This window comes from Durio zibethinus, chromosome 19 (genome assembly GCF_047325235.1).
Source record: "Durio zibethinus cultivar Kanyao isolate XHJ-2024 chromosome 19, ASM4732523v1, whole genome shotgun sequence".
Classification (NCBI taxonomy): Eukaryota; Viridiplantae; Streptophyta; class Magnoliopsida; order Malvales; family Malvaceae; genus Durio; species Durio zibethinus.
In genome coordinates, this window is record NC_143180.1 from 24,460,184 (window position 1) to 24,525,576 (window position 65,393).

The 65,393-nt window shown below is 33.0% G+C and overlaps 5 protein-coding genes and 2 pseudogenes across 8 annotated transcripts; 4 read left to right on the forward strand and 3 right to left on the reverse strand.

The window, feature by feature from the left end:
- Positions 1-3,467: 3,467 nt before the first annotated feature.
- On the reverse strand, positions 3,468-4,737 carry LOC111309677 (two-component response regulator ARR17-like). 2 transcript variants are annotated; one of them, XM_022908677.2, is made up of 5 exons: positions 4,402-4,737; positions 4,230-4,309; positions 4,050-4,127; positions 3,875-3,942; positions 3,468-3,747 (listed from the first exon to the last, which is right to left on the reverse strand). In XM_022908677.2, exons 1-5 carry the CDS (start codon positions 4,532-4,534, stop codon positions 3,651-3,653), a joined length of 456 nt encoding a protein of 151 aa, XP_022764412.1. In that variant the 5' UTR covers positions 4,535-4,737; the 3' UTR covers positions 3,468-3,650. The 2 variants fall into 2 exon arrangements, with proteins under 2 accessions (XP_022764412.1, XP_089604341.1); XM_089748215.1 differs by having other exon boundaries at positions 3,500-3,747; positions 4,050-4,309; positions 4,402-4,680.
- A 1,901-nt stretch (positions 4,738-6,638) lies between these two features.
- On the reverse strand, positions 6,639-18,864 carry LOC111310026 (uncharacterized; annotated as a pseudogene). Its single transcript, XR_016330442.1, has 17 exons — positions 18,354-18,864; positions 17,793-17,893; positions 17,149-17,317; positions 16,927-16,992; positions 16,583-16,656; positions 16,327-16,392; positions 16,121-16,237; positions 15,855-15,976; positions 15,721-15,771; positions 15,603-15,661; positions 15,171-15,276; positions 14,580-14,742; positions 14,359-14,449; positions 14,158-14,226; positions 13,044-13,135; positions 7,301-7,361; positions 6,639-7,050 (listed from the first exon to the last, which is right to left on the reverse strand). The product of XR_016330442.1 is annotated as an uncharacterized LOC111310026 (transcript).
- A 6,942-nt stretch (positions 18,865-25,806) lies between these two features.
- LOC111310027 (putative LRR receptor-like serine/threonine-protein kinase IRK) lies at positions 25,807-30,182 on the forward strand. Its single transcript, XM_022909113.2, has 2 exons — positions 25,807-27,734; positions 28,445-30,182. The coding sequence occupies exons 1-2, from the start codon at positions 26,239-26,241 to the stop codon at positions 29,892-29,894; spliced, it is 2,946 nt and encodes a 981-aa protein (XP_022764848.2). The 5' UTR covers positions 25,807-26,238; the 3' UTR covers positions 29,895-30,182.
- A 2,654-nt stretch (positions 30,183-32,836) lies between these two features.
- EMB2217 (Pentatricopeptide repeat (PPR) superfamily protein) lies at positions 32,837-35,719 on the forward strand. Its single transcript, XM_022909114.2, has one exon. The coding sequence runs from the start codon at positions 33,020-33,022 to the stop codon at positions 35,492-35,494; it is 2,475 nt and encodes an 824-aa protein (XP_022764849.1). The 5' UTR covers positions 32,837-33,019; the 3' UTR covers positions 35,495-35,719.
- Positions 35,720-35,844: 125 nt separating this feature from the next.
- On the reverse strand, positions 35,845-37,664 carry LOC111310029 (uncharacterized). The gene is made up of 4 exons (XM_022909115.2): positions 37,418-37,664; positions 37,233-37,344; positions 36,511-36,626; positions 35,845-36,387 (listed from the first exon to the last, which is right to left on the reverse strand). Exons 1-4 carry the CDS (start codon positions 37,517-37,519, stop codon positions 35,968-35,970), a joined length of 750 nt encoding a protein of 249 aa, XP_022764850.1. The 5' UTR covers positions 37,520-37,664; the 3' UTR covers positions 35,845-35,967.
- Positions 37,665-38,890: 1,226 nt separating this feature from the next.
- Positions 38,891-44,194, forward strand: LOC111310030 (U-box domain-containing protein 62-like; annotated as a pseudogene). Its single transcript, XR_016330489.1, has 8 exons — positions 38,891-39,527; positions 39,593-39,934; positions 40,405-40,482; positions 42,158-42,215; positions 42,707-42,795; positions 43,000-43,095; positions 43,185-43,255; positions 43,758-44,194. The product of XR_016330489.1 is annotated as a U-box domain-containing protein 62-like (transcript).
- A 7,498-nt stretch (positions 44,195-51,692) lies between these two features.
- CYP79A2 (phenylalanine N-monooxygenase-like protein) lies at positions 51,693-53,883 on the forward strand. The gene is made up of 2 exons (XM_022908679.2): positions 51,693-52,724; positions 53,149-53,883. The coding sequence occupies exons 1-2, from the start codon at positions 51,693-51,695 to the stop codon at positions 53,779-53,781; spliced, it is 1,665 nt and encodes a 554-aa protein (XP_022764414.2). The 3' UTR covers positions 53,782-53,883.
- The last annotated feature ends 11,510 nt before the right edge of the window (positions 53,884-65,393 follow it).

Sequence of the window (65,393 nt, forward strand, 5' to 3'; positions counted from 1 at the left end):
CGAGACTTTTATTGCAGTTGGAGCCAAGCATATCTAGTATGAAGATAGATGATTGATGAAATTTGAGTCAAGGTGAAGATTGTTAAGAATATTGACTCAAATCCAATAAGAGATTTGTTTGGGATTTGTTTGAGATTTATTAGATATTGCTTGATGGAAAAGAAGACTTGCAAAAGAAGAATTCTAAAAGAAAAAAAATTCTTAATAGACAAGTTTGACTTACTAAGAGAAGAATTCTACGAGGAGAGGGATTTTTAATGGGCAAGTTTGTATGATTATAAATAGGTAAAGTCTCTATAGGGTTAGGTATGAGAAAAAGATGTAAAAGAGTTGTAAGATTTTGTGAGATAAACACCCCATAGGAGTATTGGGGCTATACGTCTTATGGGTGTGTATGTTTGTTTGTGAGTGGACTAGAGGAGACTGAGAGGGTCCACATAGGTATGATGTATGGAAGCATATTGGTTTGTGTTTGTTTGAGTTAAGAATACTCCATAGGACTAGAGGAGATTGAGAGTGTCTTATGAGTATTGATTGTTGAGTAAAATCGATGATTTGATGTAAGTTTGTAATTCTCTACAACTAGTGGATTTTGTTTCTCATCTGTGGATGTAGGTCAGTTGGATCGAACCACGTTAAATTGTTGTCTCTTGTGTGTTTAATTTATTGTTTGATTTTGCTTCCGCTGGTGTGACTGAATTGGAGACTTTTAACCCAACAGTAATAACCCTTTCTTTACATCTTTTTCTGCAGATTCTTGTGCTTGGTCTAATGGCGTTTTAGAGGCAATCAAGGCAGATAGACATGTGCAGCAATGATCATGGCGATGGTGGTCGGATTCAAGGAAGAAAGAGCAGAAAAAATGGTTCATTCAAAGCTTATTGTTATTGCCCTTGTGTTAGGGTAACAGCTTCAGCATTCAGAGGACCAGGGAGACGCTTGTTTGTTAGTTGTTATCCTGTCATGCAATGTTTTGGCTTGGATGATTGTAGGCATCAACACCATCACCACAGGCATTTCCATTTATCACAATTCCCACCTTTGATTTTATCTCTCTTTTGAATTGAATGAAAGGAAATATATATGGTTTTTAAAGTATTTTTTTTCTAGTCTTTCATAGAATCAGGATTGTGCTTTGTCCCCCTGACTCAGCTGAAGAAACTAACTTTGTACAATGTTTTAGAGTATCAAAAAAAAAAACCTAGTTAATTTTGTCAGGATGAATACAATATTTTTGGGTTTTTTTCTCCTTTTCTTAAGGGAGAAAATGAAGGAAAAGAACAAAAAATCCAATCACTTGGGTCTGAATGAATCCAAATTTGGAGATTTCTTCAATGCTTAATTTATTTATTTTTTAATTCTTAAAACCATTAAAAATTGAATTCTGATCAATAGAGCTAAGAAGTATGTTCATTTGGTTGATGTGAAGGGTTATTATATGACTTTTATGTTATCAATTTATATCATTGTCTGCTACTTTTCCCTTGATGATTAAATTAAAAGCTGTCTATTTACTTTTAAAATTGAATTTATACTGTCTTTGACAAGATGACATGAATTTTGAGTAAGACAACATTAGGCAAACAATGCATATGATCTGTAATCATGATTCCAGTTTTAGCAAGTTGTATAATTTTTTTTTTTTTTTTGTGGTCCTGCCTACATTAAGGATAACAAAAAATGACTACTTGGATTATGACAAGAAAATCCACTTCCTCAGTGAGTTCAAATTTGAAATTGTTTCATAAAAAATATGAATTGTTTCGTAATAAACAATATGAATTACTTCAAATTAAAGCTTATACTAATTAAAATGTAATTTTTTAAAAAATGATGTCATAAGTTGTAGAAAAGAAAACAGGACGTAGATATTAATATTTGAATTTCATGCTTATTGAATGTGATTTTTTAAGAATAATTATGTAAATCAATCGATCAAATTCTACGTCTAATACCGTTAAAAACTTGTGTATTCCAAATTTGACTAAAATTTATACTTATTCTTGGCTAATTCAAGCATGCACCAAGTAAAAAGAAACAAAGAAATTTTGGAAATACCTTCAAATAGCTAGAAAATACTACAGAATGGAAAGCATAATTGGAGGAGGGAATTGCTCCACTAATTAGGAGTTTTCCCCAATAATGGCAACAGGGGAAACCAGCTGGGAAGATATTATTAATAGTACAAATCAATTTTCAGATTACGTGTATTATCAAAATCATTCTGATTGATACCTTCATGTGCAATGTTTTGGAACATGTGACATAACTGGAGTTATAAAAAAAAATCATATGGGATATTTATAAAAAAAAAAAAAAAATTATTTTATGTGACTATAATTTTTAGTTATAAAGGTGAACATCAAAATTAATTAATAAATAAACCAAAGATGATCCAAATCCATTAATTTGTTTGTTTCCCAAAGCTCCTATCTCGTTATACATTGGCTTTTTCTATTAATGATACTTGCATTTAAGAACAAAGTGAAAACTGGAAAGGAATCCAATGATTCTTCCTATTTTGATTAAAAGGTGAAATTAATATTGATTAAATTTGTTCTTCTCATTTAGCCATTGTTCCAAATTCATTAATTTGCTCTTTATCCAATTTTTTTATTTGAAACTTATTATTGGAATAAGAGATTATGCAATTGCTCTTTGAATAAAAAAATTCATGCACCGATTAAAGAGTTGTTAAATTTCATGATCTGACTTGCTTATGGTTAATGATACTTGCATTCAATAACAAGCTGAAATGGAATTCAATAGTTCTTTTTATTTCATTTAAAGCACCATTATTTATAAAAATTAGACAAAATAAAAAAATAAAGAGATTAAAAAAAAATTAAAAATAATCCAAATCAAAAAAAAAATGAGAGAGTTATTTATAATGGTTTATACATGTTAAACATAAATTTAATAGTGTACCTATTAAGAGAATTTAGTTTCTAAATTTATAAGAAATTAAAACATCTAAAAATAAATCACGAAACATATGAAAATACATAATAAAAAATAATACAATATTTAAAAATTTACATGAAAAATAATTATTGATAGTCGCAAAAAGATTCAAACTACAATTTAATCTGATTTTTTTTATTTGATTTTTCGTACAATCAACTTAGAATATGAGATATACGACTTAAGTGGATCGTATGCATAAAAATTAGATATTAATTAAAACTGTTAATTCTCATACAAGATGTGGAGATGGAGCATAATAGGACTAATTTGCTTTTGGAAGGTTGAAATCTAAAATTCATAAATTTAAATGATGTTTGCATTATAAAATAAAGCTAGATGGAATCCAATTTTTTTCACAAAAAAAAAAAAAAAAAACACAATTGAAACTGTTCTTCTCATACAAATGTGGAGAAAGGGAGAAATACAGAACTAATTTACATGTGAAAGACTGAATTTTTTTATAAAGAATAACGCAACATGAAAATAAAAAGGAAAATTATGTAAATATTGAAATTCAAATTTCATAACTATGAATGTCATCATTTAAAATAATTACAAGAATCAACTAAGTGAAACTTTTGGTTTGAAAGATTGAAAATGATGTGTGTACAGTAATTATCATTACAAATCTTTCCCATACACTAATCTTGGTCATGGCCAATTTTGTCCTAAGAAAATATATTTCAGCTGCTGCATTTCATCAAATGGCGTTTCAATTGCTTAACATCTGACTGTTTCAGGGGCTTCAGCATGAACATCTGAGCACCTTCCTTTAAGCACCTGTTCACATATATACATAAAATCATCTTTAACATTACATGGTTAACAGAGAAAATATTTTTTTTATTAGGAGAAGACATTGAACTCATCATTTGGGCCAACTCCAAATGCATTTTCAAGAACTTACTGGCTAATCCGAGTAGGGCTATATTCAGATGACATGATCACAACAGGAACCTCCTTCAGAACTGATTCCTGTTTTTCAAAACATAAACACAATTGCAATGGTTAAAATTAATCCTGAAAAAGGGTACTTAAAAAATGTTACCAACTCTTCAGTCTTCACTCTAAATTTTCAATACCTTGATTTTCTTAAGCAGCTCAAATCCTGTCATTCCAGGCATGCAATAATCTGTTATTATAAGATTTACTTTTGAAACCTGCAGATAACAAACAAAATAAAAAAATATTAGGAATATAAGAATGTGATGATTTTTTTTCAGTTTGAAGAGTTTTTGCAAATGGAATGTCATGTTACTTACGGTACCATCCATGGCATTCCTCTGATCATTTGCCAATCCTAAGTATTCCAATGCCCTCAGCCCATTCTCTGCTGTAGTTACTGCAAAAAGAGACAGGAAAATGCTTTAAAGTACTCCAAATGAAATGCTTTGAAAAAATAGGTCCAAATATGAAGGATTAGAGAAAATGTACCTCTGCAGGAGGAGCTTTTGAGTAACTTCTCCACTAGTTTTCTATCAGTGAGATTATCATCCACAGCTAAAACATGGGGTTCATCTCCAAACTCCACCGTCATGTCCTTGGAACAGCCACCGCCACCATCCATACTTTGATATATCTTCTTGCTAAGCACTAGTTTGATAATAAATAAGACAGTAGTAGTACCCCAGACTAGTCACAAAAATCAACATTAATGCACAAAATAAGCAGACAGGTGCCCTGCATGCATTATATAATGTAACAGAAAAAAAATTGATGACACTAAAAATTGGACAATAATTAATACAAGAGACCAATAAACAAGCTCACAAGAGCTGTATGAATGTAATGAGAGATTGTATTTATAGAGAAAACAACATGGAGGTTGGTGGGGCTGTTTGGAGGGACAGAAAATGGAGCTTTTGAAGGGTAGAAAAATAAAATTCAAGTAAAAATCATAAAAATTAAAGTATATCATAGTATATATCACAGATATTTCGTGATCCTTTTTGGGGTTCTCTTTGATTTGATTCAGTCCCCCACATTTGTTATTTATATTTCTCTCTCTTTCTCTCTTTTCTAAAAATAACAGTGTTAATGTGCCATTTTTTTTCTATATCAATTACACTACAGAATCATAATCAGTATCTTCAATCCTTTTCTGCAGGATCCTTTCCTAGGCTGAAAATGCCAATACCCATCTTATGATTTGGACCACATAACATCTATGAACCAACTCTAATGCATTTACACTTTTTTTTAAATTGTTTTAACATTTTCTATTGGTCCTCAAATGATTTCCCAAACAGTTTTTTTTTTTTTTTAAATTACAATATATAGTTCTAATTTGAATTTTTCTTGTTTTTTTAATACTTAATAATTTATATATTTCTATCATATAAAATGTTAAAATTTTATATATTTAATCATATTTTATATAAAAATTATATTATAAATATTTTTTAATTATGTTAAATTTATTTATAATTTTTATTAAAATTTTAAAATTTTTTTAGCACTAATGGTTAAAAAAAAAAAAAAGCAGTTTGGGGGTGAAAACAAAAGCCCACTGTACATATTTAGAATCTGAAAAATGAGATATGATCGATGTTATGTTGATTTTATTAGGATATTTAGAGGTTTTGGTTTGGATTGGTTTAGCAGATCGAAGCATAGGCAAGATCCAATCCGACAATAGAATCTGACTCTGCCTCAAAAGACAGATATGCAGAATAATAGTATATTTTTTAATTTCTTCACGTAAAAGATTTGTGTTCATGGCAAAGGATTTGGGAACGTGTTTTTTTGAAAACAGAATCATTGTAACTTGTAAGGGTAGTTGTACGGATCGGTTGTAAAATATTCAGAGATTTTTTCAGCTTTCTACAATATTCTCTTTTCTCCCCAAAAACAAATTTTGAAAACGCTCTTGCTTATTATATGGTAGAATATTTGATGTGCTAGACTATATGATAAAAGGGATATCACAATCATATTTGATTCTGTTTCAAATAAAAATAATGCTTAAGCTCTCAAGGGCATTTTCAAGTTTCAAAAAATTTTATAAAGAAATTGAGATCAAACATTTTTTTTAATGCTTGAACTTACCAGAAATCGAACTAAAAATTCAACATTTTACCATCAATTAAGCAATTTTACCATGTTGACATAACCCAATTTATGGTGTCCTACTAATGCCTATCCTACTCATCCCCATCTAAAAATCAGGCAGCATCTTCACATGAAAGTCTCTGATAAAATCCCTGGGAAGACTCTTTCTCTGTTGCACTGGCCGGTGGGCCATGGAAATCAGTTGAATTCTATAAGCAAAATCCAATTCAAATTCAATAGATCCTTGAATAGCCCCTTAGGCTACCTCATAGGGCTAGGGTAAAACTTCACTTTTTTTTCATGCATTTATGTTTATATAAATCCTTTTGCTGACTTTACCCCGGCAGAAATGCAATGTCTGTTGTCATAAATACGATAACAGCAATGCCTCATGACATTAATGTAATACATATGCAATGTCTAGCCAGAAAAAGTAGGCCATGGAAAATAATTGATATGAAATCCCAACAGGTATTCCTAACCCTGGAACCATCAATCATCCAATGATCAAAACTTCAAATAAATCTTACAAGTGAACCCTGCATAATGGATGGTGAGTGAGAGGTAAGTGCTTACCAGGAGTAAGTTCGGAGACTATGCATTGCAGCTACCGATGAGTCGGATACCGAAGAATTAGATGTACATTATAATGCATTCACAATCAAGTTTAACAATCAGGATTGAAACTAGTTTAGACCGCTCTTTTTTGCTTAACTTTGCATTACCAGATTCAAATTAAATGTGGCAGCAACAAAATCCTCTTATATAGATTGTGAGTAACAGACACTGATTTAGACCATTCAAAAGACTAAAAAAACAACCTCATCTTGTTCCAACAGCAAGAAGTAATGACTGCTGAGAGCTGCAATTAGAACCTCCGAACAGTAACCTATATTGTTTTGTAGGTGTCCAGTTATCTTTATTGTCTTCATTTGATGCTTGCTTTAGGAATCCGAGATGTGCATGGACCAGCTGAGGTCATAGATGGAATACCCTTAATGTGGCCACACCTTTCTCATCAGTGAAAAGATGCTGCAGCACAGAGAAATCCCTGGTCATACGTGCAAAATCCAAAGCAACATATTCCAGGCTGGACAAAAACCATAAAGAAGATGACAGAAACCAGATTCATAGGATCCAACCCCCAAAATTCAGAAAGTGCAATAATGAAGAGCATGGAATAGACATAAGAAAAGTTAGAATCACCACAATCCATGAAAAAGCATCACCAAGAATCCAAACGAGGAAAAAGCATCCACAAACCAGAACATGAAAAACATACCGGTGTTATTTTCTCCAACTGCTTCTTTGGATTTAGTACATCTCCTGGCTTTCCATCAATCCTAAATGAAAGAATAACAATTTTCTGAGAAACTTCATCTCAAACAACAAAACATATCTCAAAACCAAAATATGTGTAAAAGGGAAATGGGGAAGATGCGCGACACAAGCGGTTATAATGGGAACAGAGCAATCTGCAGGTCTCATTGTAGAAATTCTTAGTTCATTTTTATAGATGAATGCTCTTCATTTCATTGAAAACAAAAGGCATATTAGTGCTTCATTTAACTCTCAAGCTAAGCTGTTGGTGTGGCTCTTATTACCGGACTAATCATGCTGCAATTTTGGATTTGATCAACTTGATGAGGGGGAGGCTAGGAATTATTCCATCAAAAGCATCTAATAGCTTCACTAATAGCCATGGAAAAGGGAAATAATCTACCAGCTTCTTTCTTTTCAAATAAAAAGGTAACTGATTGCCAGCGAAATTTCTTCTCATTGACCATTTGCTACCAACTTACTAGTCAATTTTTATAGCAACTTGCAAGTATATTTTTAGACTTACTGTACTACATAATTTTTTTTTAAAGGTAGGCCCCCTAAATTTTTATCTTATCTAAACTTTGACAAACATGTTTGTTCTTCCATATGAGGAAGGACAGAGCAAAGAGAGAGGAAGAAAACAAAGCAGAGAAGAGAAGGTAGACAAAGAGCACAGAGTTTCTGATCCTAACTTCTAATAATTGTCTAAATCTGAAAATCACCATGATAAGTATTCACAGCCTTAGTGCCACACAAATATGTAAACCCCTATATAAACCCTAATTATTTTATCTATGCCTACAATAAGTGCTCCTAAAATCCCTTGAGGATAATACTCCATCAATATTCTTGATATTTGTAGTGACCATTTTCTCCTTGAGCACAATAAACATAACTAGTGCCCCTCAGTGTGTTAGATCAAGAGTTAAGTGCTTACTTCGACAAGTCACTAAGATCATTGCCTAACATAACAGTTTTTTTTTTTTTTTCACATTTATTCTAGGCCTAGATTTACTATAGGGTTTAATTTACAAGTAGGGTATCCATTTTATGCACTTTTATTTTAAGCATAGAAATACAATAGGGTTTGTGGGAAAATACTTATTTACAGCTGGTTGTAATCTTGTAATCTGTATATTTATATTTGTATCTCTAGAATTAAGTATTTGTATCCCTAGAATTAAGGAAGATTTAGTTTCCTAGTTTAACCCCTAGTTAGTTATATATAAACCTAAGATTCTTGTATAATTCTAAAAAAACAGTTTTTCCATATACATTCAGTTTCCACATGGTATCAGAGCTTTAGGCTCTTCTTGGGAAGCAAAATGTTCAGCCTTCATTGCTGACTTTTTTAGGCTTTCATTGCCAAATCTTGTTTAGGCCTTCATTGCTGAACCCTTTCAAAAAAAGATATCACTATCACCCAATTTGAGGAAATGTTAACTGGAAAAATCACTGGAGTACTACAGATGTCTCAGAAACAAGGAGAGTTCAACAGGGAAGAGATTGAAAAGCTGAGAAATTTATTGAAAATCCTTGAAAAGCCTACTATGGTATGTTCTTTGGGTAAAGTTTCTAGTTCAGGTAAAGCTTCCGGTTCTCATGGATTAAATGTCTCGGCTAAGCCTATTACGAGTTATTGGGTCATTGACTTAGGAGCCACAGACCACATGACACATTCTCCACAAAAGTTTAGTACATATAACCTGTGTCCTAGTAATAAGAAAATTGTTGTTGCTGATGGTTCACTTACCACTGTAGCAGGATTAGGAGATGTTCAAGTTAATCCCTCGTTTGTTCTAAAAAATATTCTTCATGTTCCTGGATTGTCTACTAATCTGATATCTATACAAAAACTTACCAGAGATATGAATTGTAAAGTAACTTTTTATCCCTCTTATTGTGAATTTCAGGACCAAAGTTCGGGAAAGATGATTGGACTTGCTAAGGAGAAGGATGGACTATACTATCTTGAGAGATCAAATAACACAAGTAGTATAAAAAATAGTTTACCTTTGTCATTTCTTTTTGAAAAATCTTCCAATAAAGACAAAATATGGCTTTATCATTTTCATCTTGGACATCCTTCTTTTGGAACCTTGAGAAAAATGTTTCCTTCTTTGTTCAAAGAATTAAATGTTGAGGATTTTCATTGTGATATTTGCGAATTTGCAAAACATAGACGTGTGTCTTTTCCAATCAGTAACAAAAAAAGTTCTACTCCCTTTTACTTGATTCATAGTGACATTTAAAGTCCCTCTACAATTCCTAATATTTCTGGTGCGAGATGATTTGTTTCATTCATAGATGATTGTACTATGGTTTCTTGGGTTTTTTTTACTTAAATCCAAATCAGATGTGAATAGTGTGTTTTTAAGCTTCCAAAACATGATCCAAAATCAATTTGGAGTAAGAATCAAGAGATTTAAGTCTGATAATGCAAGAGACTACTTCAACCAGAGTCTATCCACCTATTTCCAAAAATAGGAGATTATCCATGAGTCATCTTGTGTTAATACTCCACAGCAAAATGGAGTGACAGAGAAGAAAAATAGCCATTTACTAGCCACAACCCGAGCCTTTCTTTTTCAAGCAAATGTACCTAAATCTTATTGGGGGGAAGCTGTTCTCACTGCCACACATATTATAAATAGGTTACCTTCAAGAGTTTTGGGATTTAAAACTCCTATGGAACTACTCTCACAATTTTATCCCAACCTCAATACCACAAACAATCTCACACCTAGGATATTTGATTGTACATCATTTGTTCATGTTCACAGTCATAACAGGGGAAAGTTGGATCCAAGAGCGATTAAGTGTATTTTTGTGGGATATTCAACTCAAAAAAGATATAAGTGTTATCATCCTCCTACCAAAACATTTTATGTGTCTGCAGATGTCACTTTTGAAGAAAATAAATCATTTTTTACTCAACCTTATCTTCAGGGGGAGACTTCATTCATGGAAGATAAGGATAAAGACTTATTTTTGCTTGATTTGCCCCCTTCTTCAACATTTACACCCATTAATTCTTCTGAGTCGAAACCTGTTTCTGCTGAGCCCAAGTCAAACACTGAATTTGAGTCTGAACCCATTCCAAATACGGAAGATGTGACAAAAGATAATATTGTTCTTGATTCTATGAAAGAATTACAGGTGTACTCAAGAAGTAAAGTTTCAGATCCTGAACCAGTGCCAGTCCAAGAACCTGATCCTAACTCTGAAAATGAGGTAACTACAGTTTTTGACTCTGTTTCTCAAAATGAGCATGAATCTCCTAAAACTATAACTAGTGATTATGATTTGCCTATTGCCATTAGGAAAGGAACCAGAGAATGTACCAAGCATCCACTATACCCAATATCTAATTTTGTGTCATTTGAAAAATTCTCACCATCCCACAAAAATTTTCTTGTGAGCCTAAACACTATTTCTGTTCCAACTATATTATCAGAGGCATTATCCAATGAGAAATGGAGGCAAGCCATGGAAATAGAAATGGAGGCCTTAGATAAAAATCAGACATGGGAACTGGTAGAGTTGCCTAAAGGAAAAAATTCAGTGGGGTGTAAATGGGTTTTCACTGTAAAATACAAGGCAGATGGTACTGTTGAAAGGTATAAAGCCAGGTTAGTGGCTAAGGGCTACACTCAAACCTATGGAGTGGATTACCAGAAAACTTTTGCTCCAGTTGCCAAGATGAATACAGTTAGGATTTTGTTATCATTGGCTACAAATTACAATTGGCAGCTTCAACAATTTGATGTAAATAATGCTTTTTTACATGGTGATTTGGAAGAAGAAATATATATGAAGGTACCGGGATTTAGAGGTCATCTAGCAGCAAACAAAGTATGCAGGCTAAAAAAGGCTTTATATGGCCTTAAACAGTCTCCTAGAGCTTGGTTCGGGAGATTTGCCAAAGTGATGCTAGCAATAAGATATAAACAAAGTCAAGGAGATCACACATTGTTTATCAAGCACTCTGATTCAGGGAGAGTCACAATTCTATTAGTGTATGTTGATGATATAATTGTAACTGGAGATGATGAAAAAGAGAGAATCTCTAAAACAGTGTTTGGCTAGAGAATTTGAGATAAAAGAGCTAGGGAGATTGAAGTACTTCCTAGGAATTAAAGTAGCTCACTCACGGCATGGTATTTTTATCTCACAACAGAAATATGTGATGGATCTTCTGAAGGAAATTGGGAAGCTTGCATGTAAACCTGCAAATACCCCTATAGATCCTAATCATAAAATTGGAGAAGCTAATGAAAATGCTGTTGTAAATAGAGAGATGTACCAAAAATTAGTTGGAAGACTCATTTATCTCTCACATACTAGACATGATATAGCATATGCTGTGAGTGTGGTAAGTCAATTTATGCATAGTCCTAAAGAAGTGCACCTACAGGCTGTCTACCGTATATTGCACTATTTGAAGGCCAATCCTGGGAGAGGTATCTTATTCAAAAGAAATTCGAGGTTAGTTCTAGAAGCATATACAGATGCTGATTATGCAAGTTCAATAACTAATAGAAGATCCACCTCAGGCTACTGCACTTTCTTAGGGGGTAATCTTGTGACTTGGAGGAGTAAAAAACAGAATGTGGTGGCAAGATCAAGTACTGAAGCAGAGTTCAGAGCAATGGCTCAAGGAATTTGTGAACTACTATGGTTAAAGATTATCCTAGAAGACTTGAAGATCAAGTGGGATGGACCAATGAGACTCTACTGTGATAACAAGTCTGCAATAAGCATTGCACACAATCCTGTGCAACATGACAGAACAAAACACATTGAAGTAGACCGGCATTTCATAAAGGAGAAACTAGACAGTGGGTTGATTTGTACACCTTATGTATCAACCAAGGGTTAACTTGCAGATGTGTTGACTAAAGGTCTCAGCAGTGCAACATTTCAAAAAATTATTTTCAAGCTGGGAATGGAAAACACCTATTCACCAGCTTGAGGGGGGGTGTGGGAAAACACTTATTTACAGCTGGTTGTAATCTTGTAATCTGTATATTTATATTTGTATCTCTAGAATTAAGTATTTGTATCCCTAGAATTAAGGAAGATTTACTTTCCTAGTTTAACCCCTAGTTAGTTGTATATAAACCTAAGATTCTTGTATAATTCTGAAAAAGCAGTTTTTCAATATACATTCAGTTTCCACAGGGTTTAATCTAAGAGTAGAGGCGATCAATGCGTTTTCCTTACAGCTAGACTAAGTTTACAATGGATTTAATTATCCCTACCTTTTTTCCTCTGTTTCCCTTTCTTTCTCTAATCTGTTACCCCTCGTGCAGTTGCAACAAATTCACAGATGCTAGCACTCAGCTTGCACCAGATTTTCTCCAAATTTCTCTGATTTCTTCTTTCATTAGAACACCCTCACCGAGTAAACAATTTTAGCTACTTCAACTATTAGCCTGCCAACTCCTTCAGGGGATATGGCAACCATTTGCTCTTTATGTCATAGTGGGTGCATGAGATGTTGATTCAGTGCCCCTCAACTAAGCCTCAAAGAGACCTTATGGCCTGACCAATAGCAGAACAAGGACTGACAAAAAACTAAGCAAGCTCAAATAGAATGGTCTATTAATTGCAATCAATAACTTTCATGCTCTCTCGGATAATCTCACATAAAAGCAAGGCTGTGGGTTGCACTCCTACAAAACTCACAACATTCCTACCCCAAAAATGAAACGCGCTCGCCAGTTTTAGCCCCTTCTGGGGGCATTAAAAGCTCTACAATGGTGTGATCTTCATTAGAAGCACAAGGCACCTGAAAAGGGGGAGATTACAAAAATGAAATAAAATCAACATCATGGCAATACATAAAAACACAACCTAGCTCTAGTTTCAGAAATTGCAAACTGCCAATTTTTCTGCTGAAAGAAAAATATAAATATCATCCACAAATGAATGTCTATTTGGTTTATCTTGGGACAAATTTGAGCTCACTTAAGAATTTATTGGAATGACTTTAAGGAAATTGTTACAGAGAAAAGCAAACAGAAATCAGGGAATCGCATCAAGTTTTATACTCTAGTTAGGCTTTGCTACCAAGTAGAATATATGTTAAAGGTATAAAGAATTAAGCAAGTAGGCAGAATAAATATTCACAGAGAAATACAATTCCTACAGCTAACAAACAAAAGTTGTGGATTTTTTTCAGTGTCTCAGACATAGGCACAATCAAAGGAGATATTGTTCTGTGACTGCAAATAAGCACATGCACATGTTCTTTCTTTCGCTTTCGCTTTCTTTTTCCCTTCTTGCTTTTGTCTTTAGCAATAGGGGAGGCCCAAGGGCCTCAATTGTTTTTTAAGAGATATTTCTTATCCCAGGAATTGACACTCAGATTCCAGCACAGCATTAGAATACATGTGCCTGTATCCAATGGACAGCAAATTTATAATTCAAGGAGACCAGAAAAAGGCAAAACGACTGCCAAGTTTTTTATACATAAACAAGAAGAGCATTAAATATTTGACCATTAGCTGCATTTTGTAAATTGCCATAAGCATCCAATTGTGACTGCAGAAGAAATCAAACAGATGGCAAGAACCGTGATGCATTTACTGAAAGCATCATAATTACTTTAGCAAGGCACCTCCTCACTCAATTTCTTCTCACATTATATTACCCCACGCCAGGAAAACATATTTAAAAGAGTAAATGTTAAACTCATTGACCCAATTACTGCATTAAAGCTTCACAAAAGGTAAGGAAGATTGATATTTCACAAATAAAGAATGTTTAATAAACAAAGATAACATGTCGATTAAATGCCAAATAATTTACCAGTCCCCCTGACATCACATCTCGTAGCTTTCCAGGTTTTACATTTGTAATCAGCACAACACGACGATTCTTCATGGCACAAGCAAATACCATGGACAATATCAAAATGTAAGCTTCAGAATTTAATAAACCAAAAAATATGAAGACAAAAGCTAAAAATCAAATCAACTAAAATCTGTTAACAGCTAACTCAAAAAATACCGTTAACTCTTCTGGACTGCAATACTTGGCCAATCCACTAACCACCTGTCGCAATTTAGCCTCTCCAACATCTATCTCCTCAACCAGTAAACTGCATTTTTAATAACCAAAACATCATTCGACCAATTTTGCCTTAGACAGCCATACAGAAAATTAGATAACTCAAACATAAAGATACTAAGGCCCTTGAATGTAAAGAACTAGACAAGTTGTCAACATACCCATCAGCAGACGGATGTTTCCACGCTTTGCGAATTAGACCAACCTGTATATTCAGTAAACTGACACTGAGTTCTTTGTCTTTGTCGGTTGCTTCTGCTTCAGGTGCTTTCTTCTTCTCTTTAACAGCTTCCTTATCTCCCTTAGACTTTATCTTGAAATCCCAAATAGCAAAGATGGTTGTTAAAGAATTTTACCAGCATGAGAATCTAGAAGAAGTCTTGGCACTGATAATAATTAGAGTGTATAGAAATGAAACCCACCACAAAAAAAAAAAAAAAAAAAGCACCATTCATCTATTATATGCAACTTTCCCACATCTAAATGTCTTAAGAAACTAGCCCTTCCTCCTTCTATTTCTATAGGATATTAGGTAATCAATTAATCACAAAAAGGCTGCAAAAAAATTCTCTTCCAATTATTTTATTGCACAAATACTTAAAATTAAAAATAACCACCTGGCAGTATGAGTGTTATTTAAACAAGAAATGAATCAAATAAGTTCTCGCAAACACTGAGCTTTAAAGCAATTACTCAGTGGACAACATCAGGAATGCATACTAGAATAGAGAAGAAGAGGGGAAATGGTATCCCGGAATCACTTTTCTTTTCATTTAGTTCTGCTTAGGCAGTTTTTGTGTCTTGAACAGTCGTTTTGGCATTTGAATCTACTTCTGGCTTGCCTGCAGCTTTGGCTCTCTGCAACCACTAGAAAGAACATCAAGTATTCATATGCTATCCTGATTTTACACATAACTAACAACCTTTGGTACCAAAAAAAGGAAAAAAAAAAAGAAGAAGAAGAAGAAAGGTGGGGTTGAGGGGTTGGGGGGACTAGAGAAGGGTTAGGGAGGTCAAGAGGTCAAGACTCAAGAACCCTCTCTATTCAACAAAGAAAACATTAAGTTTCAATCAAAGTGAACATTTTTATTCTCATTCACTTCAAAATCATCTATGGTGCTCCATCATAAAAATAGAATCTAGAAGAACAGCGGCACAAATGAAACAATTTAAAGATAACTTACCTGAGGCTCAAAATCAGGCTTCTCCAGCAATATTTATTCAAAAAGTGCACCATGATCCTCTCTGTCCGGCAAGAATGATTTTAAAAGGTTTGAAAGCAAGGGTAACAAAGGAATTCACTGGCATCACAATGTCTAAAGGGACCCCAAATTAGGACGCCCTTCTCAGGCCCTAAATATCATATTAGAAACCTTGATATGTGTTTTGATAGTTTTTTTTAAAAGGTAAAAAAATAATAATTGATAACTTTTAACCAAGAGCATCGAAAAAGTCGTTCATTGACCAGGCAATAGCCAAATGATAGACACACCCTAACTCCAAAAAGGAAATATCAAGTTTCAATCCACACTCCCCAACATGATTATCAAATAGGCCGCTAAACGTCAGGGTATAAATGGAAGATAGGAATTCAAGATAAAAACAGGGCTCAGAGTGGAGTGTCAACATGGCATCTAGATCATATCACTGAGTGGCTAGGCAAAATGCTGTTGATGAAATGTTAAAACCTAAGCTAAACTACAAGATAGATGAAACCTCAAGAACAAAAGTAGCAGAGGTTGTCCCATGTGATACCAAGCTGTTTTCAATGGATAAATCCAGATTCCAGATTCCTGACTTAAGCTGCAAATAGCTTTTTCTATTTTTCTCAACAAAAAAAAAATGTCCTACTTAACAAAAGCTATCAAACGCGGGAAAACACAATGATATCAAGAACAAAGTTGTGACAAGAATTCATTAGGTAGCCCAACATTCACTGTTTTCTCCAATTTTCTTGCATATGACTGACATATCCTGACAACAGGGGACTTAGGTCTCAAGTTACAAGTCATGCAGGACCATAAGTTTGACATCTGATAACTTGGAATGCATTATGAGAATTTTATCTAGTCTCTTTATGTACACAGCAAGCATGTAGGTTGTTTTGTTCTTCAATCTTCTGAATTATGAGATACAAGGCATGCAAGTAGATAACTCTTCTTACACTATGTGTTGGCAGCAGTTGGGTAGAAGCCAAAGGAGAATCATTACAGTGTAAAGGATACAGCGTATTCCCACCTGCAGAAAATGCACCTCCTAATGGATCTATTCATCCATGTTATATACAAAATATTTTGGTTAATCTAATCTGCTGCATGTTGCAGCCAGAACATAAACAGCAGATCCACACATGTTCAAAAAAGCCATACTCTTAACATCATTATGTGAAAAGATTCATTCTTTTTGCATCTATACAAAGCTATAGTAACTATAAATAATTTGCTTTCTCAAAAGCCATTGAAAAAACCCAACAAAATATAAATTCAAAACAGCAGAAAATTTCTCTACCTGGATATAATCCATCCATTGCATCACATTGGGCAATTTCTCCTTCTCTGAATTTGAAAGGCCAATCTGACAACAACAAAGTATACCAAGCAATTAGGCTTTCAATATTTGACTAAGGAATTGCAGCAAATTTTCTTCATCAACTATCATAGCAATTTGGCATCAAGATCCCCTCTCTTTGAAACACACTAAAAGTATGAAACATTTATAACAAATGCATACCACTGAACTATATATTGCTGAAAAAACAATAACATCAGCTTCTGATGGTGTAAATCCATTGCTCAAAATTACAGACTTTGAAGCCAAGTCAGCATTTAATTCATTCAAACCACCATAGCATGCCTTGGAATCTTTGGGAAAGCTCTCAGCAAAAGCTATCCACTTCATCACATTCAATAAAAATTTTACTTTTCTTATTAAGGATCAAAAGTGAACCTATTTAGGAAGAGAAAAGCATAGCAGAGAAAAATGCAAGACATAAAAATTCCATTTCATGTAAGTCAGCTTAATTTTATCAATTTGCTTGTATAACTAGTGGGGCGAATCATTTCAAAAGTGATTTATACCAGTACTTACTGCTTAATGACCTCAGCTTCTATTTCTGTAACACGAATGTAGGTGCTACGTTGCATAAAGATGGGTGCTTTCATGCAAAAGTTTAATTACACATTACTTCATCACTCCAATTTAAGCATGTCAACTTAATTTTATCGATATGCTTTTATAGCAAGTGGGTGGCGCAAACCATTTCAAAGTGAAGGTACTTACTTCTCAATGACCTCAGTTTTTACTTCAGTAACACTAATCCAAGTGCTACATTATGTAAAGATGAATTCTTTCATGCAAAATGCTAATTAAGCATTACCTCATCATTGTTTTTCAGTGATTCCTTTCCTGATGACTTCAAAATGTTTGAGTACAGGGTCTTAATATCATTTCCAGGAACCTTACTTGAAAAAGCCTCCTGCAACATTAAACAGGAAATTATATAGCCTGTAAAATTGCCACATAATTAGTAGAACCAGATAGATAAAATAGAGCTCAAAGTATTGCAAATGCAAGCAAAATTTTGCAAAATGGTATGGTTATTTACAAATTCAAATACATAAACCACTTTTCTTTCTTCTACACATAATAGAAGCTCATGGAATGAGAATGGAAGAAAAAGCTAGGTGGCATACAAAGCCCATTAATAAACTGCCCAAGCAGCACTCAAAATCCAAAAGCTAACGCAAGGGAAAAAATAACTGAATTGAAGTAAAACCCATTACATAAAAGCAAGCGAATCACAAGAAAAACAATTTCTTTAAATAAAAATGAAAGAGATTTTCCTAAAACCACATAGTTATACAGATTAAAAAAAATGGCATGCAAACAGGATATTGGAAGAAAATAAAAAAATGGGTGGAGTTTATTTTACTCACAGGATCCAAGGAGAAGTGCTTGCAAAGAGATGAAGCTATTGTTTCCTTCCTTTTGAGATTACTGTTTTCATCGGTTGCCATTACTGATCTTTTTTTTTTTTTCTCCTTTATTTCAGAATTTAAGATCCTCAGACCAACAAAAAGACAGGTTTTTAACAGGGTTTTTGTGTTTTGATGAGCTTCAGGAATCCCAGCTCATTAAAGCTTGACAAAATAATTGGGCTCAGCCTGCTTCTTTGATAAACTAGTTCTGACTATGTGTTTCTCCTTCAATCCCAAACGCACATTCCAAACTTAGCCTTGCACGTTACAGCTAAATTTTGTGAAGATGTTTGTCTGCTGAAAATATGAGCCCACTTTAAGCCTTGGTTAATGGACTTTGGTTGAAATCCTTTACTCTTGCAAAATCCTCTTAAAATAAGATTCAAATTTAGGTATTTTCAAAATTTTATCTCCATAACAATATAATTAGCCCTAAGTCGGGAAATTTTTTTTTTTGTTTCTTTAACATCACTGAAATTAATTTTTATTTTTTTTTCTTATCAAAATAACATTGTGAACTTGTTGAAATTAATTAAAATACTATTAATAGATAACCGGCTCAAGTGATAAAGAAAATATAAATTTATTTGGACTTATTCAAAGAGAGTGTATGTTGGGTAAAATTAAAGAACCCCAACATGATTTTTTTTTTTTTTTTCAATTAGATAAATTTTATAATAAAATATATTAATAAATAAAAATAATAAAATAATTTATATTCAATGAGTTTTAATTCGATGTGATTTGATAACAAAATTATTTTTTTAATCAAAATTGAAATTGATCAAATTAGATTTTTTAAAGAGAAACAAAGTAAGGTTAGTTAGTGGTATTCTATCCCAAACCACGTAGAGGTATATATAAAAATTTTATATTTTAATATTCAAAATATAAATTTTGTACTTTTATGCCCTCACTTTTCCCTCTTTTAACTCTTTTTTTTTTCTTCTTTCCATAGTTACTAAATAAATTTTTTAGATCTATGGTAGGATCATTTGATATTATTTATTAAAAATATTTTTTTTATCTTTTTTTATTTTTTAGATTAGATAATTTTGTAAGAAAAATGTCGAATGAGGTATCCATATGATATCTAGATTTGATTTTTTTGCCTTTTCTTTTTTTAAAAAAAATTAAAAAAAAATAACAAATAGGATCAATGTAAGTGTCTATATTAGATTCTATTTGTTTTTCTTTTTTTTTTCCTCTTAGATATTTTTTAAGTTTTTTAATATAAATCTTGTCTATCCATCCATACACTAAATCCATCTACCTATCCATCCTTATATTAAAGGTTGCTAGATTTTAAGAGCAAAAGAATGTCCATGTAGCACCTCAATTAGCATTTTTTTATTTTTTATTTTTTTTAATTAGATAAATTTTATAAAAAAAATGATATCAATTAAGATATCCACATAACACCCTCATATGTTTTTCTCTTTCGTATTTTCTTTGTTTTTATTTTTTGTGAATTTTATTTACAACAAAATAAATCAATTAATATGGATGACAAAACAATCAATATCTGATAAATTTTAATTCGTCTCGATTCAATATGAGTATTTTTTTTTTTAAACAAATCAATCTCGAGTCCAATTAGGTTGATTTTTTAAAAAAAATCAGAGGTGAGTTTGGAGTAGATGTAAGGTGTTTTGCTTTAGTCATCCCATGGTATATATATGTATTATGTTAATAAATGTATTATTTGTTTTATAAATATAATACATATTTGATGCTTTAATATATGTATTATATTAATAAAATTATATATGTACCATGGCATATAAAAAATTATATATTTTATTATATATTTAGTTTTATATTTAAATATATGTATTATATTAATAAAATTATTATTTGATATCGTAATATAAAATATTAACATTTTAAGCTAAATTTAAATATTCGTATGGCATCCCAATTTTTTTGTTTATTTTTTATTTTTGATTTTTATTGTTCTTCCTTTTTATAATTTTATATTAATAAAGTTATTATTTGAAATATTAATTTAAGAGATTAATATGTTAACCTCAATTAAGATGTTTCAGTAGTAATACAATGAGCTCCATTTTTTCTTTTTTCTTTTTTTTGTTTTTATGCCTTTTTAATTAAATTAATTTGTTTAAAAAAAAAGATGCCAATGGAGCGGTATTCTCGTTTGATTTTTTTGTATTTTTTTAATAAAAAAATTTTGTAATACATATATCAATAGATAAAGATATCAAAACAAATTGTTTTTTATAGGTTTCTATCTAACTCAATCCGACATGAAAATTTTTTTATATTTATATTATATGAATTTTTTTTTTGTAAGAAAAATTTGAAGTAAATAGGTTGTTCAGTTTCTCAAGTCATGACAAGATATGTCATACCTATTAGGAAAATAAGGTCAAGTCATGACAAGATATGTCATAGCTTTAGTTTTAGCTAGAGAAGAACTTTGTATAACTATTATTTGATAGTGAAGATTTTTCTGGTGGCCCGTAATTTTTTTCCTCTACACTGAAGGATTTTTCACGTAAATCTTGATGTGCTTTATTTTTTCTGTATATTTGATTATTGATTGTTGTCTATTACTTCTGTATTGTTGTGATTATTGCTTCAGGCGTAACAATACCTGACAACTTAAGACAAGTGATTACAGATCATACATTTAAAATTATCTCAATAAATGATCACTGGTAGAATTCGAACCCAAGATCTTTTCATCAAGAAAAATGACTTTAGTTGATTGAATTAACTACTTATTGGTTAAATTTATAATTAAACATTAAAAGCATTACTATATGCAATTATTTTTATTTAACTTTTATATTTTTTCTATTCCAATAATCAGTATTTCTATTAAAAAATATACTTAATATCTCATTTATCAAATTTATAATAAAAATTATTATGTACAAAGAGCCAAAGAAATAGAACCTGTGACAAAGCACGGGCCAATTTGTAGTGACAATAACAACCGAAGAAAAACAATTATATGGCTCCAAATATGTGTAATGTTGAAGTAGAAGGGCAGCTTCCTTCCGCTTTGCATAAATTCCAAACCTCGTCAGCCACATTTTTGGAAGTTTATAGTTAAATTTATGCTTTAAGGCAAACTAAGGGTAGAGAAAATGGACAAAACCATATTTATCTAGATATGATAATTTATGTATTTATATTGTATAAAATTAAAATTCATATATTTATATTATATTTTATATGAAATTATATATCATAATTCATATTTACATGAAAATATTAAATATATATTTTTTATTTTGTTAAACTTATATATAATTATTATTAAAATTTTAAATCGTATTATTTTTATATTTTTTTATATTATATTCATATTGTATTTTATGTTGTTAGATTTCTTTTTATCCCCTCTCTTCCTCAACGCCAATGCTACTCAAATTTATTTAAATAGATGGTGAAATTGATTCAAATGAGATTAAAAATAGTAATCAAAGTTACTGTAATTATGATTGAAAAATAAAATAATTATTGTAATTAAAATTAAAAAATATTCATAAAAAATTTATATTAAATAAATTTTACTAAAATTAATATTTAAATTTAATTAATAATAAGATAAATTTAATTGCATTACACTAAAAATTTCATAGAATCCAAACCCAAACTCACTTGCTAGCTCATGGTCTAAGTTTTCTCTAATGGCTTTGAAGCCTTTTTATAAATTTATTGTTTTCTATTATCTTCTTGTACCGGCTTCATAAATTTACTATCTTCTTCTTTTAGTCATCTCATTATGATTTGTTGGATGCTTCTACTTCCTATAAATTTGTGTACTTAAATTAAATAATATTTACTTTAGGTTTAGTTAATTGTTTTGCTCTTTGCTTTTATAAAGATAATTTTATATTAAATTAATAAATGATGGTTTCTCTTTGGACAAATACTTCTAAATTTAGTGCTTCCAAAACTACCAAGACAACAAATTTTATAAAGATGCATGGGCTCTCTTTGACATATGGGTGCCAATTTACTTTAACCACACAAAACAGAAGAAGTTTCCTAATCAATTAAGTATCAAAGAAATAACATATATATATATAGGTTAAAAAATGAGCAAATATTTATAAAATTAAAAAAATTTAAAGATTCGTGTATTTATATAATATAAAATATTAAAATTTATATATTTATATTATATTTTACACGAAAATTATATCTCATAATTTATTTAAATATAAAAATGTAAAATGTATTTTTTTATTTTATTAAATTTATATATAATTATTATTAAAATTTTAAATTATATTATTTTTATATTTTTTATTTATATTATAATTATATTATATTATATTATTATGTCATATTTTTTATTATAAGCTCTAGAATTGAGGGAGAGGGATAGGGACCCTTATTTCTCTTTTCAGTTTAATGGAATTTAAGGAAAGGCTTAAAAGCAAAAGTTGAGTACCCCTCAAGTCCTCTACCAGCACTGCTTCTGCAGTCTGCAGTCTGCTTCCCTCTCCAGCAGCTGCTCACACCTTACCCTTTAATTTCACGCCACCTACTTGCTTTTATTGCTTTTCGCTTTTCTGTTTCTCTTTTTCCCACCATCCCTTTCATTTTTGTTTTTCCATATCCACCATTGATGTCCTTTTGTTTTCTTTCAATTCTCCTATGTCATATTTTCTGGACTCATTTCATTTAACAGAAACAGATTATAAAAAATCAAAATTTTCATTAATTTGGATTGGATTGGATGTGATAATCATAACGGTGACTATAGTTATAAAGAGTCATTTTATTTAGTTTGAAAAAATCTATAACACACTTTTTTTCATTTTTTGTCAGTGATTAAAGAAGTTTTCACGAATCCCATCATCCCCCTTTCTCTTATAAGGGTTTTGCCTAAAGATGATAATAGGTTGGATAAGTGTAGGTTTTTGCTCGTCATGAATTCGATTTGATTTTATACACATAATACCTTAATTTGAATTGATGATTTTTTTATACTTAAACTCGATTTTAATTAGATATTGAATAAAATTATATCTGATTTGATTTAATTTAAAATTAATAAAATATTATTTTTTAAAATATAAAATATTATTTTTAATATAAATATAAAATTAAATATATATAAATATAAAATTAAATAAATAATTAAAATATATATATTATGACAGATTTATCTAAAACTTGATTCTGATTTTATTTTATTATTATCAGATCTAATCCAAAATTTGATTTTCAAAAAAAAAAAAAATTAAGTCTAAAAGGTTGAGTTGGATTGAAATATGTCATCCCTAATTTTGACTATCCTATAACCAAAAATGAAAAATCTCATAGCACACCCACAAAGATCAGATCAAATGATAAAGAAATTAGTTATCTTTCTTATTAATCAAATTATTAATTCAAGAATTTTCCCTCTTAACCTAGTGGTTAAGAGGTCAGTTGAAAATCATGTAAGGCGTGAGTTCTACCTCGTCATCCCCCTTCTCCCATTATAAGGGCAACAAAAAAAAAATTTATTAATTCAAGGTTCAATCTTTGTGAAGAAGACTGTAAAATAAAATTCTGAATGTATGATTGTAATAACGAACAAAGGTCAATTATTGTCTTAACTTCTTAATTGAATTAACATGTTAATACATTATTTTCAATTTTTGTTGTGATAAATGCAAATAAATTTTAATTGAGGGATAGTTAATGCATGTTGGGGACCTCTTATGAAATTAAATCTTTTTCCTTGTTTAGAGAATGAGAAATGATTGTATAATCACTTATTTTGGAAAGTATAGGTTTTTCATTTAAATCATGTTATCTAATTAGATTTTTAAAAAAATAATGTCACATAGTTAGATTTAAAAAAAATAAATTATTTATTATCAAAATCATTAATGAGTGTGTTAAAATAAATATCTATCATTTAATTATCACGTATAATTTTAATAATAAATAATAATATTTTTCATAAATATGATTATGTAATATAATTTAAATGAAAATAACATATATGAATGTAAAGTAATTATTTAATACAATATTTTTCATTTATTATTACAATTTAGAAATATGGACTATTTAGTGCAATTTATTACATTCTTAGGAGAAAATTTTGAAGATATTTTTGGACTAAAATTAGAAGTTCTATTTGTTTTTTTTTTTTTTTTTTTCATAAAGTGGCATATGGACCTAGCTATTCCCATAATTATTACTAGCACAACATTTGTTGCTTGCATGAAATTAGAATAATGCTTGCACCATGATGTTTTTATTCTATTTCATGCAACAAATGTGCCCGAAAAAGGTATCGGATTTTATGCACAAAGACTAATATTTTGGAAAAACATAAATACAAATATATATAGAAGGAAAGAGATTAATTTACATCGGTGTAAAATTAAAAATTTTTATATTTTATTTAATCATTAATTTCAATAAATCTAATGAATGAGAGATTAAAGTATCAAATAAATTAGTTTAAACATGACAAAATGATCTATTTAAGTAATCAATTGATTTTTAATTAATTTTAAATCAAACTAAAAAAGTCATTTATAACTTAAAATGTTTATTTAAAAAGTACCAACTTAACGTTCAAAAATACAATTATATAATTATTTAATTTGAAAATAAAAAATAAAAAATATTTTTTAGCTGATGATATACATACATTAATTATTGGATTAATTCCGCATTACATTAATCTATAAGTTACCAAAAAATTAATAAAATATTAATTTTATAATATAAAATTATTTAATATTATTTTTAAATATAATATAAAATTAAATAAATAATAAAAAATAATATATATCAAATTGAATCGAGATGAATCCGTATAAAACTCAATCTCAATTGATTTTTTTAGAAAGTATCCAAATTTTTTTTAAAATAAAAATTATCAATCCTATAAAATTAGAATGGACAAAACTTGATGGATACAAATCGGACTGCTACCCCTAATAAAGACAATGCGTGTTGGATAGATGAGTGCCTTGCAATTGTGGTATTTATTATTACCGATGAAAGTAATTGATTTATTTTGAATGAAATATTGAGTTTATTTTAAAAAAAATATTGGTACTTTCCCTCTAAAAATTCTTTCAATTAAGGCTTAGGGCAACTTTGTTTTGGTCGGTTGGAAATGGCAAATCCGTAATTACTCGTGAAATGTTGGGTCCATTCCAGAACTACATTTCCTCGTTACAAAACCAATCTCCCAACATGTTCCGCCTCAAAAGCATAACTGACAACGACTACTGTCTGCCACGTAGGATTCCATCGACCTCTTCAAATTCTCCACGTGTTCTCATCTCGCTACATTAAATTGCCCCCACCAACCGCGGGCCCCACCACCCCCACTTTCCCGTTATTTAATTAAAAAAACTAAAAAGAAAAAACTTTCTTTTTTATTAATTACAACCAAAGCCATTCCACTTCTGTTCTTCACTACTTTCTCTCCCTTACAGAAAAACTGAACAAAGCGAAAACCTTTCTCACTCTTTCTTTCTTTCTCTCTATCCTCGGGTTTTCCGGCGACAATCACCGAAATCCTCCGGCGGTGGACCTCTCTTAGCAATGGGTTTTGCTTCAAATTTTGAAAATTGAAAGAGACCAAAATTTCTCTCTACTTTTCACTTAATAGTTCTCAGACTTACCCTTCAAAAACTTCATTCTCTTGTTTTTTAGCTTCAAAATTCTTAGCTTCTTGAAGTGTATCTCTGAGTCCTCTTTTTTTTTTTTTTTTTCCCACTATTTTACTTTTCCTAAAGAATCTCTTTGGTTTAAGCCGCATTTTTGGCTTCTCAAGTTTCCTTCTTTGCGACTGTCAAGCTTTTGTTCTGTGAAGGTAAGTAAAAATGGAGTTTTTGAAATGCTGAAGAGGAGGAAGATGAAGATGAAAAGTCTGTTAACTTTACTTTTATTTTGGCTGGTTCTTTTAGTTGTTGCTTCTTTTCCGGTGAGATCTTTAAGCCCATCTTTAAACGATGATGTTTTGGGGCTAATAGTTTTCAAAGCAGACATTCAAGATCCAAGCCAAAAGCTTTCGTCTTGGAATGAAGATGATGAAACTCCTTGTAACTGGATTGGTGTCAAATGTAACCCAAGGTTGAACCGGGTTACTGAGCTCAACCTTGATGGGTTCTCTCTTTCGGGTCGGATCGGCCGTGGCCTTTTGCAGCTGGAGTTCTTAAGGAAGCTTTCTTTGGCGAAGAACAATCTCAGTGGCAGTATAAGCCCCAACTTGGCAAAGCTCGAAACTCTGAGAATCATTGACTTGAGTGAGAATTCTCTTTCAGGTTTTATTCCTGATGATTTTTTTAAACAATGTGGCTCTTTGAGGTCCATTTCTTTAGCTAATAACCTGTTTTCGGGTAAGATTCCTGGGAGTTTAGGCTCTTGTGCGACTCTTGCTGATATTAACTTGTCCTGGAATCAATTTTCAGGGTCATTGCCTGGTGGGATTTGGGGTTTGAGTGGTTTAAGGTCATTGGATTTGTCTGGTAACTTCTTGGAAGGAGAGATTCCAAGAGGGGTTGAGGCTTTGAATAATTTAAGATCCATTAATTTGAGTAAGAATAAGTTCTCTGGGCAAGTTCCTGATGGGATTGGGAGTTGTTTGCTGTTGAGATTGATTGATCTTAGCTTGAATTCACTTTCTGGGTCAGTTCCGCAGACAATGCAGAAGCTTAGCTTGTGTAGTTATCTGAACTTGAGTATGAATTCATTTGCTGGTGAGGTTCCTGAATGGATAGGAGAAATGAAAAGTCTTGAGACTTTGGATTTCTCTGTGAATAAATTTTCTGGTCAGGTTCCTGATTCTTTAGGAAACCTTAAGTTCTTGAAGGTGCTAAATTTCTCTGCTAATGGTTTAACTGGAAGCTTGCCAGCATCTATGGAAAACAATGTGAATCTTTTGGCGTTGAATTTTAGCCAGAATTCGATGACTGGTGATCTTCCTGGATGGATTTTCACATCGGGTTTAAATCTAGTGTCTCTTTCAGAGACTCAGCTTGGTGCAAATGTGAATAATCCCATTTCAACTTCAGCAGGAACCATCCTTCAAAAAATTCAAGTCTTGGATTTATCTCACAATTCGTTTTCTGGGGCAATAACATATGATATTGGAGTTTTAAGCAGCTTGCAGTTCTTGAATCTGTCAAGGAACTCTCTCATTGGGCCTGTTCCAGGGACTCTTGGAGAATTAAAGGCTTTGAATGTTCTTGATTTAAGTCAAAACCATCTTAATGGAAGCATTCCTGTGGAAGTTGGAGGAGCTTACTCCTTAAAGGATCTGAGGCTCAATGCAAATTTCCTAGAGGGAAAAATTCCCATGTCAATTGAGAACTGCACTTTGCTAACAACTCTGTAAGTTTCTCCTTCCCTTGAGTATGATTTGTGCTTTTTAACTTCTCTTTTAGTTTTAGGTGGGCTGCCTTCTTTTATCTACATTTAGTTAGCTTAATTTGTGGTTTATCTAATGCTTGGAGCATGTTATTATAGTCAAATAGTTCCTTGATATCTTGATATATAATCATCAAATTTACCTGCAAGGCTAAGATAAGCTTTTGGTGGTTGAAATTTGATGTATTTGCTCAAAGGTTGTATGAGTTCCGGAATATGTTTCATTAACATAATTACTTTAAAATTGAAACCTCCATTGTTCTCTGGATTTCTGTTGCATTGGTATTATGTTGATGTTTGATTTGGAAAACATGTTGAAAGCTTTTGCTGAGATGATAATGTGCAGATACATTTTCTAAATGACACATCCATACAAAAATTTTGTTGCTGGATGTTATCTGCAGGCTCTTTTTTCCTTTTGGAGTGTTCATATTTGTGATTGCAGAGTTTGACTCTACTTAAGAACCAGATAAGTTTGAATTCCTTGAGATCAGGGCTTCAGAAACATATTTACCTCAAAATCTAGAAACAAGAAAATTTCTAAGTTTCTTGTCATGATGCTTCATTATTCAATATTCAGGCGTCAATTTTACTTACAAACTTTATGCTGCTGAAAGCAGGTAGTACATCAACTAACTGTCTTTTTTGTTTTCTTTTGTTGTTGAATTGTGTAGGATCATATCTCAAAACAACCTGAGTGGCCCAATACCTACTGAAATTGGAAAACTGACCAACCTACAAAATGTGGACTTGTCTTTTAACAATCTTGGAGGAACCCTACCCAAGCAGTTGGCCAATCTTCCCCACCTCTTATCCTTCAACATTTCCCACAACAATTTACAAGGAGAACTGCCGGCTGGTGGATTCTTTAACACCATATCACCTACGGCTGTCTCTGGAAACCCCTCACTTTGTGGCTCTGCAGTTAACAGATCTTGCCCTGAAGTTCTTCCTAAACCCATTGTCCTAAACCCTAACTCATCTTCTGATTCCATTTCTGGTGAATTACCTACAAATGTTGTTCATAAAAGGATAATTCTCAGTATCTCTGCCCTCATTGCTATTGGTGCAGCTGCTGTCATTGTTGTTGGAGTCATTGCCATCACTGTCCTTAATCTCCGTGTCAGGTCATCAACCTCCCGGCCTGCAGCAGCCATCACTTTATCTGCTGGGGATGACTTTAGCCATTCCCCTACTACAGATGCCAATTCCGGCAAACTTGTCATGTTTTCTGGTGAGCCGGACTTTAGCACAGGAGCACATGCTCTGCTCAACAAGGACTGTGAGCTTGGGCGTGGTGGGTTTGGAGCAGTGTACCGAACAGTTCTGCAAGATGGGCGCTCAGTGGCAATCAAGAAGCTCACTGTCTCAAGTCTTGTCAAGTCACAAGAAGAATTTGAAAGGGAAGTTAAGAAACTAGGGAAAATAAGGCATCCTAATCTTGTTGCACTTGAGGGCTATTACTGGACTCCATCACTGCAACTTCTCATTTCTGAATTTGTGTCTGGTGGAAGTCTGTACAAACATCTCCATGAAAGATCTGGTGGAAATTATCTTTCTTGGAGTGACAGGTTCAGTATCATTCTAGGGACAGCAAAAAGCTTGGCTCACTTGCACCAATCAAACATTATTCACTACAATATAAAGTCAAGCAATGTCCTCATTGATGGCTCAGGCGAACCTAAAGTGGGAGATTTTGGCCTAGCAAGGTTGTTGCCTATGCTAGACCGCTATGTTTTAAGCAGCAAAATTCAGAGTGCACTTGGCTACATGGCACCTGAGTTTGCCTGCCGAACAGTGAAAATAACTGAGAAATGTGATGTGTATGGATTTGGCGTTTTGGTTTTGGAAGTGGTTACAGGGAAGAGGCCTGTTGAGTACATGGAAGATGATGTGGTGGTGCTATGTGACATGGTCCGAGGAGCTTTGGAAGAAGGCAGGGTGGAAGAATGTGTCGATGGTAGGCTGCAAGGAAAATTCCCGGCTGAGGAGGCAATTCCAGTGATGAAACTAGGCTTAATCTGCACGTCACAAGTACCATCAAATCGGCCAGATATGGGAGAGGTAGTTAATATATTGGAATTGATCAGATGCCCCTCAGAAGGCCAAGAGGATTTGGGATGAGTTTAACTAATACTTTTAAGAAATTAAAAGATTTATAAGGGGTTGTCCGGCGAAGAAGAATCCGGTATGTTCATTTAATCAACGAGAAGAAATATTTGTTTGTTGGAATCTTTTATTCCCTTCTGTTGTATTGTTTCTTCACTTTATGACTTTCCAGTTTACCTCTGTGATTTCTTCAGTATGTTATAGTTAAGTTACCGGATTCCTTTTCACCGGGTTCCATTATGGAACCCCTTTGGATATTGTTTCCCAGTTACTAATCTGCAGTCTTTTGCAATTTTTTGTTCATTGGCATTGTTTCCTTTCTTATAATCATCTATAATAGCAGCATTAGGTTCTCTGATATAATGTGTTATGTCCAATTATTTTGAGACAGGTGTGACAAATGTGTTTGAAAACCATGTAGCCGAAATTTCATCCTATATTCACCGGAACATGGTCAAGGGCAAATCTGGGTTTTCATGACTGGATAAAAAATGGTTGTTCCACAAACCAAAGTCATGTGGTTTCAATGATAGCAAAGGTGAAAGTCATTAAAATACAAAATTTTACAAGTCAAAAGTGTCTTAAGAGATTTAAGACTATCAAAGATTCTTAGCACCCACTCTGAGGCCAATTTGTCTATAGTGCTGAACAGAATAATGAAGAACAGATAGCAAACACTGGAAAAAGTGAAAAGTAGCATTAAAGAAGTAAAAGAGTTAGTGATGCCTTTATTAAAGCATTTTTGTAGTTTACCATCACACATGGTTTCTTGTTATGAGAAACAAGATCATAGTACTTTGGGGCAGAGAAACTAGTCGCTTCTTCTAGGAGTTGGAGGGGTGGGGAGTAAAAGAATATAAATGTCCATAACCATGTGCTTAGTTACAAAGCAATGAGTTGTGTCCCTAGGTGCCTAGGGCAGTCAGCCAAAAGTTCAATACTTGAAAAATGTTGTTGGGCCCAAGAGAGCCTAACTGATTGGAATTGTCAAAATCAACTGAGCACATGGGGCTCTCATATCTTAATATAATCTCAAATTTCAGTTAAAGATAGTGGAATATGTTTTTTTTTTTTAATTTAAAATAGATAAATTTTTTTAATTTTTTAAATCAAAATAAAATATATTAAAATAGTTGACTACAAATCATATATTTAAAATAATTTCAATAAATGATAATTAACAATATTCAAATCTAAAATAATTTTAATAAATGATAATTGATAGAATTTGAATTCAAAATTTTTTTATAAAAATAAAATGAATTTTAATCAATTAAATTAATTAATTATTTTTTAATTATTTGAAAGCTCTCAATCGTAGTATTTGTTACCCATGTCTTTACAATATTAATAATCTTCATTTCTTCACCCACCATGTTATCATTGATTGATCAAACTTTGTTTGCTTTCCAAATTGAATCAAATTTTTTTTTTTTCCTTTTGAAAACTCATGAAGACATCATCAGTGGGGGGTTTGTTTATTAGGAAATGAATATCCATCCTTACTTCTTTGCTTTATTAAGGGGCAAAATGATAGCAGACTCAACTTTTTCCAAGCACATAGCAGTGGAAGTTTTTGAGTTAATGATGTTGGGTTGGTGTGTGGAGGGACAGTGCATATTATTAATGCTATGTTCAATTCAGCCTTGCCCTTGCATTTCCTTTCTTTTTAGTCTCCAGGATGAAATATTGAAGTTTGGGCAAAGTTGGAACAAAGGCCTAAAGTAAATCGATCAATTTGAAATGTGATATAATAATATCATATGAAAATAATATGATTCATAATTTTAAAAAAATTATAAATAATTTTAATAAAATTAAAATTTTATATTTTATATTTTTATATTAATATAAATTATAATATATAATTTTTATATAAAATATTATATAAATATAATATTTTACACGATACGACGACACTAATTATTACTCGACCGAACTAACCTAAAGCATTAGACTGAGTTTTAAAGACCAAATTTGGTAGACCTTGAAGCTGGTTCAATTGGGTGACTTGCCTCATGCCTTCTTCTAAATTTTCTGTTCTTTCACAGTATTTCAAGATGGCATAAATACTAAAATGGATCACGTGTTATATATATATATATATATATATTGTCAAATTGATAATTAAAGAAATAAAATTTTTATTTTAATATTAAAATTTTTATTTTGTCAAGAACTTAGATAATCTATTTTAATATAATAGTGTTAAAAAAGAGAAAAGTAAGTGAATAAAAAACTCCTTTCCTTGATTTTTTTTAGATTTTAAAAAAAGTTTACCTTCAATTATATTTTTAGATTATATAGACAAAGTTATTTACATTGAAAACGTAATAATTTTATATACTGCTTTTATTTAATTTTAAAAATTTATTAAAGACAACTTTTTAAGACAAAAATATAATTTTGATTGAAAATATGAAAAAAATTTATTTTTTAAAATTTAATAAAAAACAATGTTTTTAAGATAAAAATATCATTTTTGGTTGAAAATATGAAAAAAATTATTTTTTAGAAATTTTTAATTTAAAAAAAGATGATGCTTGTAAATTTAAAAATATAATCTTTGCTAAAAATATGAAAAAAGTTTATATTATGATAATATTTTATTATTACATATAAAATTTATTATTACATATATTATTTGTCCAATAAAATTTAAAATAATTTTACTTAAATAATTTAATAAAAATATTAAATAAACAATTTATATTTAAATAAATAAATTTTTATATAAATTATTTATTTATTCACAGGTTATTCATATATTACATATTATAAATATCATATATTTTTCACGTATCATTAAATAAAATATATTAAAAAAATTTATTAAATAATTTTATATTTCTATAATCAAATATAAAAATATTATGTTTATTAAAATTAATAAAATTTAAAAATCACACATTTTTTTTTAAATATTACTTTCTCTCTTGAAATTTAAAAGTCAACGAAACGCTCCTGATCAATTTTAAAATTTAAAAGAAATCTCTTCTGCATTTCCAATTTAGTAGGGTTTAGGTCTTGAAAGGGTTTTGACCTCGAGGAGATTAACAAAGCACAATACTTCAAGACAAAACTATCTGGTAAGCATTTCTACATCAACTAAATCCTAATATTTTCCCCTAATAATTGCAATGCTTCATCGTTTAAATCGTAAATTTTGCCCTAGAAATCTCTACTTCACTCTCAAACTAAACCCTAACTCTAGCACTAGCTCTTCGAGAAACCGGAATTCTAGCCGGAGTGCACTCAATAAGTGCTCCGATAGCTTTAGTTTCTTCTACTCATCAATGGGTATCAATCAAATTTCCCCCTTTTCTTCTGTTTCTAAAACCCCCAATTTTGTTAGAAACCCTAGTTTTATCAGAACTTACTGTTCTGGTGAGTGGACTGAGGATATAGAGTACTTAGATGAATCGGGGAGTGTTGTATACTCTGGTAAAGGTGTTCGGTCTGTTGAGCCGGGGGTTGATGATCATGTTATGGTGGGTGGGTTAAAGAAGCCATTTTTGAATGCCTCAGCAGTTGCTAAGATTGTTGAGGTTGTTAAGAGGTGGAAATGGGGACCAGAATTAGAGACCCAATTGGATAAACTACAGTTTATGCCTAATATGACTCATGTGACTCAAGCCATGAAAGTTGTCAAAGATAGTGATGAATCATTGAGTTTGTTTAGATGGGCTAAGAGACGATCTTGGTATGTTCCGAGTGATGAGTGTTATGGCATATTGTTTGATGGATTAAATCAAAGGAGAGATTTTGATGCGATTCAGTCATTGTTTGAGGAGATGGTTCAAGAGTCTAGTGATAAGGGGGTTTCTTTGTTTAATGCACATAATTGGGTGATTCAGTATTTGGCTAAAGCTGAGAAATTGGAGGTGTCATTTTGTTGTTTCAAGAAGGCTCAGGATTATGGTTGTGTAATAGATACACAAACATACAATGCTCTTATGATGTTATTTTTGAATAAAAGTTTGCCTTACAAGGCATTTGAGATATACGAGAGCATGCAAGCGGCAGGATGTTTCTTGGACGGATCCACCTATGAGTTGATGATACCTAGCTTGGCGAAATCAGGCCGTCTTGATGCAGCATTTAAGCTCTTTCAAGAGATGAAAGAAAGGAAGTTTCAACCAAGCTTTAATATCTTTGCATCACTTGTTGATTCAATGGGGAAAGCTGGAAGACTGGACACATCAATGAAAGTCTACATGGAAATGCAGGGCTCTGGGCTTCGGCCATCTGCTACTATGTTTGTTTCTTTGATTGAGTCATATACAAAGGCTGGGAAGCTAGATACTGCTCTTAAGCTTTGGGATGAAATGAAGAAGGCTGGTTTTAGACCAAATTTTGGTTTATATACAATGATCATTGAGTCTCATGCGAAATCAGGAAAGCTTGATCATGCAACAGCCCTTTTTAAAGACATGGAGAAAACTGGATTTCTACCAACACCATCCACCTACTCATGTCTCTTGGAAATGCATGCAGCCTCTGGACAGGTAGATTCTGCAATGAAGCTTTATAACTCAATGATTAATGCAGGTTTGAGGCCTGGATTGAGCACGTATACTGCTCTTTTAACACTCTTGGCTAATAAGAAACTCGTGGATGTTGCAGCAAAGATATTACTTGAAATGAAGTCAATGGGATATTCTGTTGATGTGAGTGCTAGTGATCTTCTAATGGTTTATGTTAAAGATGGTTCCATTGAGCTTGCCTTGAGGTGGTTAAGGTTCATGGGGTCATCAGGGATTAGAACAAATAATTTCATAGTTAGGCAGTTGTTTGAATCATGCATGAAGAGTGGTTTATACGAGTCAGCAAAGCCTCTCCTTGAAACCTATGTGAATTCTGCTGCAAAGGTGGATCTAGTTCTTTACACATCAATTCTTGCCTACCTGGTTCGATGCCACGAAGAGCTCAATGAAAGACTTTTGATGGCGATCCTTGGTGCTACAAAACACAAAGCTCATGCTTTTATGTGTGGACTCTTTACTGGCCCAGAACAGAGAAAACAACCAGTCTTATCATTTGTCAGGGAATTTTTTCAAGGTATTGATTATGAGTTGGAAGAGGGGGCTGCAAGGTACTTTGTCAATGTTCTCCTCAATTACCTTGTTCTCATGGGGCAGATAAACAGGGCTCGCTGTGTTTGGAAAGTTGCTTATGAGAATAAGCTTTTCCCAAAGGCAATCGTTTTTGATCAAAATGTTGCTTGGTCTCTTGATGTTAGAAACTTGTCAGTGGGAGCAGCTCTTATAGCTGTGGTGCACACTCTCCACAGATTTAGGAAGCGAATGTTGTATTATGGAGTTATTCCTAGGCGCATCAAATTGGTTACAGGACCTACTTTGAAGATTGTGGTTGCACAGATGCTGAGCTCTGTAGAATCCCCATTTGAAGTTAGTAAGGTCGTTTTAAGGGCCCCTGGCGACACTGTGATGGCGTGGTTCAAAAAGCCAATTGTTCAACAGTTCCTCTTGAATGAGATTCCATCAAGAGCTGACATCCTCATGCACAAGCTGAATATACTTTTTCCCAGTTCTGCACCTGAAATTAGATCATTGTCCCCACCTAAACCACTCATTGCAGGGAAGGCAATCTAGCCAGCCATGTATGGTATTTCGTTGGCACTGCCTGGACACTACTTAACTGTGAAATGCAATTGCAACCTAGTTTATAAATTAAGTTTGACATGTTGTGTAAAGAGGATTAAGATTAAGATGTTTATGGTCTGTGGTTTTCACTTGATATCCTCATTAATACATGAGGTTTTCTTTTATTTTCTTTTATTTTCCTACTTTTTTTTTATAGACCCCAATTCTTGTTCATGAACTTTCCATCAAAAGCTGCATCCTCTAATGTGATAAGAGTGTGAAACTTGTTGACAACAGACATCTTGAAGTTTGCATCTTTGGGCTATGGGAGCTCGTTTGCTGTTGAACAACAGAACAAGTAAAACAAATCTGCCTGACGGTAACCATCATTGGCGTTACTTTATATATAATTTTCGTTCTACAACACTTACTTTTTTAATTTGCGAGGCAATGGAAGAAACTATTATCTCATAACTCTCATCCTAGTCATCCCAAGTATTTTCCCGATCATCTCTCTTGGGAGGCCTGGAAGTAAGGCCCTTAGCTGTCTTTGACTTTATCTCATCCCAGTTGCCATCCCAATCTTGTTCCCAACCTTCAGCTGTTTCCACATTGTGAGGTGAAGGTGAATCAGGTTGCCCCATTTCCAGCTCCTGATATGGGATTCCATCACCCTGCCGTCCTCTTTTACCATGCTTGTAGCACGCCCAAGTACTCCAGACGATCAGACCTGTTAGAAACAGTAGGTAGGCTCCATTGATGGGGGTTATTTGTGTGGCAAAAGGGAAATAATTGAAGATGCTGCCACCTAATGCTGGTGATCCTATGCGAATTACACACTCCAAATTTCCAGCATCTAATTGTATGACTGAATTTCCACCAAGATTTGCTGAGATATTAACCTGAAACAAACAACCAGCACTATGACTGACTGAAACAAAGGTTCAAACCAAAAGCCAATGACACAATGGTTATGTTTTAAACTTGCTTTTGCATCTAAATCATTCATTCCATTAAAATCAAACCTCTTTAATTTGGTGTCCTGGTATTGGAATCTTCTGGATGATATGCTTAGCATATGAGATAGTCACATTTAGGAGTCTCTCACCATCATTCTTGACAAATAATAATTCCTTTGAAGCTACACAAAAATAGAAAAATTGCTTTAGCATTTCCACAATGAAACTTAAATATACTGAAAACTGATTCTTCAAAAATTTCCCATCACATCATTAAATTGAAGAAAATATTCTCACTAAGCAATCCATTGCCAAATTAAAGAGTGATGATTTCTATATGTCATTGCTAGGGCTGACAAGTTCAAGAGTTGGTGCCAACTTTTGTAAAATTCATTATTGTTTTTCAGTTGTTAGCATTGGTGGAGCTAAAGATTGAACCTGATTTTTTTTTTATATAAAGTAGATTGTAATTTGAGAATAAAAAAATCATAAAAATAAAAATAAAAATATTAAATTTGCTGATTTTTTTAAGTGAACTAACTGAATTAAATAAAAAATTTTATATATTACTAATAAATCACATGAGTTATAGCTAAAAATTCATTATTTCCATTTAATTGTTTCCAATCCCCAATACCCAATTTTGAAAATAACAAAATTTTTCTAAGAAAGCATAGCAATCCTCGAGAAAATCAAAGCTTCCAACTTTTTGGAGAACAATAGTTATGGTTTTACCTTAAATATAGAACTGTTATGTTAAAAATTGATATTATTGCATTATAGCGTACCAATTGACGAAGGATCAATGCATGCCATTAAGCTTTCGTTACGGCAACTCGCTGACTGAAACCAACATCCCTCTTCACCAGGCCCAGGCGCCGGTGACGGTGACGGAGAAGACTAAAAGCCGCAAAAAAATTAATTATTTTCGAAATAATAAAAATAAAATAAAGCAAACATAATTACAAAATACCATGGGAGGTCCACCATCCACAGTTCGAGCGACAGATTCATGGAAGAGTAAAAGAAAAGAAAAGAAGAAAAAAGAGATCGAAACAAATTTTTTTGAATCCATTTTTTTTCTTCGATCTTTTGTAAGCCCTAAACCTCTCGCCTTTGATATTAATAACAATAATTATAATAATATTAAGTCTCCAATTACAAGAATTTCCATTTTGTTCCTTTTTTCTTAGTCAAGCCAAAGCTCTGACTTCGTCTTCTTCGTCCATGTTTCTTTGAAATCTCCATCGGCTTTTCCGTTGACTTTTGTCTTTTGCAGATTCATTTCTTTTCCGACGTGGCAGAACCTTAGAAATGTTTTTACTAAATTCCTTCTTCCACCCCTGAATTGAGGTTCTGGATATTTATACGACATCGTTTCATAGGAATCAAAAATATATTTAAAATCATAATATTTAATTTGATTCGATTTAATTTTTTTATTTAATCAAATTTAAATATTAAATATATATATTAAGTTTGGATGAGACTTTAAATTAAAATATAAAAAAATAAAAAAAATAAAAAAATTAAATTATATATTTTTATTAATTTAAATATATTTTAAATTTTTATAAAATAAAAATAATTACTATATATAAATTTATTTAAATATATTAAAATTTTTATTAAAATAATATATAAAAAATAAAAAAATTTTAAAATTAATAAATCGAATCGAATTAAAATTTTAAATTTTTTTTAAAAAATTAATTTAAATTTAAATTTAAATCAAAATTTAAAAATTTAAAATACTAAATATTATTTAAAAATTTTGAATTAAATCCGATTTATGAGCCTTCGTCACCCTTGAAAGAGACATAATCAGACCAAGCCAATGAATTTCAAAATGACACCGTTTTAAATTGAAAAGATTTAGAAAATGTTAAGAGGTTTGTAATTGATTATCAATTTTAATTTTTCATGAATTTGATATTGGTTTTGAGATAAGGCACAAAATTACCATGGTAGTTATGCTAGTGATTCAAATTTACATTAATTATTAAATTTTTGTAATTTTATTCATTATATTTATAATTTTAAAATAAAATTTTCATTATATTTTAATTTTTAAAATATATTTAATAAATTTTTTTTTGTTTTTAGTTAAAAAATAATTTAAAACTATGCCACAAAACAATCATTAAGTTAAAATCTTTCTTTTTATCATAATAATTTTAATTTAAAAATAATGTGAAATGTCGAGTTAGTTTTTTAGATTTTTTTAATTATAAACAGTTGCTAATGAAATTTTCTGTGTATTTCTCAATGGTTACTTTTTAATTAAATTTGTTTTAAAACTAAAAATAAAAGTGATAAATTTGATCTAAAATTAAAATTATAATTGATAAAATCATAATAATTGAAAGATTAGGGATAAATTTCAAATGATAAATTTATATTATATCTTTTTTGTTTATTAAAATGTATGATGAAGTGACGTCGTTTTGTTCTGATTGGATTCTGCTCTCCCTTCTCCTTCCCCCAAAATGTGAAATGTGAAGAAACATCTAAAACCCTGCTGCTCCGCTCTTTGGGAAGTCCCTTAATTCGATTCTTCAAATTACCTATTTTATCCCTAAAAAGATGCGAAATTTCCCTTAATTACCATGTCCTCCGAGGAAATCACCCTGCACAACGGGCTCAACGTCTTCCAAGACGACCCAATACGGGCCTTTAATTGTGGACCCGCCGCTACGGCCCGACCCGGACAAAAAACCCGAGAAACGGGGTTCATTGACGAAAAGATGTTCTCCTTCCCTCCCTCGCAACCCCCCGAATTTCGCTCCTCCAATATCTACTCCGTCGCCACCTCCACAGACCGCCGAGACCGGTCCAATCATAACCATCGGAATTGGGGGAGCAGCGCCTGAGCTGGCTCCACCAACAGTGGCGACGATGAATCTGACGTAGACGATGTGGACGACGAGGAAGACGAGGACGATGATGACGACGACGGAGGAGATGGTGACGAAAATAACAATAACCACAATAATGATATAAATATAAATAACCACAATAATAAAAATAATAGTGGAAATGAGAATGTAAATAATGCAGCAAGTGGAAATTCTGTTATTTCTGTTATTCTGTTATTTTTAATTTGTTTCTGTCTTTTAGAAAGTTTCTTCATTTGTATATAAAAAAGGGAAATTTTTGTTTATTTATTTATTTTTACAATTATTGTTGGAAAGTGGGAGGGAGCTGCAGAGAATTGGTGGTGAAGGAAGGAGGGAGTGGTGTAGGGCAAGGGGTGAGCGAGAGGAATAGTTGTCAGAACGCGGTGACGATTGCGGATCCAGATGGGGATATTTATTACACACAGTATTTGCAAGGCGGAGGAGGGTCTGGTGGTAATGGGCAGAAGGATATCGTGGTGGAGAATGGTGGTGGTGGTGGTGAATGTGGGTTTAGTGGGAGGGAAGATGTTTCGTTTTTGAGTGAGTCCGGTGAGTCCTTGCGTGCCATTTTATCCGACCCTGTCAAGTAAGTAATTTTAATTTTGACGGAATAATCAGTGCTTCTGTTTGATTTCTATTATCTGATGTTGAATTTGATGATATTTTCAGTAGGGTAGTGATATTCTATTTGGTTAATGATGATTTGGTTTTATGTATTCATTTGTAATGTTAACTGCTAGTTCATATAGATGTGTATTTTACGAGTTCCTGGATAGTGAGCTTTAGCTGAGATTATGAGGTGCTGGAAAGTTTATATTAGCAGTATAAGTTACTGCAGCAAGTTATGTCTGCTATGCTGCAAGGCTAGGAAGCAAGTATGACTGTGGAGGAACGTGCTTTCTTTTATCTGAGATCATTTGGATATATTTTTAACTGGTCCATTGATGTTTAGTCACTACTTATCAAGGAATTGTTCTACTTATAGAAAGAAAGAAAAAAGGAAAGTTGGAGTGATGTTTCTACCATTTGTTTGCTTTACTTTTTTAAAAATTCAGGGGAGCATCTTATTGATGATGCGATGATATTACCTTGTGGACATTCCTTTGGTGCTGCTGGAATACAGCATGTTCTTAGAATGGTGAGTCCTTGATGCAACCTATTTCTCATTTTCCGTCATTAGTATGATGCTTAGTTCTCGATGAAATTTGTGCTATGCTTTCAAAAATGATGTTTGATTACCTAAGGGATGGTTTGAACCACAAATGATGGGCTTAACTCTAACATAGGCACTTTATTACTGATATGAATGCCCATTGTGCCCCATTTCCGAGTGATTAAGCACTCACGATTGTTAGAGTACCAATTTTATTGCCATGATTTCTTTTACATATCAGATGAGGACGTAAACTTTTTATCTTTCTCTTGAATCAACATTAATGCAACAAAGAATATCACGAGAGAAAAACAGAAGGAAACTAAAGTAGTGAAGAAAGAGAAAAAAAGTTAGAGACGGCAATCTACAATACATCTGTAACCAATGTGAAAAAATAGTGAAAGAGATGCAAATTTCCCTTTACTTGAATAAAAAGGCATATGAACATATAAGTTATGTATATAAGCACAATAGTTCAATAGGAGCTAGAGCTGTGTTAATGTATGCTCAATTCCAGTTCTATTCAATTATCAGATAAGCTAATTAATTGACATATTTAACAACAAACAAAGAAGCACCGTAATTTGTAAGTAGCCAGAGCCATACTATGCTCAAACAATTACATTTGATTATCAGATTTAATTAACATAAACAAGTTTTTGACACCTAAAATGTTTGTCCTCTTCTCTTCTTTCAGAAACATTAATTTTAATTTTGGAAAAGATACAAAAATTCGTTCTAATTGTGAGGCCATGGAACCAACCATTAGGCCTTGGTATCAAGCACCTAACTTTCTCATCATTTTCAGGGCAATGCCTTTCCCTGAGAGAATTTTAGAACACTGAACCTTCTTTCTCTATATGGGTCATGGCAGGGTAAGTAGGCGAAAGTAGCATGGCAAAAGCTTAAGTTTTTTGTGGGTTCTTGAGGGAGAGGGAGTTTGTGGAGTGGTTCAAAGTTAGTAAGAGGTGAAAAGTGGTTGTGGGTAGTGAAATTTAGTTGTGAACAGTGAGGTAAGTTATAGTCTTGCTGCTGAGGGAGGGTGACATTGGAATGGTTGCTGTAAGAGCCAAGTAGGTAACAAAGTGAGCAGAAGATGGTTATTAGGAGCCTCAGTAATGGTCTTTTGAAAGGATTTGTAGATGGAGCAAGTGGTTGTTGCTGCTGCTTCTGTGGCCCCTCTTATGTGGACTCTCCATAATGATTGTATTCCAGAGAAATTTTTGTTGGAAGTTAGGAATGATGGTAATTAACTGCTTAAAAGTTGCTTAATTTATTGATTGGCAAATATTGCAAATATGGGTTGTGGCATGTGGCATTAGAAGAATTAGTTAGGCTTAAGGATTTTGGCTACAAGCCATCTAGATCGACTTGTTGTGCATTGATTCATGTGTTTTTGCTATAGCGACTTCTTGTGCATTGATTCAAGTGTTTTTGCCAGCTGATAGATTAGACATGATTTATAAGGTGCCTTTGCATATAATTTTCATTGAATCACTGTTGAATGAGATTTTTTTTTTTTTATTGTTAGCATTTATCTTGTTTTTCTGGATCATATGATTAGCTCTTGGGTTGAAACTGCTTGGTCAGTCTACTCCAGCCATTTGTTAACAATGGTTATAACAATATATTAATTGTGATATTATGAATGCATTATCAGAAAATTTGCTACACTTGTTCACAGTCAGTTTTAGAGGAGTCGATGGCTCCAAATCTTTATAAGTAATATTCTTTTGTTTCAAAGGAAAATCTTACCTTCTTTAGTTTTTGAATCTCAGTTACAGTTTTGTGATCTATTATTGTAATTTTCACAATTTTCCAGCAAGGATGATATGCATACACCAGTATCCTATTGGTGTTGGGCACCCCATCTTTGTGTCCTACACCCTATTTCCCAGGTTGTCTGTTTGTATGCGTATTTTTCTCGGATGTTTATGTTTATCCCGTTCTCTCACGTCTTACATGAAAAGTTTTGTCAACAAAACCTGGGATTCTTGGATGTGCAGTAATTATCTACATAGATGTGGATGGAATTTGATATAATTCAGAGGAAGGAGCAAACACATGATGAAAATTGCAGAGTTGCAGTTGGCAAGGCTATTAAACATTTTAATAATGCAGAAAGTATCCATAGCCTGTGCTATATATACATTGTTTCTATTCTATGGACATTTTTATTTATTTCCTTTTTGTTGATGTTCATGAGCAGCTCTCTGAGCTGCAGTGCAGGCATTTCATAGGGAAGTAGAGTTACAGTCCCACCGATCTCCTAAAAGGAGGAGAAAGAGATTTGACCAGGTTTCTCTTTTTTCACACCTCCTTTTGGTGTTACCAGCTTTGTAAAGAACTATCTTTCAAAACTCTCTTGCAGAATTCTGTTTATCTTTTTCAGTGCTTCATGCATTTTAATTACCTTGCATCATAATTGGCAACATGCCGTTGCTGTTGCCACTTCTGTTGTATCATTCCTTACTCTTTCTTTTAATTGTCTGTTCCAAGTAGGATAAAAGTAGCTATGGTGACTCAAATATCATGGATCCTCCAAGGGGTAGAGGTGTCCAGTTTCCATTTGCTGTTACAGACCAGGTTATCATAAAGGTATATCTACTGAAATCCTTTTTTATTTTTGTTCTTGTAACGCCTGTTTTAGATAGTCGAATTTGGTAACTGGAGATAGATTGATACAGGGGAACAAGAGGACGCCACAGCGTTTTGTCGGACGTGAGGCTGTTGTAACTACACAATGCTTGAATGGATGGTTAGTTTCAACCTTCTTTCCTCTTCCATCAAGAATGAACTGCATGAGCTTGTTATCAATATAGGATTCTACATTTATGTCATATACTAATTGAAATGCGGGGGTCTCTCTTTCTCACTTTCTCACTTTCTCTTAGTGGTTTTAAAATGTTCAGTCAACTCATTTTCCTTTACCAAGATAAAATTCTATGTAGATGCTAGTGTGTCAATTTACATGTGATCATCTATTGGTTGGCAAAATAGAGTTTACATGACATTGGCCTGAACTTCTGTAACAGTCTTAGTTGGGAGTATACATTATATAGAGCTTGATAGGAGTTATCTTGTTTTTGGGACTTGAGATTGTATTACGTACTTGGGTTGCTCGTAATAGGATATAGTGGACAGCTTCGCACGGGATGTTTTCTTCTGTTTGTATTTTATATCAGCCTGGGTCTATCAAATTATTTTGTTAAGGCAACATAAAACCAATCCTTCTTGCTTATTACATTATTCATTTGCAGGTATGTGGTGAAGATGTTGGACAATGCAGAGAGTGTTAAATTGCAGTATCGCTCACTTGCCAAAGTTCTAGACAATACATCCTCGAAGCCAATGTCAAGCAAGATGGGACCAAATTGGTTGTAGACCTGCATTTCACAAAATGGGCAAGTGATGCTTTGTGGCCATCCTGCCATGGTTCCACATTTAATAATCTAACTTAAAAATATTTCTTTGTACCATTATTATAGTGTTTCATGAAACCAAACCAAGATTGTGGTACAAAGCCTTGTAAATTACAGAAAGCCTTCTCTCCCATTGTAGCTTGGGTACATGCAAGAGTTGAACATACGTAATCATTTTTGTTCCATACATATATATATATGTATATGTTGCAATGTAATTTAATTTCTTAATTGTGGAAAGCAATGTTAAGTGCACTGTGCAAAATTTATGCTTATGATTTTCACTTAATGAGTTACAAAATGATAAAGTGGATGCTTACGAAAATTTCGCATTTGTGCTATGGACCTGTGATCTTGGTTCCGATGATCAGGTACAATTCCCGACATTTTCAAGCATTAAAAAAAATTTGCACTTGTTTCATCGGTACTGCAAGATCACATAAGACCCAAACTGCAAGATAGGGAAATCTTTAAGGAGTTGATCTTATCTAAAAACTTTGAAATCCCATCTGTCTACGCATGAATTCGCTTCATTTGTTTCATCAGTCAAACTGTCTGTTAATGTCACAAATTGGCTTTCACTAAAGAACGAAGGAAGACCAGGAGAGAAAATAGAATTGAGAGAAGGAAGAGAGAGTAGCAGAAAAGAGAAAAGTCTGTATTTCATTCGTAATGATGACTGGTACATAGCGTTTCCTATATATATCGCATCACTTGCTTCAATTTTGTAAACCAGAATTGTAAAATGCTGAAAAAATATATTAACAGCTGTTACAACAGAATACTCTGACGGCACAGCACAGACACAAATGGCTTAATAATTAGCTACCATGTAAGCTTCAACCATTGCACGCCATTCTCATGTGCATCTTCATAGCCAGCTTCCCTCTCAGCTGCTGGCTCCACTGTAGCTCCAAATTCAGCTTCTTGTTCGTTTCCTCATGATCAGTTCCTGATTTATCGGGTTCTTTTCCCGGCTAAAGCTCAGCTTCCATTACTGGTTCAATACCACTTCCAGGACTTGCATCAGCTCCCATTGTTGTCCTGCACTCAGTCCTGGTTCCTTCAACTTCATATCTCTACCCTTGCTGACGTAAGGATTCATCACATAAGGATTCCAGTTTAAGGGCATCTATCTTGCAGTGCCTTTCTGCCATGGTCGGGTTCTCCAATTATCTGTCAGTTAAATCTTGATTCTCCTCCAGTTATCGTAGGATCAATCTCACTGCCACTCTCTTTCATACCCTCGCCTGCATGTCTATTTTCGAACGATCGAGTAAGTTTTAATGTAGGTTATCTCTTGGAGTATGCATATATATGCTTAAACAAAGTTGTGATAGGTATGGTTGAATCTTGATCATCAAATTGGCTCACAGGCTATAAAGTCAGGTAGATTGTAGAAAATCTTGATCATACTGCATGCATGGTTGCAACTTCCTGTTATTTTTTTTTTTTATAAGGAAAGCATTGGGGATCGAACTCCAACCTTACCTCTTGTGGAAATTCACTTTTTAAATGAAGTAAATAAATTATTTGAGCTAAATCTCATTCGACTTTTTGTTATTTTAAATCTTTTTACGCTTAGTTTTGATTGTTTTGCTTATCAAGTTGGAGTGTATATATTGGTTGTTTCAATTCTTTGTTGGAGTTGTTCTATAATTAGAGAGAAAAATAATTCTTATCAACTTGATCATCTTTCTAATTTTCAATTTTTATTCATGAAAATTAATATTAATTGCTGAAAGATTTTATGAACCATGCATCTCTCAATTTATTGGTTGAATTATAATGATAATTTGATGATCAATGAGTTTTTAATTGACATGCAACATTGATATTTAACATCTCTACATGAATTTATCATTAATATATTTGCAAATTTACAAGACATTGAAGATTGAACCAAGTGATATTTTATGTATCTCTAGGAATGTGGCAAAGGGGAATTTTCTTTATCAAATGGAATTCCAAAAAATGGGGATATTTAGAATTTAAATGATCAATTATTGAGTCAAATCTTGAAAAAAAAATTTCAATATAAAATTAATTTATTAAAGTTCTATCCTTAGTTACCATATACCACTAATTACCCCATATGGTTTTATTCTAATTTTTTAATTAGATTTATCTCTGTTAATTTATTTTGAACATGAATATATATAATTTAGGTATTGAAAATAAATTATTTGAATGAAATGAGGTCTTATATATCTCTAAGAATGTGTCAAAAGGGAAATTTTCCTTTCTCTAATCAAATAAAATTTTAAAAAAATTGGGATCGAAATAAATTAAATTAACCTACTATATTGAGACAAATACATTTCGAGAAAAAAAATTCATTTAATCAGGGACGGATCCAAAATTTATATTCAGTGGAAGTAAATTATTAGATAGCATTTATTTACAAACTATTGTAACTTAAAATGACTTTCATTAAAATATAATGTCAAAAACTTCTAGAAATATAAAATAATAAAAATATTTTTAAAAAATTATAAAATATAAAAAAATATTTTTATATAAAAGTTAGATCTAAAAGATCACATTTTTTTGTCTTAATTGTGTCATGTTGGGAAAGAATATTGACACTTATATAGGTAAACATAAACATGACAATTGAATAAACAAATAAAAAATTTAAACATGTGTACAAATATATTTATTAAATAAATTATATAATACCACACGATTAACAAGTTTATCTAACAAGGTGGATTAAATACGATATGATAAACATGTTTTGTAACCCATTAAAAGATCATTCTAACAAGATCAATAGGTGTAGTAAAAAGATAAATTTTATATTTATATTTTGAATTATTAACTTATTCAATTACTTTTATTTTATTTTATTAATACATTCATATACTTTTCAATATTATAAAATATCCTTATTTAATATATATATATATAAATTTTACATATTGTCAGTGAATCTTAGATAATTATATTATTAATGAGCACATTTTAAAAAATAAAAAATTTTGAAACATAAATAATAAAACTTGACTTCAATTTATTTTTAAGTACTTTTTAACTTTAGAATTTGTTTATTAATGATGTGTCAATACATTATTTATTATCATTAAATCAAATATAAATTCATTACCATATATGACTACTTGAAAATATTTCTTTTTAATGTAGCAATCTATCCTATAAACGAAAGCTAGATACTTGAAAATATTTGGGTTTTAAAGCAAACGCTATAAATAAATATAATTTAACAATTTTGGTAGGAGCTATATATGTAGTTTAATAATTAATTATATGTTAATATTTATATAACAAATTAATAATATAAAACAAAAATTTTTACTGATGCATCGCACGAAATTAAAATTAATAAGCTATGAAAGTTTTATTCTTAATTACCATATATGAGTAATTGCCTGACATGATTTTTTGTCAATTTTTTACTAAATTTATCTCTATTAATTTAATTTGTACATGCATTTAGATATGGTAATGGTAACCTAGATATACTAATTATAATGTTTTTTTAAATTGTTTATCATTTTAAAGTCTTTAATACTTTAATTTTTTTTAAGTGAACTGCATAAAAGTTTTCTAATTAGCTTTATTTTTGAGCATGCATTTATAATGATTCTAATTATTAATCTGACATCTGGTATAATGTAATTAATCAAGTTTCTTTACTGTGGGCTGTATGCATTGAAATTGTGTGCTTACTGGTAATGTAAAAATTAATGGATACTTATGAAAACTTTGGGCCTTTTTCATCAATGCAAATATCACATAAATCCAAATTGCAAGATACGAAAATTATCCGTAGAGACTTGTTCTTAGCCAAAAACTATTGGGATTTACTTTAAATCTCATAATTTTATATAAAAAATTAATAAATTTTGAGTTTATTTTATACCTCACATCGGGAGTTTAGTAAAAGTATAAGAGATTTTACTCTTATAAATAATATGCTTTGATTTTGGTTTGGTAGTCCCAGAGAGTTAGATATCAAGAGAATATTTAAGTGAGTAGGTTATTAAATGGTGTAATTGAGTTTTGAGTAAGGAGTTTTTGGTGACTTTTCTCATTTTAAAAGTCTCACAGTTGTAAAGATTTATTTGTTAGTGGATTGGGTTTGGAGTAGGCAATTGCGAGTTGGGCCGAAACAAATATATTTGTGTATTCTTATTCTTGATTTGAGCTAGCTATTTTATTCGTGGGTGTTACGTGTGCGTGGTGATTTTTCTAACAAGTGGTATCAAAGCTATGGGGATCCCAACAAGTGGTATCAAAGTCGAAGGTTTGAAAATGGAAAGAAACAAGTGGTATCAAAGCCGAAGGTTTGAGAATGGAAAGAGGCAAACCTAGAGGAGTTCGATTCAAGAGAAAAGTTAGAATTCGTATTTTGAGGATTGAAGATCGATTTGCATGAAACTTGAAGATACACAAGAGAAGATGATTGTGAGACTTTCATTGCAGGTAGAGCCAAGCATGTATAGCATAAAGATAGATGATTTGATGGAATTTGAGTTAAGGTGAAAATTGTTAGGAATAGTGACTCAAATCCCATAAGAGATTTGTTTAAGATTTATTAGATATTGCTTGATAGATAAGAAGACTTGCAAAAGAAGAATTTTAAGAAAAAAAAGATTCTTAATATGCAAGTTTAACTTTCAGAAGAAGAATTCTAAGAGGAAAGAGATTCTTAATAGGTAAGTTTGTATAGTTATAAATATGTGAAGTTTCTACAAGGTTAAGCATGAGAAAAAGATATAAGAGAGTTATAGAATTTTGTGGGATAGACACCGTATAGGAGTACTAGGGATTTACGTCTTATGGGTGTATATGTTTGAATGTTTGAGAGTGGACTATAGAGGACTGAAATGGTCCACATAGGTATGATGTATGGGTGCATATTGGTATGTGTTTGGTTGTGTTGAAATGGTGCACATAGGTATGTGTTTGTTTGGGTTGAGAATACTTTATAGGACTAGAAAAAATTGAGAGGGTCTATGGGTATTGATTGTTAAGTGGTTGATATATTTGATATATATCTGTAATTCTCTACAATTAGTGGATCTTATTTTTCATCTGTGAACGTATGTTAATTAGACCAAATCACGTTAAATTATTATCTCTTATGTGATTGAATGATTATTTAATTATGCTTTTGTTGATGTGATTAGATTGGGGCTTTTGGCCTAACAAGTGCTATCAGAGCTGTAGTAATCCCAACAAGTTTTTTTCAATTACTAACGATTTCTGTTGATGAGTTAAAAGAAAAAGAGAATGCTTTAATTTTGTTGTCATCTTTGTTCAAATCTTATAGGTCTTTAGTTCAGACTGTGTTGTTAGATAGGTCTACTTTGAAGTTGGATGATGTGACTACCTTATTGCGTGAGAACGAAAGGTTTATGGGAGTACAAAACTTATCCCCTGGGAGGAGTACATTAATTATATAGGGTTTTGATCGAGGAGGACTCAAAAGAGGATTGATGGATCAAGAAAGAGATTTAAGTCAAGAGACAGAGATTCCAGTGACATAGAATATTATTATTGTGGTGAAAAATGGATGTATCTAAGTGCACTGCAAGAAGCTGAGAAAGGACATGATTGCTTTCAAAATGGTGAATGATAAAAAAAAATCGGATGAAAGAAAGAGTGATACTGTCGCTATCATATCTGATGATGATGATGTCATTTTCACGACTTATATGGATGAGACTCAGATTTGAAAGGTGATAAAAGTTAGGTTTTAGATTCAGTTGCTACAGTCTATTTTTACAATGATAGGAGTTACTTTGTGGAATTGGATGAGAATGAAAAGTATGGGGATATTGTGATTGCTAACAATGAAAAAGTGCAGATTTAAGGCATTGAGAGTGTTCGCTTTAGATCTTACAATGGTGTTGTTAGAACACTTCATCATGTAAGGTATGTATCGAGTTGTAGCTATAATTTGATTGCTTTAGGTGAGTTAGCTTCTTGGACGTACACATATTATGGTAATAATGATTGGTTGAAAGTGTACAAGAATGGTAGTGTGATTCTACAAGGAAATAAAGTAAAAAATCACTTGTGTGAATGTGACTTAGATTTGAAAGGTGATAAAAGTTAGGTTTTGATTCAGCTGCTACAATCCATTTTTGCAATGATAGGAGTTGCTTTGTGGAATTGGATGAGAATGAGAAGTATGAGGACATTGTGGTTCCTAACAATGAAAAGGTGTAGATTCAAGGCATTGGGAGTGTTCGCCTTAGATCTTACAATGGTGTTATTAGAACACTTTGTCATGTAAGGTATGTACCGAGTTGTAGCTATAATTTGATTGCTTTAAGTGAGTTAGCTTATCAGGAGTACACATATTATGATAGTAATGATTGGTTGAAAGTGTACAAGAATTATAGTGTGATTGTACAAGGTAATAAGGTCAAAAATCACTTGTACATGCTTTATGGAGGCTTAGTTGCTGAGATCCCTATGATGAAAGAAAAGAAGAAAGGTAAGCGTGTTAGCTAGAGGTGAGCAAAAGTCGGTTTGAATCGACTAGATCGACCGAAATCAAGTGAATTCAGTTGAATTGATTTGGTTTATTCAGTTTTAATTATATTTGATTTTTTAAATCGATTAAATTGGTTAATTTGGTTGATTTTTGGTTTTTAAAATTGATAACCGCATTGACCGAATTAACCGATTTTCTAATAATTAAAAATAAAAAAATTGAGATAAATATATTTATTTTTTTTGAAAAATATTGTTGAAATTATTAAATTCTTTAGTAATTTAGTTTGAATGATACTAGAGTTTGAATTTTATTGAATTGAATTTGTGGTTAAATAATTATTCATAATAGGAAGAAAAATGATAAAAAAAAATCAATTATTTAACCGAACCGACTGAACCGAACCGATTTTGATTAGTTCAATTATGTTCGGTTATTTAACAATATTCGGTTGGTTCGATTATTTGTTAAATGAAAGTCGGTTAAGTCGGTTATTGATTTTTTCAAACCAAATTGATCGAACCGACCATTTACTCACCCTTATTGTTAGCTTTGCAGATACTGTTAAAGTGTTTGGAGATTTAAGTCAAGGGAAGATTTGTTGGGATTTGCCTTGAATCTCACAATCCCACATCAAAAGTTAGTGAGTTTCGAGTTTGTCTTGTATCCCACATCGGGAGTTTAGTAAATGTATAAGGGGTTTTACTTTTATAAATAAGATGTTTTGATTTTGGTTTGGTAGTTCCATAGAGTTAAACATCAAGAGAATAGTTAAGTGAGTAGGATATTAAAATGTGTAATTAAGTTTTGGGTTAAGTTTTGAGTAAGAAGTTTTTGGTGACTTTTTTTATTCTAAAAGTCTCACAGTTGTAAAGATTTATTTGTTAGTGGATTGGTTTGGAGTAAGTCATTCTGAGTTGGGCTGAAACAAATAAATTTGTATATTCTTATTCTTGATTTGAGCAAGCTATTTTGTTCGTGGGTGTTGCATGTGCATGGTGATTTCCCTAACAAAGACAATGTAAAATATCTCATCTGATTTTTGTCTAAAAAAGGCAGGATGGTGAAAATTCAAATATGTAACGTCTTAGGTTTTAAAGTTTCACCTACGACTCATTATTCAAAACATTTGTAATCCAAAAATGGTATTAAAGTAAAGGAATTCATTGATGTGAGGTTTCATGTATATATATCATGTTCTAAAGAATTCACATTGTCAGCTGTTCATTCCCTATGCACTACTAGCTACCATCTTTTAGAATACCCAATTCAAGCCTTTGATAGTCAAATTCTTGTGTGCCATGGACAATACTTCCTCAAACAAATTTTCAATTTCAGTTTTTTCATGGGGTTTGCATGATTTTGCTACCACTAGAATCGTTTCTGTGCAATCAACATTTCTCTTTGTGCTTCTGTTTCTATCCCTTTCTGTTGTCAAGGCAAAGGGCAAATCCAGGAAGAAAATCAATCAAGCACCTCTCCCTCCAGGGCCAACACCCTGGCCAATTATTGGAAACCTTGCGGAAATTATATGGAAAAACAAGCCTACTTTTCGGTGGATTCATGCCCTCATGAAAGAACTCGACACTGATATTGCTTGTATCAGGCTTGCAAACACTCATGTCATTCCTGTCACATCACCTGAGATTGCTCGAGAGTTCTTGAAAAAACATGATTCAGTTTTTGCATCAAGGCCAGTTACAATGGCAACCGAATACTCTAGCCGAAAGTTCTTGACGATAGCTGTGGTGCCATGGGGAGATCAATGGAAGAAAATGAGAAAGGTGGTGGCTTCTGAGATAATTGCACCATCAAGACTTCGTTGGTTACTTGAGAAGAGAACCGAAGAAGCTGATAATCTTGTTAGGTTCATATATAACCAATGCAAGAGCAATGGAGATGATAATTCTACAGGCTCATCAGCAGTCATAAATCTAAGACTAGCAACGAGGCAATACAGCGGAAATGTTATCAGGAAGATGATGTTCAACCGAAGATACTTCGGGGAAGGTAGAAAAGATGGAGGGCCTGGGTATGAAGAAGAAGAGCATGTTGAATCACTCTTCACAGTGCTCATGCACCTTTACTCTTTCATCTTATCCGATTATATACCCTGGTTGAGGCCATTGGATTTGGAGGGTCATGAGAAGATTGTAAGTGAGGCCATGAGAATTGTGAATGACTACCATGATCCTTTAATTGATGAGAGAGTACATGAATGGAGAGATGGGAAGAGGAAAGAGCCTCAAGATCTGCTTGATACTTTCATTTTAGCGAAGGATTCAAACGGGAAACCAGCACTTTCTGTGGAAGAAATCAAAGCCCAATGCACGGTGAGATATATAATCTAATCATAAACACCTTTCCGCCATGTATTTGTATATTTTCATTTGGATTTAATCTCTCCTCTTGGATGATTTTAAAGGTGCATTCCTTCAAATCGGATTGGTGCATTCAGTATTTTATTCTCGGAACACTCTCCAAATTGAATCCTGACTGACAAGAAAAGCGACTCATCCCTTTCTTATTGGACTAACCCTGGTGGATTTTTGCCATATGTTTTGGTTTGTCAAAAAAATTGCTATTCGACTTAATTAATCAGGAGGAAATTCACCTGCTTTTAGTGTCCCAATTTAATTCTTATCCATAATTGAGGACAAGCAATTGGCGGATACCTGAAATTCCTCTATAATTTGTCATCAATTCAATTGTGGCTTGTATTAAACAATATATATACGAATTTATTTAATTATGCAGGAAATAATGCTTGCAACAGTGGACAATCCTTCGAATGCAGCGGAATGGACAATGGCAGAGATGATCAACCAACCTGAAACTCTCCAAAATGCAATTGAGGAAATAGATAGAGTTGTTGGAAAGGACAGGCTGGTTCAGGAGTCTGATCTGCCAAAACTCAGTTATGTAAAGGCTTGTGCAAGGGAAGCTTATCGGCTTCACCCCATTGCACCCTTCAACCTACCCCATGTCTCAAATGCCGATACCATTGTTGCTGGCTACTTCATCCCCAAAGGTAGTCATGTCCTCCTCAGCCGAGTAGGCCTAGGCCGGAACCCCAAGGTTTGGGATGAGCCATTGGAGTTCAAACCTGAACGCCATTTGAAGGATGGTTCGATTGAAATTGATCTGACAGAGACAGAACTGAGGTTCATTTCATTTAGTACAGGGAGGCGTGGGTGCATGGGCGTGGCTCTTGGCACTGCAATGACTCTGATGCTGTTGGCAAGGGTGATTCAAGGATTTACATGGAGGATTCCACCAGATGAGGCAAAGATTAATCTGTCCGAGTCACAAAACGATCTCTTCTTGGCTAAACCTTTGCATGCACTTGCTCAGCCTCGCTTGCCTGCTCATCTATATCCACCCAATTAACCAGTGATGAAAAGCTTAAATGCAGGAATATCATCGTAATAGTTTGAATATTTGATGGTTAATTAGAATTTCTTACTGTAGTGATCACATTTGAATAATAAATAAAATCGTGGTCAAACATTTGAAAATAAAGCCCCTTACTGTGCAATGATTTTATCAATTTCTTATCAACAGGGCCTCGTCTTGGTATGGTGTAAAGAACAAGCCTTTAAGCTTTAAAGCTTTGATGTTTTAGATCAAAATTTACGTGTAAATTTGATTTAATTTTATATTAGATTTATTTAATTATATATGATAATTATTTGATTGTTTTTTATTATACTTAATTATAATTTTTTATAATTTTTTTATAATCAACTTTTTAATTTTATAAACGATAAATTTAATAATTTATTAATATTTTTTTTACAAATAACTTAATGAAATATGTGTCAAATTTTTAATTTTATTTGTAAAATTAAAAAATTTTATTATATAATAGAATATAATATAGAATTATTTAACGATCGAAGTATATATCCCACCAAGTTTATGTGTCATGCCATAGACGAGCGCACCAAGCACATCATACGCACCAGCACGCGCACCCAAGGTTGAAGCTTGCACACCAAGTGCATTGGTAGGGGTTTGCGCGCAAAGCCTTGGAGAGAAGGCCAGACCGCTCGCACAGCCTACAGGCCAACCCGCACGGCTAAAGCTTGGCCTGCATGATGCCCGCACCACATCCAGAAGGGCCCAAAAGGGGAGATGCGCAAGAGGATCTTCTAGAAGCTCATAGGATCAGCAAAAGCCTTCTGGTAGATCTGGTTAATCCTTAGATTCAGAAAGTAGAATCATGATTGATTGTAATCTTTGTAATTCATTGATTTTAGTCTTGATTCTAGGGATTTAGACATAGGTATAGCTGGGAGCCTCAACTATAAATAAAGGGCTGCTCCAACCTCATTTGTACAACATCATACACATTTTTGTTTTAGTAATACCGAGCATATTTTCAGTAATTTTATTGTTCTTTTGTTTCTCTCAAACTTCGCATTCTGTCCTTCCCATTGTTTTAGTGCTTGCACGCTTGTGTTTTAGGCTGACTTAGGCTAGAAGGAGGTGATTCCAAGCCTAAGGTCGCACGGATTCTAAGTCTAAGGTCAGAGGTCGTGACAGTTGGTATCAGAGCAGTTTTGATTCTGCGTGTTTGTGTTATGTAGGTTAGATCACTGTCGATGAGATGGCATCTTGGAGTGACGTTGCTAGCCAACAACCAAAGGCCCAAGAGCAGGGGCATGGAAGAGGCAAGAGGCCAATTCGAGAGATATTTAATCTACCATGGATGGAAGATTGGCTAAGGTGGAGGTGACCATGGGCGACATGAGGGAGAAGCTTGATGAAGTGGAGACTCACGTTGAAGCGCTAGACTCCATGGGGGAGGAGCTCTAGGGTGAGTTACAAGCTACTATCAATAAAGGCATGGACGCGATCACCCAAAGGAACGAGGCCTTGGAGGCTGAAGTGGAGACCTTGCATGATGGCATGGAGGCCATGCGCAAGCGGATAGAGGAGCTCACTAGCGAGCTCATTGCATGCAAGACTGCCATTGGGAATGGCATGTTTGCTAGAGTATCTAAGTCCTGGATGGATGTTTCCAAGCCCAAAGAGTTTAAGGGGACTAGGCGACCAATGAAGTAGATAACTACCTATAGGGTATGGAGCAGTACTTCTAGGTCATGAGCATGCAAGATAAGGTGATTAAAGTAAGCACCACTGCTATGTATCTTACTGACATGGCCTTATTCTGGTGGAGGCACAAGAGTGATGATGTGAAGCATGGGAGTGCCAAGATTGGAACCTAGGTAGTGTTCTAGAAAGAGTTCAGGGAGCAATTTTACCCAAAGTATGCCGATGATGAAGTACGGGCAAAATTGCACAGATTGAGCCAGCAAGGGGACATAAGGGAGTATGTCTAAAAATTTTTTAAACTGATCTTCAGATCTCGAATCTAGGCGAGAAGGATGCCCTGTTTGCTTTCATGGATGGGTTGAAATTGTGGGTGAAGCATGAGCTATAACGGAGGGGAGTTCATGACTTGGCTAAAGTCATAACTACTGCTGAGTCCTTGATAGAGTTTAAGTCACTGAACAAGTTCGAGTCTTCCAAGCTCAAGGGTAAGGGCAAGGATAAGAGGGACTGTAAGAAGCAGTCCAAGGGTAGGAACCATGACCGACAGTCCAAGGATGGAAACTGAGAGTGTTCAAACAAGCATGGTAAGAGGAAGCTACCAGCAAGCAAGTGGAAAGCGAAAAGGGAGTGAGAGCCGCTCGCATGCTACCTATGTGAAGGGAGCCACATAGCGCACAACGACCCACATAAGGGCAAGCTGGCTGCTGTAGACAAGGAGTTTGACGAGGAGCCAAAGGTAAAAGCAGTAAAACTTGGGTAGAGTAAGGGGAGTTGCAAGCCAAAAGGCTTGATGTTTGTGGATCTAATGGTTGCAGGTTAAAAGGTGAGCGTACTAGTGGACATAGGTGCTTCACACTTGTTTATTTCAAGTGATGGAGCCCAGAAACTAGGACTAAAGGTACAAAAAGTGACTGGTACCATCAAAACGATGAACTCTAAGGGGGTTCCAGCCATTGGAGTAGCACGAGGAGTAAAGTTACAACTTGGAGACTGGAAAGGCAAGAAGACCATAGAGGTAATACCCTTAGATGACTATGAGTTTATGATTGGGTTGGATTTTCTTGTTCGGATTAATGCCCTCATTGTGCCTTTTACTAATTGTATTTGCATCTTGGATGCATAGTGCCAATATCTAGTACCATTGAGGTGAGGGTACAGAGTTAGGTTACAGGTGGTGTCAGCCATCTAATTTGCCAAGCGGTGAGCAGAGAGGAAGACACCTTTTTGGTAGCCCTGAAGTATGAAGAGCCAAGGGAGAAAGAGATCTAGACACTTTTGGAGGTGCTAAAGGTGCTGAAGACCTTTAGTGATGTGATGCTCATAAAGCTATCTAGCAAGCTACCACCTAAGAGGGAGGTGGACCACAAAATCGAGTTGATGCTCGAGGCCAAGCCACTAGCTAAAGCCCCTTACTGAATGTCCCCACCAGAGTTGGAAGAGTTAAGGAAGCAGCTTAAGGAGTTAGTTGATGCTAGCTTCATCAGGCCATCGAAGGCACCATATGATGGACCGATTCTATTCAAGTGCAAGCATGATGGGTCGTTATGACTATGCATAGACTACCAGGCTTTGAACAAGCTAACTGTTAAGAACAAGTATCTATCCCACTCATTGCAGACTTGTTCGACCAACTTGGGAGCGTAAGGTGGTTCACTAAGCTGGATTTGAGGTCGGACTACTACCAAGTTATGATCGCAGAGGAAAATGAGCCCAAGATAGCATTTGTCACTTGGTGTGGTTTGTATGAGTTCTTGGTCATGCCATTCGGACTCACGAATGCCCTAGCAATATTTTGTACCTTATGAATAAGGTACTTCAATCATTTCTTAATTGATTTATTATGGTTTATTTAGATGACATTGTGATCTACAGCCAGACTTTGAGAGAGCATATAGACCACTTGAGGTAGGTGTTCGAGGTGTTACGGGTACACAAACTATTTGTCAAAAAAGAAAAGTACTCGTTTGCCCAGTAGGAGATCTCATTCTTAAGCCATATAGTGGAGGATGGCAGGATACGCATAGATGAAGGCAAGGTAAATGCCATCTTGAAGTGGGAACCGCTAGTTAAGGTCACTGAGTTGAGGTCATTCTTTGGGCTGGTCAACTGCTACAGGCTTTTCATCAAAGGCACTTAGCAATAGCCACGCCATTGATTGACTTGCTTAAGAAAGAGAGAGCATGTGAGTGAAGCGCAGGGTGCCAAGAAACCTTTGATTGGTTAAAGTAGGCTATGACCGAAAAAGCTAGTCTTGGCCTTGCCAGACCATGCCAAGCTGTATGAGGTGCATACAAACTCATCAGACTACGTAATAAGGGGCGTGTTGATGCATGAGGGACATCCAGTCGCGTTCGAGAGTAGAAAGCTGAAAGAGACTGAGCATAAGTACACGATCCAGAAAAAAAATGACTGTAATGATGCACTGCTTACGCACTTGAAGCCATTACCTATTAGGGTCGAGGTTCATGGTTAATATGGACAATGTGGCAACTAGCTACTTTCAAATGAAAAAGAAGTTATCCTTCAAGCAGGCGAGATGGTAAGATTTTCTTATGAAATTTGATTTTGAGATGGAGTACAAGTTAGGGCGGGTGAACTTGGTGATAGATGCCCTGAGCAGAAGGGCTAACCTTGCTGCCATTAGTCAACCAGAGAGGTCATTAGTGTCGCGCATCAAGGATGAACTTACGTACGATCCTACAGCCAATACTCTTATAGAGTACGCCCAGCAAGGTAAGACTAGGTGATTTTAGGTGCAGAATGGTTTATTGTACACCAAGGGCAGTAAACTATTTGTGTCACATTGTAAGAGTGCCATGACTTAAGGTGGGTTGGACACCTAGGAGTGAGCCACACCTTGGCTTTGCTAGAAGATCGGTACTACTAGCAGCATATGAGGGATAATGTGAAGGCCTATGTGAAGACTTATCTTGTGTACCAACAGGACAAGATAAAGCTCAAGAAATCAGTCGATCTTTTGAAACCATTGTCAATGCCAGAACGACCATGAAAAAGTGTTTCTCTGGATTTTATATTCGATCTACCCAAGACAGAGGGGTCCAGAAGCATCATGGTAGTAGTGGATAGGTTTTCCAAGTATGGAATCTTCATTTTAGCAATCAAAGAGTGCCCAGCTGAGGAGGCAGCTCGATTGTTCCTGAAGAATGTGGTTAAGTACTGAAGAGTGTCGGGGACCATTTTTAGTGATCAGAACGAGCATTTTACGAGTAGGTTTTACACTGAGTTGTTCAAGCTATTAGGGTTAGACTTGAACTTTTTCACCAACATGTATTCGTAGATTGATGGGTAGACTAGACGTGTGAATGGATTATTAGAGGTCTACCTCAGACACTATGTGAGTACCACCCAAAGGGACTGGCCAAAACTGCTAAATATTGCCTAGTTTTCTTACAATTTGTAAAGGAGCAAGGCAATGAACCAAAGCCCATTTGAGGTTGTGATAGGTCAACAATCATTAACACCCGATTCGATTGTTGCAGGTTATACAGGGTCGAATCTAGAAGCATACAAGTTTGTCAAGGCTTGGCAGAAGCAAGCTGACTTGGCCAGAGTCTGTCTACACAAGACGACAAAGAGGTCGAAGAATTAGGCAGACCAAAATAAGTGAGACGTGTAGTTTTAGGTAGGAGACTTGGTTTTGGTGAAGCTATATCCCATCATACGCCACAGGGGGCTGTGCAAAGGCCTAGTTCAGAGGTATGAGGGATCATTTCGAGTAGTCAAGAAGGTAGGTAAAGTTACTACAAGTTGGATATGCCATCCAAGTTGAAGGTACACTCGATGTTTCATGCTAGCATGCTCAAGCTGTTTCATGAGGATGAGAGAGATCTAAGATGGGTAGAGTTAAAGCGTGCGTCATTAGGAGTAAGGGCTTCATATGAGAAAGAGGTCCACAGTATCATAGCTAATTGAAAAGTGAGGCAAAAAAACTACCAACCAAGACAAGAGTACTTAATACGTTGGAAGAGACTTTCAGACAGTGAAGTGAGCTGGAAACCAGCAGAGGACTTATGATAGTTTGGGGACCAGATCAGGCAGTACCATGTAGAGGATGCAACAAGGGCATTATGCAATTAGGTCGGGGAGAATGTCACGCCCTGAACGGACGTGCTAGGTACATCAAGCGCACTAGGACGCACACCTAAGGTTGAGGCTCGTACACTAGGTGCACTGGCGGGGGTTTGGTGCAAGGCCTTTGAGAGAAAGCCAGATCGCTCATATAGCCTGTAAGCCAACCTGCACGATTAAGGCCTGGCCTACATGATGCCATACTACATCCAGAAGGGCCTAAAAGGGGAGATGCTTAAAAGGATCTTCTAGAAGCTTAAGGGATCAACAGAAGCCTTATGACAAATTTGGTTGACCTTTAGATTCAGAAAGTAGAATCCTGATTGATTGTAATCTTTGTAATTCTTTGATTTTAGCCTTAATTCTAGATATTTAGCCATAAGTATAGCTGAGAGCCTTAACTATAAATAGAAGGCTGTTTCACTCTCATTTGTACATCATCATACACACTACTATTTCAGTAATACAAAGCATATTTCCAGTAATTTTTTTATTCTTTTATTTCTCTCAAACTTGCGCATTTTGCCCTTCCTATTGTTTTAGTGCCAGCACACTTGTGTTTTAGGTTGACTTAGGCTAGAAGGAGGAGATTCCAAGCCTAAGGTCACATGAATTCTGAGTCTAAGGTCAGAGGCCATGACAGTAATATTATGGACCTAAAAAAGAGTCCTGAATCTCCCAGCAGATATAAAAAGAGGGTTACTGGGTATAAAAAAGTTCACATCACCTCTATCTTGTGAGACGCCATTTGTAGAATAAAATCGTGAGGTCATGGAGATTAAAGCAGACAATACATCATAAGGGTGTGAACCGTGACAGGTAGGCTGATCTTAGACTATGGATGAGTGGATGTCCGGATCTTAGATTCGCACGGGTCAGAGCTTAAGTCTTGACCCATGACAAGTAGTATCAGAACTAATCCTAAATCGTTCGATCTACGTCAAGCGTCTCAAGAGAGGTAGGTAGGTTGACAAGTTTCCATGACGAGAGCATCACGAGGTTAGGTGGGGGAAAATATCACAGACCTAAAAAAGAGTCCTGAATTTCACATCGGATATAAAAGGAGGGTCATTGGGATATAAAAGGATTCACACCACCTTTGTCTTATGAGATACTTTTTGTAAATAAAATTGTAAGGCCATGGGGGCTAGAACGGATAATACCTCACAAGGGTGTGAACTGTGACAAGTAGACTGATCTGAGACATCGGATGAGTGGATGCCCAAGTCTTGGAGTCGCGTAAGTTGGAGCTTAAGTTTCGACCCATGACATACGAGCCTAATTGTTGATTTTTAAACCCGATTAACTCGACCTGATTATATTACTTTATTAAAAGACAAAATGTTTTTATTTATTTTAATTTTGAAATAATTGAAAATGTAAATAAATATTATACTAATTTTAATAATAAAATAATAAGCAAATGGTGGGCCGAGCTGAACTGGGATTTTGCTTTTCGTTTTTGAAAAGAGAGAATGATAGGACGTACCTATTTTATAAAAGATAAGATATTTATGGAACCTCATTCATTCTTTTATTAGTTATGAAGCAGCCTACTCCTCCGCTCTTGGTTTGAGTCTCGATCATGATGTAATCGATCGAGTTTAATTTAATATAATATTAAATTTAAAATTAAATTTAATTTGATATTTAAAATTTAAAATTTAGTTTAAATTTAATCAAAATTTATATTTTTTATTTAAATTTAATTCGAGATAAAAATTAAATTATTTGAATTTATTTGATTCAAATTAATTAATATATAAAAATAAACTTAATTTTTATATTTGATAAAAATTTAATTATTTGTATTCAAGTTTAAAAATTTTTATTAATTAAAATAATTAAAATATAAAAATTCGATTAGAGTCATTAACTATTTGAATTGTATATAATAATATTCAAACTCAGTTTGATTGATAAATTGAGTTACTTAAATTCAAATTTGACTTGATAATAATTTTATCAAATTCAAATTTTATTCGAATTGAATCTAAATAATTTACAAATATTAATATATTATTTACACCCCTAATCTTGATATGTTAAAATTCTATTTAAATAACTTTTGTGGAGATAATTCAAACAATATTTAAATCTCAAGTACACATATCACTGGTCGAGACTCAACCTTTCGGTCAACTATGATGCTATGGATCTCTTTCTCATATAAGGCCTTAGCTCCCAATGGGGCACGCTTCGACTATGCCCGTCTTGGATCTCCCTTATCTTCATGGAACGGCTTGAGCATGCTAACATGAAACATCGGGTGTACTCTCAGCTTGGGTGGCATATCCAACTTGTAGGCAATCTTGCCTACCTTTTTGACTACTCGAAAAGGTCTCTCATACCTCCGGACTAGGCCTTTGTCACCTCTTTCTAGCCTAAGTCAACCTAAAACGCAAGCATGGTTGATCTAGGATACCGGATGAGTGAATGTCCAGGTTCTGGAGTTGTACAGGCCTGAAAATTGAGTCTTGGCTCGTGACAAATGATATCAAAGCCAGTTCTAAGAGTACTAACGATGTGCCACCGAAGACGGTGGACTCTTGTTGAAGTGGGAGAGGATGTCACCATCTTGAAGTAAAGCCAGGACTCTCACATCAATTGAGTGCTAGAGTTGGTCTTGAGATATAAGGGTTCACATCACCTTCTTCTTGTGAAGGATCTTTTGTAAGATAAAATCGTGAGGTCACAGGGGCCAAAGTGGATAATACCTTACTAGAGTGTGAATTGTGACAAGTAGGCTGATCTCGGATGCTGGATGAGTCGATGCTCGAATTTTGGAGCTACGCAAGCCTGAAGGTTGAGTCTTGGCCCATGACACACACATTTAAAGGTTTGGCGACTTGAAATGTATATATGTTTTTTTATATAATTAAAAAATAATATATTAATAATTTTAGCACTTTCACAAAATATTGACAATTTTAATACTTTAAATATATTAATAAAATAAAAATGATCATGAATTTAAAACTTACATATTTGGATGATTTGATGAACAATTTTTGGAAAGAATGTTATTCTAATAATAATTCTAGCAATGATTTTATTCATTTATTTGTAAAATTTATTGGCTATAATTATAATAAAATAAAAGTTTAACACCATAATTCAAGCAAATGCAATCACATATTGAGGGTTTATTTTTATTTTTTAGTAAATTACTTTAATAGCTCATTTAGATGTTAACTAAATTTGTTCAAAAGTCGGGTTATTTATCTAAATCTAAAAGCTCATTCAAGTTTTAAAAAAGTTTGAACATAATTTTTAAACTTATTTAAATTTTGGGTTACCTCTTGAACAAAAAATTTAAAGCTTGAGTCCAATTTAACTATACTTGAATTCATATATATATAAATTTTTTATTTATTTATACGTGAACTCTATATATATTAATTCATATATATAAATATTAAAAATAAAAATTATATAGTATATTTTTTAATTTTAATTTTAATTTATATATATGAATTGAATATAATTTTATTAAATTTAATTTAATCACATTTCATTAATTTTTTATTATATAAATTAAATTTAATGAGTGATTGAAATTTATTTTTTAATTTGGATTGGATTTAAAAAAATTTGAGATTTAAAATTTCGGATCGAACTTGAATAAGTATATAAGCTATTAATACTAAATATGAGTCTAGATCAAATCTAACTAAATCCGACCCATAAAGACCTCTAATTTTAACCCAAAATTAGTTAAGTGTGCATTAACTAGATTTGAGAAAATATAGACAATTTTTGTACTTTAATATATATGTATATTAATAAAAAAATAAATGACCATAAATTTAAAACTTACACGCTTATGGATAACATTTGATCATAGAAAGTATGTAAGGTAGAGGTGTAATCGATCAAATTTAAATTGATACAGTATTAAGCTTGAGTTTGAGCTCGAGCTTGACTCCAAATTTAAGGTTCAAAACTTGATTTGAACTTGATTGAATTTTTTTTTTAACTCAAGTTCGACTCGAGATAAAAATCTAACTATTTAAGTTCGTTCGATGAGACTCGATTAATATTTAAAAATAGGCTCAATTTTTATATTTGACAAAAACTTGATTATTTGTATTCGAGTTTAAATTCGAATTCAAGATATTTTATTAATTAAAATAATTAAAATATATTAAAATATAAAAATTTGATTATATTCGTAAATAATTTGAGTCGGGTATAAGAATATCAGCTCAATTGATAAGTCAAACTACTCAAATTCGATTCGATAATAATCGAGTTAAATTTAAATTTTATTTAAATTAAACTAAAATAATTTATAAATATTAATATATGATTTACCTCCTTAATATAAATAATGAAAGTGAAAATAGCTAAATATAGAGTCAAAGAAGGAAACGTTGTTTTCATGGGTTTTAGAAGGACAACATAAGAAAGATGTTCAAAGCAATGTAAACATGGGCAAACAATCCTATGTTTGTGGCCTCTCATTAGATGTTCAATGCAAAATTGATTCATTCATTTTTATTACAATTTCCATTGTACCTGCTACAAACATGCGTGGATTTTTTCTTTTTTAAGAAATAATAGGCGCAATTGTTTGACTCTAGGATTTTTGTCTCATTAATTTTGTGGCCTCTATTCACAGTAATCCAAAGCGAGGAGGACCATTCATTATTGTTTTCTTCTTGGCCACAAATAATATTTCCTTTATTATTAAAAATTTTTTAAAAATAATTTGTGGCCACAAATAAAAATTTTTTAAAAATAATTTAATAAATAAGTCCGATGCTTAACGAAAGCATGCAGACAATGATTAAGGATTATTTAATTATTATTTAAAAAAGGGATTTTTTAATTTAATTTATTATTTTTATTAAATTAAAAGAAATAGTGCATTAATTACACTTAAATATTGCCTTAAGTAACGCTATTAGACTCTATTTTAGGAAATATTTTTCAATTTAATGCATTCGTTTTTGACTTTTCTTAGTTATTTCATGAATTTTATTTTTTTTTTTCACCTTGACAAACCACCAAGAATTTCATACCATGAATTTTCAAAGGCATCACTTCCACGTCTCTCACTCTAAGGTAATGTTAACGTTTTTCTTTAAAAAAAATGTGAGGATTCAGTCGGCGGGTTTTACGTATGCATGCTTTCTTCTTCGTACCGTCTATCGTCAGACCAGAACCGACCATTGTCGGTGGTGTTTTGCGAGATCTATCTTGTTTGAATTTTTCAATAAATGAACTATTATTAATTAATAATTTTATAATTTAATAAAATAAATTGATAAATTTAATTTTAATACATACAAGTATGAAAGTTCACGTAATTAATTAGGATTATTTACATGTAAACTTTACACATTTTATTAGGTTATTGTGACTTAACAGTTGTATAAGCTTTTAACTTAATAAACTTTCTTCACTTGTAAATAATGTTATCTGGGCATTGAGAGTTGCCGGTTTAAAAAAAAAAAAGAAGAAGAAGATTTAATCTTTTAAAAAAATTATAATTGCTCTTTTTTTTTTTTTATCAATTATATCTGTCCAAATAAAAATGTAATATAATTAAATTTGATATTCTAATATTCACATATGATTTTTGAAAATTTAAATTATACTTACACATTCTAGTATTGTTTTCTCCAAGGCAATTGGGGTTGAGGTCTCTAATCTTAGATGGAAACTACTGTCAAATTGATTTCTCCAAGCCAATTCCTTGGCAAATGAGGTTTATTTCAAATCAGATTGCAACTACTGTCAAAAGAAGACTCAATGTTGTTTCTTTCCATCACATTATGCCTGAAGCTAACTCCTTTGCTGATGTTTTAGGCATACTTGTGGTCTCTCAGACTCGTAATATTTAT

What these genes read in the sequence shown, in the direction of transcription:
- LOC111309677 (XM_089748215.1), bottom strand. Translation starts at nt 4,534, where the DNA reads ATGGATGGTGGCGGTGGCTGTTCCAAGGACATGACGGTGGAGTTTGGA. An exon ending in CAAAAGCTCCTCCTGCAGAG is followed by an intron (nt 4,310 to 4,401) that starts GTACATTTTCTC and finishes CTCTTTTTGCAG; the next exon opens with TAACTACAGCAGAGAATGGG. An exon ending in AGCTGCTTAAGAAAATCAAG is followed by an intron (nt 3,943 to 4,049) that starts GTATTGAAAATT and finishes TTTGAAAAACAG; the next exon opens with GAATCAGTTCTGAAGGAGGT.
- LOC111310027 (XM_022909113.2), top strand. Translation starts at nt 26,239, where the DNA reads ATGCTGAAGAGGAGGAAGATGAAGATGAAAAGTCTGTTAACTTTACTT. An exon ending in TGCACTTTGCTAACAACTCT is followed by an intron (nt 27,735 to 28,444) that starts GTAAGTTTCTCC and finishes TGAATTGTGTAG; the next exon opens with GATCATATCTCAAAACAACC.
- EMB2217 (XM_022909114.2), top strand. Translation starts at nt 33,020, where the DNA reads ATGCTTCATCGTTTAAATCGTAAATTTTGCCCTAGAAATCTCTACTTC.
- LOC111310029 (XM_022909115.2), bottom strand. Translation starts at nt 37,519, where the DNA reads ATGGATTCAAAAAAATTTGTTTCGATCTCTTTTTTCTTCTTTTCTTTT. An exon ending in CATTGATCCTTCGTCAATTG is followed by an intron (nt 36,627 to 37,232) that starts GTACGCTATAAT and finishes ATTTTTGTGTAG; the next exon opens with CTTCAAAGGAATTATTATTT. An exon ending in CAGGACACCAAATTAAAGAG is followed by an intron (nt 36,388 to 36,510) that starts GTTTGATTTTAA and finishes TGTTTGTTTCAG; the next exon opens with GTTAATATCTCAGCAAATCT.
- CYP79A2 (XM_022908679.2), top strand. Translation starts at nt 51,693, where the DNA reads ATGGACAATACTTCCTCAAACAAATTTTCAATTTCAGTTTTTTCATGG. An exon ending in AAATCAAAGCCCAATGCACG is followed by an intron (nt 52,725 to 53,148) that starts GTGAGATATATA and finishes TTAATTATGCAG; the next exon opens with GAAATAATGCTTGCAACAGT.